We start from the raw sequence: 72,089 nt of genomic DNA on the forward strand, positions 1-72,089 counted from the left end.
GCAATTAGGTTAGCCTCTACCGTGACAGCAACCTTTTGAGCGTCTTCAAGGGTTTCAGGGGCTCTTTCTTTTAACTGATATGCCATATCAGGGTCAAAACCGTCGGGAAATTTGTACAAGGCTAAATCGGGAGGAGGTCTTAAATTCTGTGGTATTGCGTTATATACATTGTTGAATCTTGCACAGTACTCCAAAACGGTCTCTTGAGGACCTCGCTTGATTGTATCATATTCACCGAGTATGTGCAAGGGATCTTTCTTTTTCTCCCATCTGTTAGTAAAGGCTAGATAAAGCTCATCAGGAGTGGTTATGGTATTTACAGCAAGTGATCTGAACCAAGTTCTTACATCACCTGTCAGGCTCTGAACAAAAATTCTCATTCTCACACTGTCATCATCTATTTCGTAGTTCTCAAAATGGTCTTGCATCTTTTTGGCATGTTGAATAGCTGTGAAAGGGCCAGTGGAATCAAAATATGAGATTTTGGATTGGTAGTCCTGAGGTAAAGCTGCAGCATTAGCGGGCAACTGCAGGGGTGCATATCTATTAGCCATATTTGCAGGGTTTATAGGATTGACAGGGATAACTGGGACAACAGGAACGACTGGTACAACAGGGGTAATAGGAATGGTAGAAACTACAGTATTGGTAAAGGGAATATGTGTAGTGGATGAAGGTGTGAAAGGAGGGCTTTGAGATGTAGATGATGAACTAGGGGAAGCAGGGGTAGACCGGAATAAAACCTTGACTGGAGTTGGAACAGGGTTAGGGTAAACTGCCTCAGGACTCAAATCAGCAAGATTTTCCTGTCCTTGCTGCTTCCTAATGATTTTAGGGATTATATTAGGGTTTTCAAAAACAGCTGGAGGATTAGGGTCAGGGTTTGACCTTGTATATCGCGGATTTTTCTTGGGAGCCAGCTTCTGAACTTGTTTTTTGAGTATGTTTTTGGAATATTTTTGTATCTACAAGGGCCAGACAAGATTTTGGAATGGCTGTGTATATCTTAAAGCTAGCATGAAGATTGACTGAAGCAACTTTTATCTAAACCTGTTAATGTAAAACAGAAACAGTTTTGAAGGCTTCCTGGCTGACATTCAGGCTTCATCTGTAGCTTTAGGAAATATACAGCAATTAGAAAATCAATTTCTACAAGGGATTTTTTAACCTTCTTTGTGAAACTTCGAAAAATTAACTGAGGAAGGTCCCCAGTGGAGTCGCCATTCATGTTAACACTCAGGTTGTTCCCTTTGACCCCTAAGGGAATACGGCCGAGGTAACCACTAACCAATCTTTGGGTCATAGGTTCTAGCCTACCTATGACCAGAGAGGGCTCTCTCTTTATGTTTGAACTTTGTTTGTATGATATTTTAGGCTAGTTATGATGCTCAAGGTTTTGTTTTTAGAATTTGTTGGATGATGACTTCAGTCAAGATATGTATGTGCTTACCAGGGTGTTCTAGGCCATTGGGCATGGAGTCGGTGGTGCTTAATTCATTTGATATGTCTGTGTTGATACAGTAATGATGCTGCAGAGCTAGATAAGTGTCTGAGAAACAAATTCTTTAAATCTGTGATTAAATGTGATGTAACCAGGGTATGAAAGGCAACTAAGAATCTTTCAACAAACTGGTATGGAGAAACAGCGAGAATATTATTTAGAAGAAGTGAAGAATTTCTACATAACATTCACACTTATAGAATTAATGAAAACATGAGCAATTAAGAATTCATGTTCAGGATCAATTCTGAAGAAAACATTTTCAGCAGTAAAGATTGAGCACAAGGTGTAACCAAACATTTCCTGTACTATTCCTTTTCTCTACTGCTAGATTAGTGAGACATGTGTTTGATTTAATAAACATAAGAAAACAAAACATAGATTGAGAAAAACTTATTGTTCCATCAGACAGCACAGGAATTCTGCAACAGCACGCATAGCATCAGCAAGACATCAAACATTCAGGAAATCACTGAGCTGTTCTAGCCCTTTGTATTAGATAATCTGAAAATTTACAATACATCTGCCTCAGAATGAAAATCACCAACCCCTAATGCGTTGCCAAGGGAGGTATATATACAAAATTTACATGAGAAAATATCTAGGAAATGAGTTAATGGCTCATTAATGTTATGCCAACTCCTGGAGCATTGTAGCTGAGAAAGTTAATGTTGTAGTAACTCTTCAGTGCCTTAGCTGTCAAAAATGGTCAGAAGATGTTGACTTTGTGGCTGTTGGATTCGGTTGAGGATATGTTGTCCAAAAATTGCGTACTTATCTCTTGGCTTGTTGTCGTTGTCTATATGCCGAGTCACCTTTCGGCTGCCTTAAATGCTGTCTTTTACTATGCTTTTTTCCTTTTGCCGAGCTATAGCTGACTGGGACCGGGCAACTGAGGTTATTGTGGCAAAATCTGAAGCATTTCCTGCCACCAATCCTCCTTGGGCATTTGGTGTCTTCGAATCTTCACCAAAGTTTCATCTGCCTCGGTATATCTATAAAAATTCGGAGGAACCTCAAAAAGGTGATTTACCTCATTTTCAATGAAAAATAGACCTTCAAGTTTATTATATAGGCTCTGCCCTGTTGGAGGCCCTGTTTCTTCAGAAGTACTGCTAGCTGCAGTAATTTGATTTTCAATAAAAGTTTCCATCCTGTTGGCATATTGCTCACGAGGGAGCAGTATTCCTGTGCTGTTTAGCAGGCTGGGCAGTCCCTTTGCTTGCAGTGCTCCCATTTTGAGTTTGTACTCATCCACCTCAGCCTGTATTTCATAGCATTTCCTCTCCACAGTTTGTACATAATTCCTGAGAGTCAGTACCTTTTTAGCTGTAAGGACAACCTCTGTTCTGTTAATAATGTTGATGGCTGCCAGTTCCTCCTTTGTTTGCCTGTTCAAAAAATCTATCATTCTATTGGCCTGCTCAGGCCTGTTTCCCAGCACTGTTCTGGCCTTCTGAATCTCTATCTGTGCTTGGCCAATTAAATCCATTTGCTCATGAACAGTCTTAATTGACTTCCATTGTTTGGTGATGGATTGGTCAATACGGGTCCACAAAATTCTTTTTATTTCTTCCATAACAGTCTCTAGCTTGAGCTCTTTTTCCAAGGCCTTTATTTTCTCTTTCAGGGCCTTTATTTCTCTGCCACAGTCATCTTTGATTTATCATATTTGGTATCTAGCTCTGCCAATTTTTCCTTGGCCTGCTTTATCTCAGTGGCCTGGAGCTCCATTTCTTTAATAGCCTTAGTCAACTCTTCCATGCTTGTACTGGAGTCTGGAGCTGTTGCTGTTGCTGCTGCTTCTGTTGTGGTTGTGGTTGATACAGGGGCTACTGCTGCCTCTGTACTTGCTGCAGTGGTTGAAGTAGTTGGAGGAGCTTGGGATGTGGATTCTCTCTGCTTATCTTGTATTTCCCCTTCAAGTTCCTTCTCCAACTCAAGGACCTTCTGGTTGAGCTGCATTATAAGATCCAGCTGCTCATCGGCCTCCTTTTCCTTCTGTAATTCTGTTGTTTGAGGGTGCGCGGTAGGCAGCAGCTTTAACCTTTTCTTTAATGCATTGAGATCATCTTCCTTTTTCTTCATGAGGGCCCTTACGCCCTTTGGATCCTTAGGATCATGTCCTAGGTCGATAATGATCTCCTCAAGTGATTTAATTCTGTTGTCTTTGGCCATGGAGGACATTCTCTCAAAATCCAACTGAATGTTGGTATTTTTCAGTGATTCTTTTAATTCATGGGTCATGGATGCCTTGTCCACCAAGGTGGCATAGACCATTTCTCCAGTCTGCTTGTGGAGTTCAATTTGGTCCATGGGGTGAATGTATTTTGCCATGACTTCCACCCTTGTTCTTACATAATCTGCAGCTGATTTGGGCTGCGGCACCTTAGGTTTGAAGTGGCTGAGGATCATTTTCTCCTCTTGAATGTCATAGACAGACATTAGCCTTTCTTGCTTGGCTGGTGTTCCTTTCAGAAACTGTTTGTACACTTCAACCCTCAGCAAGTGATGTTGTGCCTTTATTTGCTTGAAAGAAGCCTTAGTGCTTGAAGGCTTCTTGGTCTGTTGGGAGGATGAGGACACCTCCAAGCCAAGCTGTAGTCCCTGCTCCTGCTGAAAGGAGCTTGTACCTGTTTGCTGGCTACCTTCCCCAACTTTCCTCGAACTGTCCAGGACTTCTTCACTAATTTCTTCTATCTCCGGGGAATCAACCCTTTGCCTCTTGGCCTCATGCTGCTGGGAGGATCCACTAGCAGGAGTGGACTCTTCTCTGTCTCTTTTCATACCCCTCTCCTCATGTGCTGGGGTCTGCAAAATAGGTGTTGTAGGTGGGTCAGTTTGCGGTGGAGGGGTTTGCTCTTGTTGCTGCCCAATTGAGGAGGCAGGTTGTTCTTTCACTGTTTCTTCTTCAGCACCCATTATTCCTTTCCCTTTATCTGTACCTGGTGCTGCTGTAGAAGGTGCCTGTGTGGTTGGTGCAGTTGTTGTGGCCGAGGTCCCTTCTCCTACTGGATGTGATGGCTTGAAGACCACCTGCTGCACAGAATCCAAGTCAAGAGTTTTTTCCAAATCCTGTACATTCTTTTGCATTATCTCTTCTTCAGTTAATTTTTCAATTAAAGTGTCCTGCAGCCACTCTTGCTGGTTGGCATACTGTTCAATATGTGGATATTTGCAATGCTTATAGCCTAGCAGCCTGTACTTGACTCTTCTAGCAGTGATGAAGCCTTCAGGGTCATAAGGGACCCACCAGAATCTTTGTGATAGCTTGTATTTCTCTTTGAGGATTAGGTTAGCATCTTCCCATCCTTCTTTTTTATTCATGATGAAGGGGCCCAAGTGGTGCTTGAACTTGAGGTGGGCTTTCTTTTTGGAGCTGTGGAAGTGAGTGAGATCAGAGTGAATGAGTTGCCTATAATACTCCAAGGCAAACAGTCTCATGGGCACATATTTTGGGAGCCTGTATGGACAGAGCTCACAGCCATAGATTCTGATGACTGTATGATCCTGGTATAGGTACCAGTCACCTATTTTATAATTCTTGGAGAGCTGCAGGGTTTTCTGTATTTCCAATGACATTCTGGGAGGAGGGGACCTCATCAATAAGCAAGAGACAGGGTATACAAATTGATCAATAAATTCACAATAGGAATAAGGTGAATTTTGGACTTCATGAAAGATAGATGTCCAGAAGACAACAGATCTTCTTTCCCCTTTAGAATCTAGCTTTTTAATATAGCATGGAAAAGCCTCAGACTGATAGTACATGAACAAATGATAGATGAATGATGAGTATTTGAAAATGCCCTCCCTGTCTACTTTGAACAGCTGTTCATGTATCTTGTTGGCTATAAATTTGGCAAAATTGTACTTGTAGGCAGGGGATTGGCCTGGGGTATAAGTGGCTAAAAACACCAGTATTGTCCCATCAACATGCTCACTGGTCTTGTAGCCCAATACATATGCAATCATATCCAGCAGAAGTTTGCCTACATTAGTAAAATGGACATACAAGTAGGGAGGTGGCCCTGTGGACTGGCAGTCAGGCCTCATAAATGTCTCGGTGATCTTCTGAATGTCATCTGTGGACATCTTGGCACCTGTATCCAACAGATAGTTCATGGAGAAAGGAAATAACAGCTGAGTTTGATCGAAGTTGAGCATCTTGTTGATGGACTCAGCATTAATGTGGAAGAGGATGCTCCCAGATGGAGACTTGACAGCTCTGTGATTTACATCATAGTTCTTAGCACATAGTCTAATGATCTCTGGAAAAATATTGACAGATGGGAGGAAGTAGTGAGGCAGATTTGATTCCCATATCCCATATGTATCCTTGCCATTCAATTAGTCATCTCTCAATTCCCTGAAGGTCTGTAAATGGTTCCTATCACCCTCAAAGTCTTGGATGAGGTAATCTCTGTCAGCCAGAGGCAAGGACTCCAGGTCTTTATTTGGTGGATTCATGGGGGCAACACTGAGAGCTGTGGGTGCAGGAGCAGCCATTATGTAGTTTGTGAATGGAACAAGGTAAGTGCAATGGTTTGCAAGGTTCCTCAAAGCTCAAGTGACAGGCTCACTGTAGATAATGCTCAAAATTTTCTTCATAGTGGAATAAGCGGGCTTGGCAGACTTGTCCTGCTGTGCTTGAGTAAATTCACAGTGATTGTGAATACTGGGGATGAAATGCAGGGGGTGGGCAGGATTTAAATTGGTAAAATGCAGCACTTATAGCTTGCACACGGAAAAAGGGAACAATGTCGGGCCGCTTGTGGACAAATTTGTTAATTATGGCCGTGACTTATCGTTTCAATATCCAATTTTCAGAGCAGGGGGCAATGTAGGTTGCTTTAGTTCAAAATTAACCAAGAGACAGTCTTTAATTTGGGAATTCCCAGGTGTTCAATGGAGAATTTGCAGTGAAACGGCATGAACAGGGGCAAAATAAGAGAATTGCGGTGAATACCTGGATAAATGGTGCGGAAAACCTTCGGGTTGAACAGTGGGTGCAAAATCACAGCTGAATTGGCGAATGATGGCGTCCGGAGCCTTGAATTTGGCAGTCTGGAAGCAAATTTCGCAGCGCACAGCTCACAACGGCTCTCTGTCTTTTTCGCATGAAAATTACATAAAAATGGCCAAAACGCGCGTTTTAACGACAAATTTGACAAAAATGGGTCATTGGCACTTTTCCGCCAATGACGTCAGCATGACGTCATGGCGGGCCCGGGGTACGGAGGGTGACGTGGGCGCTGAGCTGGAGGCCAGCGTGGCAGGACACGGTGGCAGACGGAGTGCGGTGGCAAGGCTACGTGGAGGGCCACGAGGTGCAGGGGCGGGGACGAGGGTATGACGTCACGCTGACGTGGAGGTGACGCGCCATTAGAGGGGCGGTATCGAGGAGAGTGGTAAGCGGTCTCCCCGCACCGCTTTTGGGCAAAGGCGGTATCGGGGAGAGGGGCTCCGAACAACCCCGCCGCTTGCCACGCGTCCTGTGTACGGGGAGGAAAACCGCCGTTCCCCGGACGTTAAAGGGCGGCGGCTTTAAATCTGATAATGCCCGCCCACTGTTGGATGAAGGGGGGCGGGAGATGGACGGCTGGCGGGCGCCCCGACCCGTCGTGCATGTTGGGGGGGACCCCCCAGCATATTAAAATATGCATTTTAATAATTCGGGGTTTTGGACTTTGGATAAGGGGTCTTTGTGGGTTTTTGTGGGTTTTTTGGTTAATCTGTCGGAAAACATAGGGATATCGTGTTTTAAGAGGGGGAAAGGGTTTGCAGGGGTATTTTTTAGGAAAGCAGGGTATACGAGGGTTAAGGGTGGGCTATTAGTCTAACCAGGGGTTGGAGTAATTCCCAAAACAAGGGTTGACTATAGCCCCTGGTGGACTAATGTCTCCCATGGAGATACTATTTAGCTATAATGCTAAAGGAGGGATATTTATACATTGCTTGGGGTTTTATACACCATGGTGTTATAATAGTAGGGAAAAAGGGGAACATAGGGGATTTAGTGTAGATACAGTTAGTAGTTAGTATTTGGGGGGAATGAGAATGGGAAGTGACAGTTACTAAGATTTTTTGGAAATTAAACTTAGTTGGGAAGTAGATCAAAATGAAAAGAATTTTTACACAAGAAAGGTGGCTTCTTTTCAAAAAGAGAAGTCACTTCTGACATGAAATTTGTACAGATGAAAAAGTATAAGGAGGACTGATCAGGCAGATCCTGCAGTGCTCATGGGGAAGTTAGTAAAAAACTTTGAAGGGGAAGGGGGAAGTTAGTAATGGTTTAGTAGTTTGCCAAATAGGCCACTGCCCTGGCCTTTCTCCTGCTGATGACACTTTGTGACTTTTCCCAATTGATATGCTTGGATCTTGCTTTCTGCAACCTTCAACTACCTACCCATTCTATTGCCTAGCATTTTTTGTTACTTCAAGGAGGGTGCACTTAGACTTGCAAACCCTCATGTGCCTTTTTCTTTTCCTTTGGCCTTTCCTTTTGATTTTCTATCTAAGGCTAACCTTATTACTTCCAAGGCCCTAGATTAAACAGTTGGGAACCTTCATTCTCTACCTAACTATTTATCTGCCAAGATTGAACAGTTTGGACAGATTTCTTCTCTAATCTATAATCAAAAATTGAAATATGGCATGACCCAGCTTAGACTGTTGGATCACCCATTCAGAAGTAGGACAGCATCAACCAACGATAGACATGTGTCTTCCACAAGAATATGAGATCTTTGCATCACCAAAGTAGATCATTTTGGCACTTACCCTGCTGTTACACAGCAAATTGTCACTGTCATCCAGTCAGTATCCCTACTGTGTCATAAAATCACACTTATGCTCTCTGAATTGGCCAAATGACCCTCTTTTCCAAAGTTTACTGCATCAGCGCGTCTGTTATTAAAATATCCGCGCTGACTGGCGGCTCATAGTGTAATCAGTGCGCTGCCAGCGCGGAAGCACATCACTTTTCCGCGCTGGTCGCATTTCATGAGCCAGCGCACCTCTCCTTTGTATTGGGTCGCGCTGACATGGCCTTCCCAGTTATTGAGGTGCGACGTCAGCGCGCCAGTCGCGTCATAATCCGCGCTGATCCTGTTTGGGTGAATTTGTTCTAACATCCAACCTTCCAGATGACTCCAGACCTAGTTGTTGGCCTTGTGAGTGTCACCCTCCCTTCTATGGCATGTCTGTTCGTCATATGGGCCACCTTTATTGGAGATAAGCTTATCCTTCCACCCTCCATGGAGACTCCTTCTCCTATATATTCCTCCACCATTACCATGAGCAGCTAGTTTTTGGAGATAGTTTTTGACAACAAGGAATTCATAGTGTTTTTGTGTGCTGCTGCTAGTAGGTAGTTGGTGTGATAAAGTGTGGATTGCTAGAGAGCTAGAGGAAGGTTGTGAAGTCTTAGAGTTTTGTGTGAGAGAGAGTTGCTTGACTTGGGAGATCTACCTCCATGGGTGAATGCTTATGAGACTTGCTGGCTAGACCCTCTTGAGAAGGACTCAGCGTCAGAACATTGGTTGTATCTTTCTCTGATTATTGATTAATAATAGATGACTACTGTTATGGTTCCATTCTCATTTGTTTTTGTAATGGTTAATGTTAATTACATCCTTTCTGACTGATGTATAATTGCTTTTATTAGATTTCACGCTTGTGTTTGTCTTTCTCTTCGTGTGTGCAGGTATCTATTCACGGAGATCATGGAGGATCGTGACCGGCCAAGGCGAAGGAGCAAGAGCGGCATCTCTTCATCAAACAAGAGCGTTGGAATCCAAGTAGGTGTTATTTGCCTCTCTTTTAATTGCAATTAGGAACTTGCACAGTAGCATTGTTTGATTGTTGCTAGACCCATTCTGGGCTAGTAGGGATCGCCTCTATCCGTAGAGGGGATTTACCTCTCCAACAATTTGGCGACTCCGCTGGGAGCTGGCCTGTGTCTCTTTTTGTTCATCCTTGTTTTTGAGTTTGATTGTTACTCTCTTGTCAAGATTGGGGATTAATTATCAGTCTTTTGCGTTTCCTGGGTTGATCTGGGAAATGCCCCTGTTTGTTTGAAAGATTGGCTGTTTTGATTTGGGAGTTTTGATTTGCCTGTCACTATTTTTGAGCTCCATCGCGGATTTAATTTTAACAGTCGCGCTGACATCGCGCCCACCCTTTTGCAAAATCCTGTTCATCGCGTAAATACGCCTAACAGTCGCGACGATCCTGGAAAATCGGATCAGCGCGGAAAAGACGTGTATAGTCGCGATGTCAGCGCAACTTGCTAGCTTTCTACCCACGCTGACCTTGGGTTTCTAGCTTAATTCCCGCGACGACTGTGTTTTTCTGAGATCAGCTCGGTTTTTTGGACAAAAGTCGCGCTGACAGCGCGGGTGGTCTGTGTAAAAGTTGCGCTGACCCTTGATCATCTCAAGTCCTCAGTGTAAAAATTGCGCTGATCCCTAAAAAGTTGTTTTTATAACTTTATCTCCTGAATTCATCAATCTTTCTTATCCCCTGTTGTTTCTTGTCCCTCATTAGCTTGTTTTGATTGCTTTTGGTTAAGGGACGCTCTCTCTTTGATTTCATTCGAGTGAGTCTTGTGTTTTTAGACCATGTGACCTAGCCCTTTAGAAGTTTCATCGAGAAACCGTTTGCTTGGGTTACTTGTCTATTCAAGGTTCATCCACAACCCTCTTATTGATTTGCTTGAGGCTTTTTCACTGCTTGTTGTTGGTTGATTTTTAGTGTTGATTATTGAACCACCTTTTTATGTTGATTCGATTTCTTCACTACCAAGCATAAATCACGATTGTTTGGATCGATCAGTTCACGCTTGCTCCCTTCTTGCTTGAATTCCTTTTTGCCTTGTTGGGCTTAGATCACATAGCTCGTACAAGCCTTTGTTTTTCCTTTTGGTTTGGAAATCTGTTTTGGATGTTTTGGGAACTTTGTGTGCTTTCATTAAGTGATTTTATCCTTTTTGCTTGGTGTTCCTGTCTCTCAAAATTCATTTTAAATGCATTGTGCCATTGGGAAAAGAAATTGAACTAATATCTTTTGCATTCAATAGTTAATGGGAAAAAGAGCATTTCATTGATTTGTATTCTCAAAAGAAAAGTTTCATTTCTTTGCCATTAGTTGCATTAGGTTGTTCGATTGCTTGCGTTCGTTTTGTTTGATTGAAAACTCTTAACCTTCTCATAGCTAGAATTCATCGAACAAAATGGTATTCTTTGGCATGTAGTTTGCATCTAGGTAATTGTGAGAGAACACACGGTAGGACCTGAAATCAAAACTTAATTCAAGATCAACCATAATTTTTTTTTGAATAAATCTAAAAACGCATTGGAACTAAACGCAAATATCTAGAGGTCTAGGCTAGAGACGTGTTCCGGCGTCGTTAAACCTGGTACCTTACCGTTGAGTGGTTGGGTGATTCCTCCACGGTGAAACGATAAGTGCCAATACGGACTGTGCTCCCACGTACCGTCGCGTATATATTGGGAGACCCCTATAGGAATAAAGCTTTTATCCATAGGAAGCCGTGTCAGCCGCCCTACGATTTGCAATGCAGTGAACACAGCATTCACGAAGATCGACCACCCGTACCCTAAAAAGTATTCTGTGGTTTTGCGAAAAGTTTGGCACACCCTCTACCTAGAATTCCAGAGCAGTCACTTTTGATCCTTTTCGGACTCCTTAAACGAAAAGGTGCCTGTGAGCGTCTTGTCACTTCGTGCTCATTAAACATTCGAAGGAGGCTAGAGTCATCTTTTCGTCCTTTTCTCGACTCTTGAAACATGAAAAGGTCAAGTTTAGTTCCAGTGCCTTAAAAAATTTTATTCGGCCACGTTACATTTACCTGGTTAGATTTTGTGTGCGATAGCTTGAGTAGGTTTCGTTTTTTGTCTCAATGGCAACTTTTCCAGGGTTCACCAACCCAAGCTCCCCTACTGACGGGAATCCTAGTCATTTCCCTCCTCTCGGGAATGTTGGTGCTCCTTATATGGCAACGTTATCCCTTACAGGGTTAACTGTCGGGTTGCCTGTTTGGTTGTTTTCAACCTCTCTGGTCCCTACCGTGTCGGCTGTTAGTCCATCAGTCCCTCCACCTGAACAACATCATGTTGATCCTAAGGTGGACCTCTCCCCTTCGACACCTACTTCTACGTCCTCATCTTCTACTTCGCCTGGTGAAGACCTCGGTTCGAGTAACCAGGTGGCTAAGAAGAAGAAGAAGAAGACCAAGAAGAAGAAGTCCCCTAAGGGAGAGTCTACGAGTACACTTGTTCCTCCCTCGAGTACACCTGAAGTCGGGCCCCCTTCCGCTCCTCCGCGGAAGGTTAAGTTTCCTTGTCGATTATGCAAGGAGGACCATCTTCTTCGCGATTGCCCTGGCATTCCCAGGGTCTTAGAAGTATGGTCTCATGATCCGGCCCACCCCTCATCATCCGCTGAAGCTCACAGCGATGCTACCTCATCAGTTGGGAATGGTAAGGGACAAGGGAAGATTCGAATCCCTTGTAGACTTTGTGAGGGCAATCATCCCCTTCACCTTTGTCCGCTCATGGATAAAGCCTCTAGTGTCTTGGAAAGTCTTACAGCTCCCTCACCCCAATTCCCCGTTGGATATCAACGTCTCTCTGCAGCTGCAGATCATCCGCCTCCCGACAATGAGATTGATTCACATTCTTCTCTTGTCCAGGCCCCTCTTCCCGAACCCGGCTATGTCCAGCCTGTTCCAGACCAACCATTGGTCGGAAAGAGTGTCGACTCGAGTTCGTTTCCTATCAACCACTCTGTTTCGGAAGAGCAAAATTCCCATGTTCTTCTTGTCTCGTCAAATTCTCCTAAGCTTGGTGATGGTTTTCCCATCCCAACCTCTCCGGAGAATTGCGATTCGGTTCCTTCTGAGCAGGGGGGCAACCATACGGTTCCCCTCCCAAGTAGTTCGGTCATTTCCTTCGATTGGAGTCGTTTGACTACCCCTCCCCTTCCATCCCATGTGCCTTTCTGGGTCACCGCCTATGCCTCCCATATGGCGTTGCCTGGCACTGTGTTGGATGAAGGCGCATCGGTTAGTCTTATGCCCGTTACTACTTGGCAGGCTTTGGGTTCCCCATCGCTTGTACCTGTCGCACCGAATCTCACCGCTTTTGACGGAGGAACGAGTCAACCATTAGGGATCCTTCCACAGTTTCCTATTACTTTGGGAGGCAAGACTGTCTATATAGACATCTCGGTTACCCAAGGTTCTTTAGACTTCAGTCTTCTCCTTGGTCGTGACTATGTGTATGCCATGGGAGCCCTTGTTTCTTCACTTTTCCGTGTGGTTTGCTTTCCACACGATGGAAGAATAGTGACAATAGACCAATTATCGTTCGTTCGTCCACAAGCCCCTCCGGCACAATTGTCCTTCCCTCTTGGTTCTCATCCACCAGTTGTATCTGTCTCACCCCAGATCAACTACGTGGCCACCTCTCCCGTGCCTATATCCAGCAATGCCGCCGTCGTGCATAGTGTCCTAGGGGCATTGGGTCCTGACTTCCGAGACATTGACCTCCCACCGGGAGCGCCACTCTTGGAAGCCCCGACTTCCTGTTCATTATGATGAAGTTCGGTCGGAGCATAGTTCACTTTCCTATGTCAAGCTCCCTAAAAAATGAAATTAGGTCGGAGCATAGTTCACTTTCCTATGTCAAGCTCCTTAAAAAATGAAATTGGGTCTGGTCGGAGCATAGTTCACTTTCCTATGTCAAGCTCCCTAAAAAATGAAATTGGGTCTGGTCGGAGCATAGTTCCTAATCTTGTGTCAAGCTCGTTAAAAAATGAAACGAGGGTTATGAGGATAGTTCTTTTACTGTGTCAACCTCATTAAAAAATGAAACAACTCCCTTTCCAAATCGAGTCTTTTGATTAAGATCTCGTAAAATACAAGTCGAGTCTTTCCTAGATCTCGAGAGTGAACCTTCATTCCATCCACTTTGTTGAATGCAATGAAGCTGGGGGGCATGTACCTCGATTTGCGTTATTATGCTGGGGGCATGCGAACTTATAACAAGCATAGTTTTTCGTTTCAAGCTTGTGTAAACATGAAACCGAATCCAAGCAAAGTTCTCCATGGTTCAAGCTTGTGTAAAAATGAACCCATACCTGATTTACATCTCGTGATTGCCTTTTATCTGCTAATTTCTATTAGATGAACCTTGGTTGTTTCATTCCATCGCCACCATCTCTTTGGCCGATCATATGCTCTCACTTGGTTGTTTATCCTTTCCTGAGGAACCGCAGCGATGAGTGGTTTTATTAGCCAGCCTCTTGACCATTACATGTTTTGAACAGTTCCACCATTGCCGGAACCAGTTGCTACCTTTTATACCACTCGTTCCTCTAGGACGAGTCACCTTTAAGCTCTTTTCTGACTCGTAAAATGTGAAAAGATTGCCGAGTATTTTTCCCTTTTTTACTCGTTAAAGAAAATAAAAATGGAGGTCTCCTTTCAGCTCTTTTCCGACCGTTTAAAGACGAAAAGATAGCCGAGTCTCCCTCTCGACTCTTTAAAAAGAACGAGAGGTGGTCGCCTTTAAAGCTCTTTTTTCGACCGTTTAAACTAAAAAGATTGCCGGGTTCTTGTCGTTTCGAACTCGTTATTGGCTCCAAAACGACGTACTTCTGACCGCTTTTTTACTTTTTCGGGTCGAAGTTACTACTTACGAAAAGTACTCCTCGATCGTACCGGTCGGGCGGTTCTTTTGAGCATTGTTTTATACTTTTTCGGGCTCGAGAGACACAACTTTACGAAAAAGGACCCCCTTGGAGTTATCTTTTTCGCTGTCTTTTCAGACTCTCTAAATAGGGAAAGGCGCCGAGTTCTTCCTTTGTCAGACTCGTTAAAACTTAATGACATCAGACATCGTCGAAATGACACTTTTCAAGCATATGCTATCCCCGTCAAGCTTGTCATCCAAAAATAATCGGGGTACCTGCCAGAAATGGTGGGGAAAATGGAGCTGTAATCATAGTCGTGTCGGCAGTATGTCGCTCTTGAACATGGCACTCCTCTCCTTCGTGTCTGGGTGGGACCATCTCATCTTGTTTTTCACTGGCCTCCGTGGGTTTGGGTTATCCTATTTGACCTCACATCTGCTCGTTTGCCTTGTCACCATGACTTCTACTCATTTGATGTCAAATACTGCCAAGTCCGCTGTCGTGCCGCCGATATATTCAAGAGAAGTTGACCTCTGCAGAGTTGCAATCTACCCCTGACGCCTCACATACTTCTGATTCATCACACTAATCTTCCTTTGTCTCGTGTCAATGATGTGGGAAACATCATGGCCCACCTTCGATCAAGGTTACCTCCTGTCGACTCCAACTCATTATCCAGGACGGTGACTTAGAGACCCCTTCCAGGTGCCTTAGAGCCTGCATGCCTCAATGGCAGGTTCTTCATGTTCGACGCGAGGTTTTCAATCATTGGCCTCCGATCGAATGATTCCGCGGGTGTTCGACGGCAGCTCATTGATTCACATGCCGTGGATTGTACCTATAGTACCTTGAGGACCATCGTCATTATTGGTGGCCCCTCTCGCGTCTGTTAACAGTTTTCCTCATTGACTGGCAATCAGACGACGTTCATGCATGTTCGACTTCACCTCATGTATTCACATGCTTGAACTTGTACTTTGTTCGGATTGGGATGGAGCGCAAGACCCTGGTTCTAGTCTGATGTGGGCCAGGCTGCGATTTTTGTGGATTGATATTACATGACTCATTGACGGATGGCTGCGACCATACCTGAGTCTTTTAGGATGGCTGCGACCATACCTTGTTATCATCATGGTCTCTTCAGCTGGGTGGCTGCGTCCATACCACAGACCTTTCTTCATATGTCTTTTGGATGGCTGCGCCCATGCCTAGACTACATGTAATCAAGTTATCAGTTGTACATACGTGCAGGTCCTTCCTGGTGGTGTTCCAGTTTGGACGTTTTGTAAAGCATTTCACCCCTCCCACTCTCTCGGGCTTCATGCTTTAGGGGGCATCTGTTACACAGCAAATTGTCACTGTCATCCAGTCAGTATCCCTACTGTGTCATAAAATCACACTTATGCTCTCTGAATTGGCCAAATGACCCTCTTTTCCAAAGTTTACTGCATTAGCGCGTCTGTTATTAAAATATCCGCGCTGACTGGCGGCTCATAGTGTAATCAGTGCGCTGCCAGCGGGGAAGAACATCACTTTTCCGCGCTGGTCGCATTTCATGAGCCAGCGCACCTCTCCTTTGTATTGGGTCGCGCTGACATGGCCTTCCCAGTTATTGAGGTGCGACGTCAGCGCGCCAGTCGCGTCATAATCCACGCTGATCCTGTTTGGGCGAATTTGTTCTAACAGCCAACCTTCCAGATGACTCCAGACCTGGTTGTTGGCCTTGTGAGTGTCGCCCTCCCTTCTATGGCATGTCTGTTCGTCATATGGGCCACCTTTCTTGGAGATAAGCTTATCCTTCCACCCTCCATGGAGACTCCTTCTCCTATATATTCCTCCACCATTACCATGAGCAGCTAGTTTTTGGAGATAGTTTTTGACAACAAGGAATTCATAGTGTTTTTGTGTGCTGCTGCTAGTAGGTAGTTGGTGTGATAAAGTGTGGATTGCTAGAGAGCTAGAGAAAGGTTGTGAAGTCTTAGAGTTTTGTGTGAGAGAGAGTTGCTTGACTTGGGAGATCTACCTCCATGGGTGAATGCTTATGAGACTTGCTGGCTGGACCCTCTTGAGAAGGACTCAGCGTCAGAACATTGGTTGTATCTTTCTCTGATTATTGATTAATAATAGATGACTACTGTTATGGTTCCATTCTCATTTGTTTTTGTAATGGTTAATGTGAATTACATCCTTTCTGACTGATGTATAATTGCTTTTATTAGATTTCACGCTTGTGTTTGTCTTTCTCTTCGTGTGTGCAGGTATCTATTCACGGAGATCGTGGAGGATCGTGACCGGCCAAAGCGAAGGAGCAAGAGCGGCATCTCTTCATCAAACAAGAGCGTTGGAATCCAAGTAGGTGTTCTTTGCCTCTCTTTTAATTGCAATTAGGAACTTGCACAGTAGCATTGTTTGATTGTTGCTAGACCCATTCTGGGCTAGTAGGGATCGCCTCTATCCGTAGAGGGGATTTACCTCTCCAACACCTGCCAATCATGAAAAATGAAACCTATTGGTATAGGTAGCTAACAGATATCACATAAGCAAACTGATACATAAACAATCAGTGCTTCCCAAATATTAAACCACCTCCACCCTCAGACTATTGTAATCCTGCCAAAACCAGTCAAGAGATCACTATTCCCAAAACAAGCTTGGATGCCTCAAAATTTCTTCACTATTACCTTGAGGAATTTTCCTATCTGCAACCGCTTGTCAAGGGTTTCCCAGAGATTAAACCACCTCCACTCCCAACCCTTAGGAATTTTCTTGAGACTACGTCACCCTGTTCCAAAATATTTCTCAATCCAAAGCTCAGCCAAATAATAGAACCCCATCAGGCCATGGTTATCCGGAAATGGAAAGGCGAGAATGAAACCACTATCACACCTGACAAAACCCATGCCAATTAGATCAAAATAGAAAAATACAAAAATGCATGTACCATGCATTCACAAAATAGCTAGGAAATCATACATGCGACCTGTTACTTGCAAGTATTCCTGATGATGCTTCTTAATCCAATCTTCCTTACTTGTCCTTTTTTTTCCTTTTCCTTCTTTTGCTTTCCTTTCTCCAATGCTAGAGTGCTCCAACAATTCTCTAAGTGTGGAATAGTATGAGAGAATAGAGAGAGAGCTCCAAAAATGAACTGATTAAAGCTATCAACTTATCCTCATAAGCCTTTTTATCATTGAGACCTCTATTTTCTTCATTTTAATCTATTTTTACTTCAATTTTCCTCTCATGCAAACCTATTACCTTTCATCTCCCTTTTCTCTTATTTTCATTTTTTTTCATAAATAAATAGCAATTAATGCCTCTTTGATCTGAAATGGAGCAGATTAGTAATGTTGTGCTAATTCCCCATTCAGAATAAAGCCCAATATTCTTAGCATTTTCTTATCAAGTGGTTAAGGATCCACCATGTTTTCTTAATTAATTGATTCCCATGAGAGTTTCTTATGTAAACGTTATAAACAATTTAACATAAAACATACGCTGAACAACAGTAAAATGACAACAAAGAACATCAAAATACAACACACAACAAAAATATTTGATGAGGAATTCACCCCTCCTGGGCTACGTCTCCTTGGTCCAACTTCTAATCCTTGGGCCTCTCTATTATGCTCAAAAATTACAACAAAAGTGTGTGTACAATGCTAAAATGCCTCTGAAACCTATCTCAATGAGTTAAGAATAGCCAAGATTGCTAGCATTGACTCTTTTTGCACCTAATTTAGATAAGAACTGAAGAAGTTATCACTTCTCCTAGTTTTCCCACTATTCGTTCCACAATTTTCTCCACATCTAGTATGATCCTACAAATTAACCCCAAAAACCGCTAACTGGGCGAAAATTTTTCCGCGAGGCGGGCTATAATGTGTCGGCACCAACTGTCTTTATTCCATATCGCAATCAGTGTAAAAAGCCGGCGATCTTATGGTCTTGTGAACAAAATGGGTGATTGTGTTAATGTCATATTGGCTGACCCGACGAGATTATTAACCAGAATGCATAGCTTATTGCATCTAGGATCCCATCGCACATCGCAATCGGCGGTGAATCGGTGGTAATAAAATAAGAGACTCTGCCTTCTGCGGGTTACGATTTCGATTTGTGATTGCAATATCAAATTGCAACCTAGTACTTGTCGGGGCCAATTCTATATTGTTGTTCCCTTCGCCAATCTGCTATTGTGATCCATCGCAATTGCAACTTCGACCGATATATCGCATCCTTCCCTACTCGGGGGTCAATTCCTAATGCGGACCTGCCCATGATTGCAATTTGTGACATGCAAGGGCCAATGGTGGCTTGCCACTTGGTGCCTCCTCATTCACTGAAGAACTTTTCCACATCATCCAATCCTACCACATTTCCAAGTCAAACTTGAACTTTGATTTGCTATAACTTCTGCATATGAGATCAGATTTCAGTGATGTTCACATCATTAGATTCAAAATGATGAGCTCTTCAGTCTGAAGCTAAGTTTATCAAGATCCTGACACTTTGATTTTTGAGCATAAACTTGAGCACCTAATCACTCCTCCCCACTAGAAGCCTTTTGGACCCCAAAATATTATATTTAGTTATTGAAGAGATGAGGGTATTGTTCCCTCACCTTCCCCTCTTCAATCAATTTGGCCTTTGAAGGATTTGTACCTTTGAAACCACTCGAAGATAATCAACATTTCCCCTCTTTGATGACCTCATTCTTCTGTCATGTATGGTGTCTTGTTGAAGCTCATCAAGAAATTCTAGAGAACAATCTTCAATTGATGCAATCTGTACACTTTCTCCTTGATCTCCAATCAAAGGAGTCTCATACAATCTAAAATTTTCAACATTAACAACGGAATAAATTTGCATATATGAAGGGAAATCAAGCTTGAAATCATTATTACCAATCTTTTCTAGAATTTTAAATGGACCATAACAGATTGTTTACAACTTTTTACCTTCACCTTGAAGGCTTTCCTTGCTAATGTAAAGCCAAACTTCATCACCTACTTGAAACTAATGATCCACACAATGCTTATCATGCCTTTCCTTATACTTGCCTTGACACCTTTGTAGTTGTTCTTGAACTGTTTGGTGAATCAACTGAATTTTCTCAATGAATTTCTTTTCTCTATCTATGTCCATCTATAGTTACATCTTTCTCAAAGATGAAATCCAAAGGCGATTTAGGCAAATAACCAAGACATGCCTCAAAAGGCGAAGTTAGAGTAGAAGATTTTTTTTCTCGGTTTTAAGCATGTTGAATATAATGCAACTATTCATCCCACAACTTACGATGTTTGCTCCAATATCCTCTTAGCAAATGAATAACTGTCTAGTTAACCACTTTAGTTTGACCATTTTTTTGCGGATGGAAGGTTGTACTTTTATTCAACTTGGTGTCCATCAAGTTCCATAAATTAGACCAAAAATTCCTAGCAAATCGGGTATCACGATCACTTACAATAGAAGTAGGTAATCCAAAATTAAGCCATACATTTTGAAAGAATAGTTGAGATATTTGTTGAGCTGTAAGTTTTTTTTACAAGGCATTAATATGCACATCTTGTTGAACCTATCCACAACTACGTAAAAAATAATCGTTACCTTTTCTTGATAAAGGAATACCTCCTACAAAATCCATAGAAACACTCTCCCATGGAAGTGAAAGCACTGGAAGTGGTGTGTACAATCCTAATTTACTATTACTAGGCTTACTGACTGCACGCAATGAACAACCTCTGATAAAACGTGACACACTTTCAAGCATACGAGGCCAGTAAAAATACCTCTGAAGATTTGCCATTGTTTTACTTACACCGAAATGTCCAACAATAATAGAAGTGTGCACTTCCCTTGTGACATTTACTCTCTCTCCTAGTGGAACACAAAGTTTTCCCAAATGATACAACAAATTATCATGTACATGCTAGTCTAATTCCTCAACTTGGTGGCCTTGACTCAAGTTTGAATATACCTCTTGAAACTCAGCATCATGTGTGTATTGTTCAACATATCTTTCAGGTAAAACAAAATGATTCTTGAGTAAAATGGTTACACTAGCAACCAGTCTAGAAAGCATATCAACAACTCTGTTATAAATACCTTTCTTGTACCTGATTACCAAGTGGAATCGCTATAAGAAACCCATCCAACGAAAGTGCCTTCATTTCTACAATTTTGTTTGAAATTGCAGATATTGCAAAGGTTGATGATCGGTGTGAATAATGGTTTCTTTTCCCATTAAATAATGCTTTCATTTTTTCACACTTTGCACCAATGCATAAAGGTCTTTATCATATGTAGGATAGTTAATAACAGCACCAATAAAAATCTCAGAATGAAATGAAATGGGTTTACCATGTTGTAAAAGAACTGCACCCATGGCATAGTCACTTGCATCTGTTTGTATTTCAAATAGTTGTTTCAAATCCAGCAATGCTAAAAATGGGGCTGAACTGATCTTTTGTTTTAAAGCATAGAATTATTTTTGTTTTTTGCCTCCCCACTAGAAGACAACCTTCACGCTGATCAAAGCATGTAGTGGAGCTACTATGGAAGAGAAATTGGCAATGAACTTCCTCCATTATTACGTTGATCCCAAAAAATGCCTTACTTCTATGACGGATTTGGGTATTGGCCAATTCACAATGACCGAAACTTTAGAGGGGTCAATCTTCAGCCCACCTCCTTCGACTATGTGGCCCAAATAGACTAAGGAATTTTTCTCGAATTCACATTTAGACATATTCAAAAATAACTGTTCTTTTTTCAGGACATCCAACACTTCCCTCACGTGCTTGACAAGCTCTTCTCGTGATTTTCTAAATATCAAAATATCATCTAAATATAAAATTACAAACTCATCAAGAAATGATCTTAAAACATCATTCATAACTCTCATGAATGTAGCTGGAGCATCGCAAAGACCAAAAGGCATAACTAGCCACTCAAACAATCCCTATTTGGTTTTAAAATCCGTCTTCCAAATATCCCCCTCAGCTATTCTAACTTGATGATATCCACTTCTCAAGTCTAATTTAGTGAAATATTTTTCATTCTTCAATTGATCTAGCAAATCATCTATTTTGGGCAGTGGGTATTGATTCTTTATGGTAATTTTATTCAAAGATCGATAATCTACACACATGCACCAGGTTCCATATTTCTTGGGTACCAAAACAATTGGTGAACCACAAGGCGAAGTAGAGGGATGGATTACACCTTTATCAAACAATTCCTCGACTTGTTTCTTAATTTCTAAACTTTCCAGAATTGACATTCGATACATACCGATATTTGGGAGTAGACAGTCTTGTTGTAGCTGAATTTCGTGTTGAATTCCCCTTTTTGGTGGTAATCCCTTTGGTTCTTGAAACATATCTCCATATTGATTAACCACATCAACCAATTCAGCTTTCAACTTGACATCACAGCCTGCAAAGGATTCATGCTCCGTGTCATTCTTTTGCTTGATCATAAGGAGCACGAGATTCTTGTTGGAATTGACCAGTCGCTTCATTTTCCCTATGCTTGCTAAAGACATATTAAGCTTTATATGATGGGATTTCACAATATACTCCACTCCATCTTTAAACAAATGATATTTGTTCTCAAATATATGGAAAATGGCTTTCCAGTCATATAGATACAACCTTCCCAACACAATTCCATAAATATCCAACGACACTACATCTAATTTGACTTCAACAACGAAATTGGCAATAATAGAAAATCTGAAAACATATTTCCTTGTGACCTGAATATTTTCATCCTTGGTTATCCAACCCAACAGATACGGTTTATGATGAGGCATGGTTTCCATATTCAACTTCTTGACCAAGTTTGTAGAAATTAAATTTGCTTTGGATCCACTGTCAAATAGTGTATCAATCTTGGTGTGTTTGGAAATAACTCTGATATGGAACAACTCAAATTTTTTTTCTTCATTTGAAGCATTGTTGGAGTTATTTTCTGCACTGGTGCTTGCCATGACTTCCTCTTTTCTTATTTTTGCCACATCTTTTCCTTTAGTGATTGTGGCTGCAATCTTTGTTTCATCACTTGAGTCGGAACCCAAGTATTGTTGTACAATATCGTTTGTCTTATGTTTCCCTTTATTGTTAAATTTCTCTAGTCTTAATTCAGGATGAAGCTTCCAACAATGCACTTTATCATGGCCCTCTTTGGAACAATTCTTACATGCGAGTTTCTCCCCTTCTCTCTTAACATAAGCATTTTTCTTCTGCTTTCCTTTAGATTTATTTCCTTTTTCACCACTCTGGGATGGCTTCTTCTTACCTTCTTCTTGCAAATTTTTCCCTCTTGCTTCGAGGTGTCTAGATTGAACACAAACCTCATCAAGATTCGTGGGATTAAACATAAGAATGGTGTGTCGAAGGTAGCTATGCAAACCTCCTATGTATTTCAACAAAGTATCTTGTGACTGCAAGTCTACTCCTAGCATAAGAGATCTTCTCCTAAACTTCTGAGTATAGTCTTGCACATTTTGACCTTTTAACTATCTGAAATTTTTCCAATTCATGATAGTTTTTTGCATAAGAGCTAAAGGGTAGAAGTGTCTTTTTATAGCGGCAATGAAATTAGACCAAGTAATAGAGATCTTACCATGATTTTTTATCTCATCTTGAGTTCTTTCTTCCCACCAAATGAGTGTTGCACCCTCCATTCTCAATGAAGCCAACTGAATTTTGATATCATCCTCTTGAAGGTTATGAATTCTACAATATACCTCCAACCGATGAATCCAATTACCAAGCTTCTATGCATTCACTTCACCATTATACATGGGCAACTTGAATTTAACATCTAGTTTAAGTAGAGGTGATTTTCTAGCTTCTTTTGAAGAATGATGATGAGTATGAGTAAGGGTTGTATTAGTGGAAGAGTGTGAAGATACGTGTGAAGAAGAAGATGAAGAAGATGGTGGAGAAGGTGGAGGGTTGTCTCCATTCCCATTACCTCCTTTTCCATTACCTCCTCCTGAAGAGCCTTCTCCCTTGGGAGGTTTGGAACTTTCTCCTTGCAACTGGCTATTCCTCTCTTCATAGAGGACCTTCACCATCCTTTCCATATCAAAAATACTTTCTGAAGGTCTTCTCATCTTCTGTCATGTTTGTAGGTTCTCCTTCATGAGACATGATCTCTAGAGTCTCAACTACAACTTGAGGCTAAACTGGTGCTGGAGATTGTGGCAACCTTGCTCTTCTTCCTGTTGACACAACTTCAAGGCTTCCAACCAGCTTTCCTTCACCTCTTTTGATTTTTAACCTTGTTAGCATGACACAAAACTAGCAAACAATACTCCTTCTTTGCACAAGCAAATCTAGTAAGAAAAAACCAGCGCTCTGATACCAATTTGATCTGAAATGGAGCAAATTAGTAATGTTGTGTTAATTCCCCATTCGGAATGAAACCCAGGATTCTTATCATTTTCTTATCAAGTGCTTAAGGATTCACCATGTTTTCTTCATTAACTGATTCCCATGAGAGTTTCTTATTTAAACATTATAAACAATTTAACATAAAACATATGATGAATAGCAGTAAAATAACAACACAGAACATCAAAATACAACACACAACACAAATATTTGATGAGGAGTTCACCCCTCTTAGGCTACGTCTCCTTGGTCCAGCTTCTAATGCTTGGGCCTCTCTATTATGCTCAAAATTACAACAAAAGTGTATTTACAATGCTCAAATTCCTCTGAAACATGTCTCAATGAGTTCAAAATAGCCAAAACTGCTAGAATTGACTCTTTTTGCACCTAATTTGGATAAAAACTGAAGAAGTTATGACTTCTCCTAGTTTTCCCACTATTGGTTCCACAATTTGTTCCACATCCAACATGATCCTACAAATTAGCGCCAAAAATGCTAATTGGGCGAAACTTTTGTCGCGCAGTGGGCCATTATGTGTCGGCACCAACTGTCTTTATCACATATTGCAATCGGTGTAAAAACACAGTGGTCTTATGGTCTTGTGAACAAAACGGACGATTGTGCGATTGCGATACTAACGGACCCGATGGGATTATTAACTGGAATGCATAACTTATGGCGTCCGAGATCCCATCGCACATTGCAATTGGTGGTGAATCGGTGGTAATAAATTGTGGGACTCTTCCTTTTGCGGGTTGCGATTGCGATATCGCATCGTAACCTGGTACCTGCTAAGGCCAATTCTGTAGTGTTGTTCCCTTCACTGATCTGTGATTGCGATCCATCGCAATCGCAACTTCGGCTGATACATTGCGTCCTTCCCTGCTTGGGGGCTGATTTCTAATGCTGACTTGCCTGCGATTGCGATTTGCAACATGCGTGGGCCAATGGAGGCTTTCCACTTGATGCCTCCTCATTCGCTGAAGGACTTTGCCACATGTGCATATGAGCTCGGATTTGAGTGTCGTTCACATGGTTAGATTAAGAATGACGATCCAAGATTCTAACACTTTGATTTTTTAGCAAAAACTTGAGCACCTGATCACCCTTTTCCTTTGCCAATTTCCATAGGTATAAAAACCAAAATGACACCTACTACGATGTTTTTCCCAACATTCAATTTGGAATACGTCTCCTATGACCATGGTCTTATTTTGCCTTTATTAACTTTAGTACATGAACCTTTTACCTAGGGTTGTTATGCTGGTTATGGCACTAACCATTGTTTTCAACTCTTATGGGCATGAGACTTCTGGATGGCCACAACTATATAAAGATGATCCAGAATTCGTCACCACATATGAGATGTTTATGGATGGCAAACAAGTACCAGATTTCCACCTCTATGATGCACTATTATCTTACCTAGAGCATCTTTGTGTTCCTTCAATCGAGATTGCACTGAACATGCCACAACTGATTAGATCATGGACACACAAGTTAAAAGAACTCGCCAACAAAGGATATAACTATATCAAGTCGTCAAATCTGGCTAGCTCTTGCACCAAGGCAAGTGGTTCAATAAGGACCAAATTCAGTAAAAGTTTCCTCATCTCATTAAGGCACTCAATACAATGGGGACCATTGCTTTCTAGTGGGGGAGGCGGGGGGGGGGGGTTGATCCAGGTGGATATTGGTGGATATTGGTGGCCACCCACTTATTCCACTTGGGCCCCCAACACTATTTCTTATTAGTTCCATAGTTTCCATAACAATTTATTATTTCGACAGTCTTCTATTTTTGGTAATTTTTTGCGTCCTAAATTTCTGAAGCTATTTTGAGTCCTTAAATGGTGTTTTTTGGGGAAACAGGAGAACACATAATTTGCTACAAACATTTGTAATCGGAAGTTGCTTTCCTCAGATAGACCTTTCCAACTGTCTATCATGCACGCCAAATGAAAATCGTATGTCAAAGTTACGACCTCAGGAAGTTGAGGTTCCAACTAACTCCAACGAGACCCACAAGTTTTTGGCTCTTCATCTCTTAAGGTTAGGTTTTTCGATGTTTAAGGTTTTCCATTGTTTCTTGATGATAAAAATACATGAGAGCCTCACTATAACTCAGTTCAGAAGGCATGTAGTCATCACATCTCTTCTCAGTGACAAACTACCATTGATAAAACTAGTTTGTTTCCTTCTTGCGTGTAAAGAATTTTCAGTAGTTGCTATTCATTAATTGATTTTTTGTTTTTCCGTATCTTTTTGTTTTTGTTTAAATTTATATTTCATTTCGTTCCTTCATAAATTCGGATGAAGTATGTCATTTTAGTGACTTTTTAGATGCCCACGCCCTCACCTCCCTTACTTAACCATCAATTATATTTGGGGTCTCGAAATGGCTGGCGACCATTGACCTGTCTACACTAGCGATGCACCCTCTAAGCTATTCAAACTTTATTATATGTTATGGAAAGGAAAAATGAATCCAACTTTCAACCTTATTTAATAAAAAAATAAATTCCTGAACTCGTAATAGCTTCAAAATTTAAACTGCTATAAGCCAAAAAAGAAATCTTAAAATTTCTACACTACAACAAGTACCATGGTATTATCTTTTATTGTTTGGATATTTTTATTTATTGAAAGTGAATTTATTTATTAATGTTGTATCCTCAAGAGATCCTGATATCCTTCCTTGTTGCCTCCTTGTTGCCTTTGTCTTTTGCTAGAAGAATCTTTTATTTTCCTATAAACATGTTTTAATACATGGTTAGCTTAAGCTTTCCATGTTGCGATCATTATATTATATCTTTAATATATAAAGATTGTGATTTTATTGAACTTCTTTTCAATATCATTTTCAAAGTGATTATTTGGTTAGTATGATTAAAGACTCTTTTCTTAACCTTACAAAAATCAACAAAATCCCTCTTCCTTATTGTTTTAAAGGATGCTTCCTCAATAAAATAAAACTTTATAAGTTAAATATTAATAGTTCAATTCCTCCCTACCCTAACATAAAATTAACATAATATATTAGTGTAGTTTATTTTAAGAAATATATTTTTTATGTTAATTTTTCTTAGTGATAAGTCATTTGTTTTTAGACAATGTTTTATACACTAATACAATGTTTTATATAATCGTATATAGTTTCTAGAGAAACAATAATCATATATTTTATTAAAGACAAAAATGTTTCATTAATGGTAAATTTTGATATTTTAATGAGGTATACAATATCATTTATTAATTTTTATTTACTTTTTGTTATCAGACGTATAAAAAAAAAAAAAATTTAAAAAAATTTCAAATAAATAAAGTTACATTTCTTTAAAAAAACAAATAAATAAAATAATTCATAATTAGTATTAAACTAACTATCTAAGTTTATTGCATTTCTTTGAAAATAAATAAATAAAGTAATTTATAATTAGTATTAAACGAACTATCTAAGTTTATTGGAAATATGATATAGTCGAGTAATTTTAAATTTTTTTAATTATAAAACATTTAATTTCTTTATCCATAACCTTTTATAAATTTGTCATCTTAAATTCATTACACACTATTTTCATTATTGTATTTTATTTAATTAAGCACATTAATATGAATATATAAATATTGAGTTGAGTTATGTGTATATAAATTACTTATATCTCTATTTACACATAAATATTGACTTGAGTTACGTGTTCATAAATTACTTAAATCTCTATTTACACATAAATATTGAGTTGAGTTATGTGTTCATAAATTATTTATATCTCTATTTACAATTATGCTTCATTTATTTAAGATGCCCCTGACGGTAACCTGCGTATTCCCTGGCAGCACGGTCAACTCTTCCTCGTCGAGGCAAGAGCTAACCAGTCTGTCATAGGGCATTAAATGCCTGTTTATATGTAGGTTGGTTAATTACAAGCTGGTTAAGTACATATTGTGGAAGAATGACTGTGATTTTTGCCCACCACACAATTTTTAACCAACCTACATGTAAGCAGGCATTTAATACCCTATGACAGGCTAGTTAGCTCTTGACGAAGAAAACTACTCCGAAACCTTCTATGCATCGACTTCCTTACAGTCTTGCTACTTGGCATAGAGGCAGTCCTTCAACATTGTGGAGGAAAAATACATTCAACTGCATCCCTCCAAGATATGCAGACGCAAAAAAATGCATGAATCCACTTCTCTTCCCCATTAGAAATAAGGAACTCTGCCTGCAGTCGGTTATGGATCTAATCATCGAATTTTGGACACAGGTGCAATTCTGGAGAACACTTATACCCTGCTGAGTGTAGAGAACACCGATCTCATCTCAGAGGTGTGCAAGCTTCCATGGTGTTTGCTGCTCTATCGAATCTTACGAGCTACACTAACCTCAAAATCTCAGAAGTACCATAAAACCAACAAAATTATCTACTAATGATATATGCAATATCTATCATGGCCACATCTCAGAAGTACCATAAAACCAACAAAATTATCTACTAATGATATATGCAATATCTATCATGGCCACATCTTGATGGCTTTAAACACTTTAGGTCACCATTTCCAACAACTCCATTCTTCTTTACTAGAAAATAATAGCTCACAACCTTGGCTCTCAACCTAAGACCACTCTTTTTAAGAGTTTGGGTTTTGCATATGCTATGACATGAATGGGTAATGATAGCAAAACTTAAAGGAAAAATAATTAATTAGTAACAACAAAACACACAAATCATTGACAAAATAATAAATCATGCACCGATTAACCCTCGGAAATCTTCATGGGAAAAAGCAATCAAAGATACGTCTATTCCCATGTTTAAATATGGCAAAGCCGACGAAGTGAGCTTTCATGGCTCACTCATTAGGTTCTATTATCAAGAATTGCCTGAGAAAAGCTTGGAACAGCCCACTGATTTAAGGAAAAAAACAACAATTTTATTAAAAAACAAAAACTGTTACATTCATCATGGGTTTTCTGCATGCCTTGATAGCCTGCATACCAACTGCAGTAACTGTGAGAAGGTCTCTTTATAGAAGGGGGAAAAAGCAATCAAAGATACTTCTATTCCCATGTTTAAATATGGCAAAGCCGACGAAGTGAGCTTTCATGGCTCACTCATTAGGTTCTATTATCAAGAATTGCCTGAGAAAAGCTTGGAACAACCCACTGATTTAAGGAAAAAAACAACAATTTTATTAAAAAACAAAAACTGTTACATTCATCATGGGTTTTCTGCATGCCTTGATAGCCTGCATACCAACTGCAGTAACTGTGAGAAGGTCTCTTCATAGAAGGGCATACAGCTAAAACCTAGGGGATATGTGCATCCCAGAGTCCGCAAAAAAAGGAGGGCCAGAAAATGCCCCAACTTATGTGCATCCCAGAGTCCGCAAAAATACGAGGGCCAGAAAATACCCCGACACAAGCACACAAAGATTACGGGGAAACAGAGAATGCGAGACAGAACAGAGACCATCCGCCGCCCAAGAGAGAGACAGGGCATACTCAAGAAAAGAGGAAGTAACCGGATCCGATGGAAGAGCCTGAATCCCAGCATTCGAAGTGGAACCGACCTGGCTGTGCAGATAAACCTCGCTTGGAGAGGTGATCTGCCAGCATATACTGCTCTTTGAAGATGTGACGGAAGGAGACCGAGAGAAACGAGTCTTTCACGGAGGAAATCTGTCCCAGCCAGTGCCAAAGAGATGGGGCAGAGAGAGACAGACATCCCTCAGCCCAGTTTATGGTCACTTTCGAGTCTCCAGCAATGACCCTCTCGTCCACAGCAAACCAGAGAGCACAGGGAAGAGTACCCCAAAGGGCTAGAACCTCTGCCCATGTGTTGGAGCCAGATCCGTCGCTCCACAAGGAGTATTGGATCGAGAGACGTATGCGCCGCACACTCCGCCAGCGGAAGCGCCGTCAAAGTATCCAATCAGATGTATATGATCCAGGGGTTTGTAAACCCAACAGCGCCTGGAGCATTTACGGATGGCAGGGCCAAGGTCCGAAAATTATCTGAAAATACTGAGAGAAGTAGCACGCAGATCCGGGATCGGGGATCCGGGAAGTAATAATTACAAAAAGCCATTGACCACCCTTTTGCATTAAATTTTTTATTTGCTATAGTATAGGTTTTTAAAATATATTCTTAGCTTAAATTTGGGATGAATTTGTTGAATTATAAATTTGAGTTCTTTCTTTCCCATTTGAATGTCCCAAAAAAAATTACAAATATTACATTATAAAAAACCTATTTAAGATAACCAATATCAACATACCCATTTTAAATAACAATTGAAAATTTTCGCTGCCTCCAAATTCTGAGCAAAAGCTCCAAAATGAAAACGCCTAATTTATTAACCTAATAAAGACAAATCTATTGTTTTTTCTTAGAGTTCAGTCAAGCTACTTTACTCCATGATTCCAGGTGAAACATACTTGAGTTTTTCGAACCTGGAACAGGAAAATATAAACTAAACTTTTCAACTCAATCTGACATATATTTAGTATCGCGATGTGCCCGAGAGGTTAAAGACATTGAAATGAACCTTCTGAAACTTCCATTGAACCTTCTGAACCTTCCATTGACCAGTTTCTGCTCGAGATTTCAATGAGAATGTTCTCTTCTGGATTAGCGGTAGCCAGAGGGACTTCGGGTAGAGGAGCTTCACCTTCCAGTATTTGACAGACAAGCCGTATCCCCAGCCTCCTCTCCGGCTCGGAATAGGAGCACAGCAACCCCAATTTCACCACCTTCTCCATCTCCCCCGTTTCGTATTCATTCCCTAGCTTTGGATCTGCCGCGTCTAGCAGCCTGCCATGGGCGTACAACTCCCACACCCATTCTACCAAAAACAGTTGCTCGGCGTCGAGGTCCACGGGTTTTCTACCCGATGCCACTTCCAACAGCAGAACGCCAAAGCTGAACACGTCCGAGTTCGGCGTAGCCTTCCCCGTCCGTGTGAGCTCCGGCGCTATGTACCCCAGCGTTCCCATTACGCGAGTAGTCTCTGGGTTCTTGCTGTGATCACACAGCCGGGCGAGGCCGAAGTCTCCCAGCCGCGCGTTGAACTCCGAATCCAGCAGCACGTTGCTCGATTTGATGTCTCTATGGATGACCCTCCTCTCCCATTCCTCGTGCAGATACAGCAGCCCCGCTGCCACGCCCTTTACAATCGAGTATCGCTGAGCCCACGGCAGCACCATCGCAGGTTTCCCAAATATGAGTTTATCGAGGCTGCCATTTGGCATGTGGTCGTAAACAATGAATAGCTCCTTCTGCCTCCGGCACCATCCCCGCAACTGAACCAGGTTCCGGTGCTGCATGCGTCCCATGGTCGAGATCTCTGCCACGAACCCCTTCATTCCCTCCGTGAACTCTTTCGTAATGCATTTCACTGCGATATCTTGGCCGCTGCTAGGGAGAACGCCCATATAAACCTTCCCAAATCCCCCCTGGCCCAAAACATTTTCGTCCCTGAATCCACTGGTGGCGATGCGGAGTTCCTTGTAGGTGAATCTATGGGGCCAAAACTCCTGCTCCCATTCTTCGATATTTTCTCTGTATTTTGTTCTTTTGAAAAACGCAGCCGCAAACACCAAAGAGAAGACAACCAAAGCTGCCACTGTAATGCCTGCTATGAGCCCTACGCGCGGACGCTTGGAATGCCTTTTAGCGAACGATGGTAAACTTGAGATATTGAGTTGGGGTGCCGTGCCTTCCGTGGTGAAGCTCCACGCAAGAATGTAATGTTCTTGGACTGAAGTGTCACCGGTAGCCGCTGAAAAGCCAACGAACATCTTCTCTTGCGCAATGCTTTGCAGATTGATTTTCATAGATATCAGTGGTCTCTCTGGTCTCTGCGATCCGGCTGGCGTGACGCTAACGTTGAGGCGGTTTTGAGAATGATCGTAATCAATCCAGGCCTGAATGTTTCGTCCGCTCTTGAGTTCCAACCCCTGGAAATTGTCCCCAGTCCAATAACCGGCGGCCTTGGCCCGGACTGAGTGGAGGTTGTTGATATCGATGCCCACGTGGTTGCCATCAGGGTCCTGGAATTGCACACTTTGGACCGTATCAAACTCGATTGCCAACAAGTGATTGTATGGTTTTCCGTTGCTGGTATCGTTAAGCAGGCCAAGATACTCGGATGCCAGACTGCCCACGAAAGTTCTGTAGGGAGTGACAACGAACGCAATTCCGTGCCCGCCAGAGTTAGAATGGGGAGGGACCATGCTGAAAACGAAGTTAGTGCTGAAGGAAGAAAGCAACTCATCGGTTTTCATCTGCACGGGAATTGAATACAGCGCCCGGCCGAGCATAAAACGTGTGTCATCTGTGAGTGCAAGAACGGATTGAGAGCGGATGTGTGCAGCACCCTCCATCAGGATCATGTTGGTTCCACTGAATCCATTGAAGACAAAAGTAATAGGAAAAACTGGTATCACAAGGGAGAAGGCAGCTATAAGAAGGCTGCCGATACAGGAGGGTGTTAGAAAAAAAGGATAGACACCATTTCTTCTCCTGGAATCCATCTGCTTGTTTCTGTCCACTACAGATATCGTGATAATGAACACACCAGAACGCGTAATGATATGAACGAGGCAAGGGGAAAGTCAACACATCTGTATTGGCTTCTTATTCGTTACACCAGGGACACGCTACGGCCCTTTCAGATAAGTCAGGGGAGAGGCTAGCACGCTATTTGAAAACATTAATATCTCAACCAACTCAACTGACTCGAAGTAGATATTTCAATTGACTCCGGCTTGCTAATTAATTTTTTTTTTTTTTTTTTTTTTCTCCAAGGTCGGTATTCATCAGCGTTCGTCATGTTAAGAATAATAATCAAATAGAGCGGGTTAATTGAACCGGTAACTTAATATCTAAGGATACTTTAACAAAAGCACTCTATCAGAGTGGACTTAATAACCTTTTTTTTCATAAATGTTATGAATCACAAGTTTATCTAGCATTATTAGTTTTAAAGTGTCTTAACTATTTTTAATTAATATTTGGCCTAATAAATAGAAGACTTATTAGTCCCTGCCATCTGGCATCCGGCAGGGACTATAGTAACCGTTCGGAGGGCACTTAGCATTAATTTGCAAGGTTTTTTAGCGTTATTTGCAGTTATATTCTAAAGTTTGGAGTTCAGCTTGCGTTCGCCATCTTATTTGGCCTCTTCCCGAGGCGGAAGAGGCCGGACCATAGCCTAAACTGGTATTTACGCCCAATGAACTGGCCCTGACCGTCAGCGGTTTCCTCTTAATGCTAACATTAATTCGTTAATGTTTAATGTTAATTTGTATTATGTGCGAACAGGGATACATATGCTAAGGTTTGCTTGCTGTTTTGCAGGTGTCGGTTTGCTTGCTGTTTTGCAGGTGTCGGCCGTATGCTAAAGGGTTGCATGGCGGGAGGTGTCCGCCTACCGGCTCAGGAGAGTCCCCAATATCAACAGCTCCGTGCCCAAAACCCCGTTCGGTTCGCTCGTCTCCTACACAGGTCACACAGGGCACCAGTTTCATTCGCAGTTTCATTCTTCTGGTTTCTCTGTGAAGGGGTCAGGTCTCATGGCATGCTTTCATGTTTAATGGCAGATTGGAGCAGTGCAGGCTGTATCCAGGGATTCTTATTGCACAGCAGCTGAAGGTCCTGTCACTCGACTCTGGTACAGTTTCTTTCTCTATGCTTATGCTTCCTAAACAAATTGCGAACCTCACTTTTGGTTACTGTGTTTGAGGAACTTAACAACATAGCTTCTTGTATATAGGCTGGATGGATGTTTAAGCAACTTGGTCTCAGATTCCATTACAGTATAAGCATATATTCAAAATAGATGAGGATGCTCATTCTCATTATAGTTATACTGTATAGTGCCTTTGGAACAGACAAATATGAGCTAACACTATTCGTGCATGTTTGTGATGTGGATTCAGGCTTCATGATTTCGATAAACGGGCATTTGGGGATCGCACTGTTATGCTCTGTGACCAAGTACAGATACTTTCCTGTTTCATGCTGTTGCATATTGTTTGTTTTAGTCGTTTTGAGTAGTGAATGCTTAATTATCATATGTTGCATGGTCAGTGTGAGAAGGAGTTCCACGTTGGCTGTTTAAGAGAACGGGGCATGGCAGATTTAAAAGTAGGTCAAATCCTTATGTCTGAACTCCATATGAGAAATGCTACTCTTTTAACCAATTTAAGGATATTTTCATTGTAAATACTTTCTGTTTTATTTCTTTGATGCAAAGGATTGGTTTTTAATTAAGAATTCTGAGCAGTTTAGGTATCTGACAGAGTAGCGTTTTTGTTACTTTATTGTGTTAATCCTGATAGGGATTTTTATGTGCAACAGGAATTGCCAGAGGGTGAATGGTTCTGCTCCAATGATTGTACAAAAATTCATTCTGCACTGCAAAAATTGGTTTCACATGGACCAGAAAGCCTACCTTCTTTTATAACTGTTGAGCTGATGAAGAAGCGACGTGATAAGGGTCTGGAAGAAGTTTCTAGTGCCAATATATCCTGGCAGCTTCTTCATGCCAAAACAGGGGACCCTGACAGTAGGGTACTACTTTCAGAGGCTGCTGCTATCTTTGCTGTAAGTATGTTTGCCTGTTTATATATAATGAAGATTTTAAAAATTGGTTGATATGCCTAACTTGTTATGCTTTTGAGGCAGGAATGCTTTGATCCTATAATTGACACTGTGACAGGTCGAGATTTAATCCCTTCAATGGTCTACAGGTGATTGAGCCCCTTCCCATATATTTGTTTGTTGTAACGTCTTTCTAACAGGCTACCTTTGGATTTCAGTATGTATGTTTGATACTGGAAAGTCCTTCTTGCTGAAACTGTGCACTGGCATTTCTTCTGCAGTAAAAGCATGAAGGCTCAGGAATTTCGAGGGATGTATTGTGCAGTTTTGACAGCAGAGTAAGTGTTTTAAGAATTCCTTTTGGTGTTTTGAGATGCAGTGTTTTTAGTATCTGAAATATTCAATTCTAAAAGATTGATCAGTTTTGCTTATGAGTGATACTGAAATTATGATATTTTATTTCCTATAGGCTGTGGTGTATACCTAGTACTTATTTCACAAATATGTGATTTTTCTTATGTATTTGCAGCTCAGTAGTGATTTCAGCTGCAGTGTTTCGAATTTTTGGACGGCAAGTTGCAGAGTTACCACTTGTTGCTACTAGCCCGAGAAGTCAAGGACAGGTGACTGTTTGATCATGAGGGTTTATTTTGATCATGTTATTCTCAAATTTTCCTGTACACCCAACTTGGTTTAGAGATGAAAAACCTTTCCAATTACTACTTGTTTTGACATGAAGCTTATCCTGCTATTTTAGCGTAGTTCACTTTCTCCATTGCCTGTCTGTCCTTATTGGACTGTTTTCCACTTAGCCAAGAAATTTTTGGGATGCTTGTTTGTCTATGATTGAAATTAGTTATGCTATCCGAATTTTTTGAATTTTTGTGACTTCATTGATACAATTCTGTTTGAATAATTATTTTGTTAGCAAACCATCATTGGCTAGAAAGAATTAGAATTTGTAACGGACAGAAAGAAAGCAGTATGAATGACAAGGGATAATTTTCTACAGGGTTATTTTCAGTCATTATTTTCATGTATTGAGAGACTGCTTGGATTCTTGAATGTTGAAAATCTGGTGTTGCCTGCTGCGGAGGAAGCTGAGTCCATCTGGATAAGCAAATTTGGCTTCACAGAAATGTCAGAGGACAAGGTCTGTGCCAAACTATCACTTCCAATATCATGTAGTTGCCTTGCAAATTATCTTTGACGTCTAATCTAACTGTAACTATTTACTTGCAGTTTGATGAGTACAGGAAAGATCTACAGATCATGTCTTTCCAAGGCAATTCAAAGTTAGAGAAGCCATGTTCAAGGTTCAGCAGTGTTTGTGGTGCTCCAGACAAGGGTCTCTAGTGAACTCAATATCTCTGAATGATGACATTGGCACTGCTAGATGTTATGACATAGCGAGTTGGGATGCCATTTTTTTTTGGATATTTTGGATACTAATGGTCCAAAAATATGAAAAGGTTTGTGCAGACATTGATTTTAATTGCTCAAAAGAGCATACACCATATGGATCACGGCCTTCTAGTGGAGCCTTTACCTCTGTTGCACAGGAAAGCAGTGTGCTTTGACTGTATTCATGCAAACATTTATCTCATGAAGAGTTTACAGTATTGTGACCGGCAAGAAATTTGGCAAGCCATGAGGAATTCAATTGACGTAAATACAATGGGCAGGTTTAAGTACGAATATAATTGCATTGCATCTATTGATAATGTCAATCTAAGGGCAGAGACACAAACAAACAGCTCACGTCACAGGGCTCAACCAGCATATGGTTGAACATAAATGGTCTTTTGGATTTGTACTTTTTCAACCTCTTCAATTGCTTGGTATGGTAATAGAAAATCTGTTTGTGGTCATGTGCCTTGTACCTTATTAACGCATATGGCATATGGTTGAAGATGCTCTGTGGGATTCGTACTTTTCCAAGATCTTTTTTCAATTGATTAGTACGATAATTTGTAATCTGCTTGTGCCTATATGCCTTGTGCTGTTTTCATAATTGAATTCCTAGCACATAGTCCAATGCCTGCTTTCATAAAAGTTGTCCTTCTAATTGATAAAATGCCTGTTAATAAGCACTGATTTCTTCAAATGTTGAGGAAGACAAGGTTTTCCAGGATCTAGAACATGAGCTAAGCGATGCTTCTCAGCAGGTAAGCAAGGAGCATTTATTCTTTTTTGTGTTTCTATTGTCCATGTATGCATAAGGTTCTTCTGTCTCTAATTCTTCATGCTGTTTTGAATCTGGTTCTTGGAAATGTTCTAATTTATATCTGCATGCCTGAACTGCAAATTTTCAATTATTTTAATAACATGTGAATTTGAATCTTACACAAAACTCTCTAAACTCTCTTGTTTTTCTTTGCAGTGAAACTGTCCCCTCACTATCCCACTGGCTCTTGCAAATCTACTTGTATCAGTTGAATTGACTTAATATCCACTTGAAACATTTTTTTTACACCCACTGCAAGAATACGCGGGATAATATATGTTATATGTTTATGGCTGGATACTGTTTTGATTCAACAGTGCCCATATATTGCTTTAATTTCTTTAATATAGGTTCAATAGACTTGGAAGTATTGCTCCAATTTATTTATGGCTCAATAGACTTGGAACTATTGAAATATTGCTTGCTTGAAGTTGCAACTGTCTCTTTAATTTCTTTAATATAGGTTCAATAGACTTGGAAGTATTGCTCCAATTTATTTATGGCTCAATAGACTTGGAACTATTGAAATATTGCTTGCTTGAAGTTGCAACTGTCTCTCCACTGCGCTATCTGCCCAGCTCCCTGTTCTTAACTTAATGCAGGGACTCGCTGCCTCGCAGCTGCACTTGTTTTAAGTATTATTCATAACATTGCCAATAATACAAAACGTGGGACTTCTTTTAAGTATTTTTCAAACATGGCCCATAATACTAAACTCATACATTATATGTTTTAATTTTCAAGTGTTTTTTTCTTTTCTATGAAATAGCCATAATCTTTAGATTATGGGTTGTGTGCCTTATTCTAAGTGGCTCCTCATTGCATGGATGGCAACTCTAAGCACCATTTACTGCAAGCACTTTGATCTATACATCTATCTGTGCGTGCTCATCTATTATACAAATCGTTGACTTGATGAAAGGTGATGAGTGATTCTTGCTATAAATCAGTGGTTGGTGATTCTTGCTATAGATCAATGGTTAGTTCTATTAGATCCGGACACTAGAACTTTTCTATGATTTGATCTACGTGGTAACCTTCATACTCAGATCTATATCAGTGAAATTTGTCGCCACGTAATGATAGATTGATGTTTATGGCTCGCTATTCCTTGTGACCAACACTAATCATATATACTAGCACCAACAAGTTGTTTACAAATGTTAATAGATGCAACATGTTACACGTAGTGCAATGGGAATTTATAAAAATCCTTCCAAAAACAGCATAAAATGATGTGAAAGCGTTGTTAGATCCTCTTGCTCATTTATGCTAACGAACAAATCACAAGCCAATTTCAATTTCTCCCCAATGGGAAGCACCTTCGATGCTTTTTTTTCACACGGAAAAAACAACACACTTCTATTAGAAAAGACAATGTTACATCAAGCAAGGAACCTGCAGCTAATCCAACATCAACAAATCCTGCAAAAATGGCAGGAAAGGAGAAGCAGAGATGAACTCCCAACTTGTAACAAATACTACTGTCAGAACAGAGGACAAAGCCCTCACCCAACATATCAGAATATTGAAAATCTCCTGCATATAACAAAGGATATCCTAGAGATGAGGTACGAAGTCCAGGAAGAATCGTCGAAAACATGGTTGGCAACTAGAAACGGACCACACAAAGAAAGAAACCATCATGCAAAAATGAAGAAACCAAAATTTTGGCGGAGTCCTGAACTTGGTATTCATAGTGACATACTTGGGGATTGCTGAAGCCCCATGCTTGGAGCGTTGGTCCACCAAAGAATTATGCTCTCAAAAGATGTGGCGAAAGGATAAAGAGCAAAAACAAGGCCTCATTGTGCTTATCTGCTCCATTTAGTGGTTCAAAGATGGAACATTAAGAGAGAAGGAACCCAAAGCCCAGTCGATTGCCACTTTCGAATCCCCAAAGATGTTAATATCTTCCACTGCAAGCCATAAACCATAATGAAAGACTCCCCAAAGAGAAATCAATTAAGCACACATATTAGTGTCGGAACCACCAGACCAAAAGAAGAGATAATGATGACAAGGGGAAAGGGAAATGACTGCGTCGCAACCACATGCTACCCCCATAGAGGCACCATCAAAAAATCCCCTAGGAAAATTATGTCGAAGATCCTTGAAAGTCCTGCCATGCTTAGATCTCATAGATGATAAAGGAACTATCTCCAAGAAATACCCCATTGTTCGGAGAGAGGTATACCTCAGATTCAGAACAACATTTTCAAAGATGCAACCATTCCAACAACGTCAAATTCCCCAAATAAAATACATAGGAATCAATTTGTGCCCTTTGTTGTGGGCGGACCAACTTTGGAGGAAAGAGAGAATTGAGACTTTGTCCATTGCACTGTTGATGTTGAGCATAGAAGAGATTTCCTCCCAAAAAACTTTGGCAAAGGGATAAACCAGGAAGAGGTGAACAACATTCTCCTCAGCTGATATGCAAAGTGGGCAAAAAACTAGGGCCTAAGAAACCTCTTTGGGCAAGATTGTCCGATGTTAGGATGTGGTTGTGGAAAACCAGCCAAGTGAAGAATTTCAGCTTCGCCGGAACCTCCTACTTCCACATCGAAGCTAACCAAATGGAGCATGGGTCAAGCCGGAGCCTATCAGAGATATGTAAATATGCAACCTTAGCAGATAATTCCTCCCCAAGTGAGATTCCTCCCCAAGTGATCCTGTCTTCCTTATCCGAGAGAAAAATGCCCGCCTGCATAAGATTTTTGCTGTAGTTCTCCCATACAAGGAGAAGATCAGGTTGCAAGCCCAACTCATCTGCTTGCCTCTAGTAACTAGAGGGAAATACCTTGTTGTGGACAACCCCAATGTGAGAAAGCAGCTGGATATTTGTGGTGTGAAGATGTTGGATAATGGGAAATGAGAGGAAGTGGCTCCCCTCCATACCAACCATTGTGTCTAGGCCAATCATAATTTTGTTTCCCCTTCCAACAACCAATTTGAGATTGTTGTAAAACCAAGGGAAGACTTTCATTAGGTTGCACCAAACAAAAGAGGCCTTACTCTTCATTGTAGCACCAACTCTGACCCAATCCTCCAAGTGGGCATTGTCCAGATATTTCTCTTTGATAGTGTTTTTCCAAATGCCCCTGCCCACCAAGGGCCTCCAAAGGTTTGATGTGAGTAAAGCGTAATTGAAGATATCTGTGTCCTTAATACCCCAATCTCCATATTTAGACGATTTGCAGATGTTAGCTAAGGAAGACAAGTGTATTTTCTTCTTATCGTCGGAGCTAGACCAAATGTAATCAACCATAACAGAGTTTATTCTACGAATGATAGACATGGGAAGATGGAAAAGATGCATCCAATAGATAGAAATTCCCTGCAGGACTGCCTTAGTCATGATCATCTTCCCTTCCAAGGAGAGGCACTTGTTTTCCCATCGAGATAATTTCCTTTCAATTTTTTATATGATCTAGTTCCAATCACTTCTCCTGTAGTTACATGGTTTAAAGTAGAAGCCCGGATATTTGAATCCTTCAACAAGGGGTTTGAATTTAATCCCTAAGAGATCAAATATTATGTTGACCTCATTGTCCTCCACATGATATGCAATTAGCTTTGATTTTTCCTTATTAATGACCAGGCCAGAGGCGCTGCCAAACGTGGCTAGTATTTGGGAAAAGGTAAGTCATTTAGTGAGATTGGACTCCCGATCCCAAGAATGTTGTCCAAAAACATTAGGTGGGACAAGGATATGTTTGTTGAATGTTTCCTTGCTTTTAGAAAATTTCTAAAGGTCATTATGATTCAGTGAAATAAAAATTTTGTATCTTTCAAAATACACTATGAAAAAATATGGAAAATTCATGATGCATTACGTTGGTTCGTCTTCTTTAATGGGTAGTTTTTAGATTTTTAGTTTTTAACTAATATGTTGAGAAATATGGTGCTATGTTAAACATCTTCAAAATCTGTAGTTTTTTTATATTGGTTTTGTTATCGAATTAATTTGTTTTTAAAAAATTTCAGAAAATGTTGACAGTTTCAGTGTCAACATTTTAGTTGTAATAAACAGGGAAATCATCAATAGTGGGGATATCAGTGCTTTAATGTTCTGATAATGTTTTCTGAAGAAATTCACTCACAACGGGCTTATCATCATTTCTGATATAATTGATAGGCCTCAGCGCCAAAAATAAATTTCAAATTTAAAATATGGAATTACGTTGACCACGTGAGCGTCAATGTTGAGCTCTGCAAAGCGTGCCATGGGTAAGTATGAGGTTAAATCATAAATATTATGCTGTCATCGGTGTATGGTTTAATGAATAATCATGGGTTAAAACATGTTTCCTCCAAATCGTAATCATTTTTCCAAATCAGAATAATTTCCCTTATCCGTCGTTAAACTCATTACATTTTGTAAATTCGTCTTTTCATTTGTAAATTTCGTTAATATGTTGTTTATTTGTTAACAATTGGAAAGATATCACCTGGTTTCTCTTGCAAGGATCCATGATCAAATCTCGGGAATTCTGGTTTTCAGCTAAAGACTGCGATGGGGAAAGGTGGAAAAACTAACCGGGCTGAGCCCAAAGCACTGGATTTGTTGGACATATATCCCGATATCCAGGAGCAGTTTCAAAAATTCGGTTCGAGTGAGTGTTTCCACCACTACATCGACTATCATGATGTCATGGCTCGTTCATTCGCTCAAAATTTCAATGGGAACCGGGTGTAAGTCGGTGGGCTCTCCTTCCTAGTTACATAGCAACAAATCTCATAGGTCACAACCCTGCTAGCAGATGGAGAACAAGTTTTCAAAAGCCATGTGTTGGCAGTGGTCGATGTAGCCTTCTTTCTGAAGGAAGAATTCAAGAATCAAAATTGGAGAACCAGGGTTTAGAGGGGCTATATACAAGACAAATGACACGGCCTGCTTTGCATTTCTCAGCAATATTTCACATGTGAAGTAATATTCAATCGGGTAAACCTATATCATTTCCATTTTCTTGCACATTTGGCTAGTGAGGTTAGAATGAATGCTTATTTCTATTTACTAGAGAGTCTCATGCATATGGTAGCTTGTTTCAGTGTAAGAACCAACCTTCTCCCCATTTTATCTACCATAAAGGCCTCATTAAACTACTGACTAAAAACCAGTTGCTCAATGCAGGAAGAACTTGGAGCCACTTCCTATTTTGGGGAGGTTTTCAACCTCAACCCCCTAAAAATCGGAGCAAAAGTCCAAAGACTACTAAAAAGGGAAAAAAGCCTCAATAAGCAACCCCCTTTGAGCCAAATCCTAGCTAGTAAAACACAAAGGTCCATTCTACATCATTCGGCCCTAAAATCCCAAAATTATACAAAAAAAGAGTGTCATGCTTAGTAAACCAAACCATGCATCTCTTGTAAACTTACCTTGTGCTATCAGTCCTCCCCAAGTCACGAGTTCACCTATTGAAGCCTCCCCTGCACACACAACTACACCAAAATTAAAGGAAAGGAGGTCGAAGATGAGACCCAAGATGAGGAAACATTGTTTGAAACTTTAAAAGGAGGCAAAAGACCCCATACAAGGCAAACAAACAAATTAAGGTATAAAATTAGGATGAGAAGCAACCCAAATTTAGCAAAGGAGGTAATTGATGTAGATAATGTGCCATTGAAGGACCTTATCGTCAACAGAAAGAAGTCTGTGAGCTCTAAGAAGAGAAGGGACAAAGAAACTATAAGAAAAGGTCCTACGGAGACAAGGCAAAGCAAGAAACAGAGTTTGGAGAAGGTGGATGTGCTTATTAAAGCAGCCAAAACCCTCAGCTACGAGGCTTGGGGTCATTTTGAAATTTTTGGTTATAAACTTAAGAAATAATGTTTTTTCCTTTATCGCTGATAGTATGCATAACATCGTTTTTTATATACAACAGAACAGGGAGGATCTCAAATTTAGTCTGTCAGTGATTTTGCAAGAAGCATGGAGCATTGACATCTCTATTGTCAGTGAAATTTTGACAAATGAAAATGTTGACATTCCTACTGCCAACGAATTCTAAAAACATGTAGAAAGGATATGCTGACAGTCAATCTGTCAGCGAAAGCTTCAGTTCAGAAAAATACAGAAGCTGACAATGGCAATATCAACGATTTTCACCAAGAAACCTGATGGAAAAGAATGATAACAGAAAATCAATTTTGGTGAAGATTGAACTTGTTTACATGGGGGACTTGTTTGCCAACAAGGATTCGGTTCTATCAATCAGGGACCTGTTTCTATTTCAAGGAAGATATTCTAAGGATACTTTTCTTTGCCTATATGATAGAAAATATTCCAGCAGATATTTTATTTTTAGAAAAAACTTTATGCAATTAAAAATATTTTCCAGATGCATGAACTTAAAATATTTTGATATTTTGGGATTATTGTAATTAAGATTGAAACTATAATCCTGTGATTAGTTGATGTAATGTCTATAAAGACAATTTCTGAAGAAAGGAAAAAGGTTTGCTTTTATTGTAAAAACATTAGCATTCTGGTGTATTTGAGCAGATCTTAAATATATTACAGTTTGATGAGAATTTGCAGAAAATTCATGTGTTGTAGTTCCCTATCTGTTATCTCTCTATTATGAAAAATATTCTTCATGCCTGGAAATGTTAGTATCTGAGATTGGGATTCATTAATTCTCCTTTCTCATATTTCTCAGTCATTAGTACTTATTATTCGTATCAGCTATATTTATGTTTTTCTTTTCAGTCTCCTTCTTCTAAATTTCTCAATTTTTCAAAGGAGTTATTGTTACCCTACTTTTTGTGTCCCGCTCATTAGATCTGTAACATCATTTGATAAAACTAGACTACATGCCTAGTGGTGTGTTTTATATACAACCCAACCAAATTTTCATCCTACAAACTAAATCTGGCCACAAAACTCAATTGCAAAGCCTACTACTATGGTGACCTAGAATAGTTGAGTTTTATGAAGAGATTCCTCTCGAGATTGAAGGGCTAGCTTTCAACCTAAAAGAGGTTTGAGGTTACCTTGGAGGTTTTCCCACATTTGGGTTTCCTCTAAGTGATGCCACGTTCAAATCAAAAAATTATAGTAATTATGATGTGCCTCTATTAGTTTCATACATATAGCCATATCGAAGTAGAGTTTGTCTAGATTGTTGCAACACAATTTTTTTTTTTCAAAAATAGGTTAACAAAGAATACATTGGGGCCAAAAAACATGATTTTTTATGAATCCCTTAATTTTAACACATAGTCAAACAATTGCTAAATTGACATATCAAATGTGAATAAAAAAATTCTAAAAAATACACAATAGAAAGATAATAAAAATTTTGCCGAAAGTTGAAAAACTTCTAAAAATGATATTTTTTTCTCAAAAAATGGTAAAAAGTGTAACCCATGTTGTTGTCAGAGGTAGATTTTATGTTTGTATTTTTGTCAAAACTCCTATGTTTCTCACTACGTGTTGTTGTTAGAGATATGACAGATGTTTGTGATATAAATGCTTGCATATGCTTTATGAAGGTTGATTTGTGCATTGTATGTGTAAGGCCGATTAAAGATGATTAAAGGATGATTACAATGGTCTAATTAAAAGTTAATTACAATTGAATGATTATAGTTCAAAACTTGTTACAGTTGTTCAAGACTCATGGTTTCTTAGATTTAAGATGAAGTGTGATTTGTAGAGGTGATTTGCTTATATAAGTGTGATGTGCTTAGATTTAAAATGTTGCGATGCAAAAGGGATTTGTCGTTTTTAATCATTAAAGTTGGCATGCATGTTGTTTAAATATTTTGAAATTCATCTATGTGTTTTAATATTCAAAAGTTGAAAGAATTTGAAAATGAAGAGACAACCCTTGAATGCAAAGAGGAAAGATTTTCACTCCATATTCCTACATGGAATACTAATAACTAGCAATCTATGTTTATAGAAAGATATTCTTTCATAAAGTAGAAATCGTTGGTTAGAGTGTGAATTGAAGAGTTGTTTTGATACCTAGTTCCTGAGTTACATGGCATAAAGAGAAAGAAGAAAAAGAGCAGATGTAAAGTTGCTTTGAGAAGGGAAGGAAGAGACAAAGAGATGGAGATATGCAGAATTATAGACCAAGTAAATCAACACATTCCAACACATTGAATCTTTTATCTATCAGGGGATTGTAGTCTCCTTTCAGGTAGTAGCCTGAAAAAGAGCAGGTTGGAGCCACCTGAAGTTCAAGAAGGAGCTTCCAAGCAAGTTGTAGCTTGTAGAACAAATTGAAGTAGGAGCCTCCTACGGGTAGAAACTTGTAGAAAATAGATGTAAGTGGAAGTGTGAGCTTCCATCAAGTTGTAGCTTGCAAAATAAGAAAAAGGTTGGAGTCTCCAAAAGCTAATGTAATAGAGGAAGTATAAGTTTGTCTTTGCATAACAACAACAGACTTGTGGTTTTCTCCATTATGGGTTTTCACTTATATCTGGTGTTCGTAGGCGTTGGTTTTGTGTGAACATATTAAATCTACATTTCACATAACAAAAACCTATTCTAAAATATACATGCCTATTCACATAAGTCCATACGTGTTGGTTTTGTGTGAACATATTAAATCTACATTTCACATAACAAGCACCTATTATAAAATAGACATGTCTATTCACATAATTATATAGTAATTTTTTTTTTATTAATATAATTTTGTTTTAAATGTTACATGTCAAAGAAACATAGAATGAATTACCCATCATGTAATATCGATAGTATTATTTTTACATGCCATGTGTGAAAGCCATATAAGTAGTGAAAACATTACATAAATTCCTCCTCTAAAAAAGTAAATATTTTAGTTTTAAATGTTACATGTTAAGAGAAAGATAGGATGAATTACAAATCATGTAGTATCCATAATTTTGTTTTTATATGCCATGTGTCAACTCCATATTAAATAGTGAAAATTAGTTTTTTTTATTAATACTTTTTAATTTGTTAATGTAAATATTATTTTATTAACATTTCATACTATATTGTAAAATACTTCTTAGATACCACAATAAATAAAATTAATAAAAATAAAAATAAAATTAATAATTATTTAAAATATTAATTTATTTTTTTTAAATAAATATTAAGAAAGAAAGTACACCGTAAGAGATGGGTAAGCCTAAATATTTGTAAAATTGAACATTTATCATTAAAATATAAATAATATAATATGGCACTAATTAAAAATGTAATAATTAACGTATGTGCCCATTTTTAATTTTTTTCCAAAAAGAAAAAAGCTGTATATATTATGTATAACTCATGTATAGTATAGTATGTAAAGGGAAATTGACAAATTTCCCAGCCATATAGACAAAAAGAAAACATGTATGCAAATACAGAAAATGATAGCGTGGCAACATGACTGCATACACCCACAGATCTAATAACTTCACTGATAGGGAGATAGACCCTCACTGATAGGGAGATAGACCCATATACAGAGAAATAGGAAACAAAACATGATACCTGAGCATATGACTGATGGAAAAAGACGGGATCATGTTACATAACAGAATATTTTTGATATTCTATATACCCGGCATGGAGAAGTGTTGAATTTGGTGCGTGATAGACCCCACAGTGATGCTCAAGGACCATCTTCCACACTGTGACCGCAGGCCCTTCTTAGAAAGTTCATCAGCAATCATATTCTGTGAGCGTTTTACATGTGCAATGGAAAAGAGAGAAGTCTTCCAGATTGATAAGATCCTATGCATCCATCTAGAAAGATTGGCATTTCTTATTAATTAAGGAAAAATAATTGTATGGAAGGTGAACCCACTAACCAACCGGCCGTTCCGGCTGGATAGACCGTGGAAAACGACTTTAGACAGTAATCGCTAACAAAATCTGACCTCATATATTCGAAGGAGCTGTTTTTCAAAGCGAACTTTCCTCTTATTATGAGAGTGGGGTACAGAAGCTGTCAGAATTCTAATAGATTTGGATCTTTGTTCATGAGCTAAGTCGAATTAAAATGGGGTTAAATCTCCGTTCCTTGAAAACTTGAAGCACGATGAAACTACGTTTAAATCATTTCTGCGAACTTGTTATCAAATAAAAAAGGAGAGAGTTAGTTTTCCTGGTCTCATATCATTTCTGCGAACTTGTTATCAAATAAAAAAGGAGAGAGTTAGTTTTCCTGGTCTCATATTTTTTTCATTCTTTATAATTAAGATATTTTTATTTTTTGATTGGTGATTTGTTGAATATTTAGAAATCAGATGTATATAGATATACAAAGAAAATTTAATTTCGATAAGAGGAATCAAATTTCTCAAGATGCTACCTCCTTTTTTACTAAAACGAGATTTGATCTCTCTCCACATTTGGTAGATACAGAATTAAGAATCTAAATTGATTATTTAATAATTTGTAAAGATATGTAATTCAATAACATAGAAAAAGAATATTAACAAAACAAAAGTATTCAAGGTCGATGCTAAATAAAAAATTGCAATATCCACTTTAAATTTATATTTAATTAGTTAGAATAGTAAAGTGTTTTATAGTTAAGTGAGGGGAAATCTTGTTTCATAGTAATAATAATAATAATAGCTATGTGTATAACATTTAAAATAATTAAACCAATCTAGATTCATTTTCAACTCGAGGAGACAAATTTTGTTAATGTGTAAATTTCTCAATACTTAATTGCTCTTAGAGGTGCATTGTAGAGGGTAGTATGACATTGTCATTCCTTCAGTGCCTTTTAAAATAAAAATAAAATATTCTCTAAATAAAAAAAATAGACAATAAAAAAAAAAAACAATATGGATATTTCTTAGGTTTTATTTAAAAGTTGTGCTCAATAATTGTTGATATTTCAATCCAATATAAAAGAAATGTGGCAAAAACGTTTTACTCTCAATCATATATAAAATAACATAATTTTATATAAGATTTAAAGAGAGATAAAGTAATTAAATGTAAAAATATTCACTTTGGAATGGGGGTATAGGTATAATTTTTATACTTTTAAAAATATTTAAATACATGATTTAAGTAAATTATTTGAATATCCATATTACCTAATATCATTTTCATGCAAAAATTAAAAAAATAATATTTTGATATTAACCATAATAAAATATTTCAATGTTCAAAAACAAATAAGTGAGGAAAAAAAATCAAGTACTTTATAAAAAAGAGAAATGTGATTCATTCAATTAAGTGGCATTTATTTCCAATATGTGTCATAAATAAAATATTCCAATGAAGATCTTACTTAAAATATTTCCATATCAAATATATATACTATATATGGTTTATATATAGCAATTGAAATAAAAAATTATGGTTAAAGCAATTCAAGTAGTATCAATATTATACATTTTGGGTCTTCTTCATGTATGGTTAATTTTGTTTAAAATTCAACAAAGATCTAAATTATATAGTCTATATAATCTAAGTATCTAAAATATTTTTTAAGGGGTTGAATCCATTTATGCATTCAAAAATGTAATTTAATATATATATATATATATATATATATATATATATATATATATATATATATATATCTTAACCACAAATTTAGAAGCACTAGCGGAGATAGTTGCCAACATTTTCAAACTTTGCATTCTAAAAAAAGATTGCACTTCAAAATAAACTTTGCATTCTAAAAAAAATATTGCACTTCAAAATATTTGATTCCTCTTGGCACTTACTAAATTCATGGTTAACATAGATCTGTGATTATATAAAATTAAATAATTAAAATATTTACACATTAAGAAATTTCATTCCTCTCCAAACATAAAACCCCATTTAAAATGAATCTATACTTATTAGTTTATAAACTAATTTGAGGCAACTTTATCTTAATTTTTTTTTATTAAAATTAAAAAATTATCACCTAGAGGCTCTCTCTCCCCACTGACACATACAACCTAGGCAGATCTATAACTCCTTCCATTGTTAATATGGAATCGATATATAGTTATATGTAGAGAAAGTAATTGAAAGAAAATAAAATAAAATTAATAAATAGGTTTGATATATAGTTACATGTAGAGAAAGTAATTGAAAGAAAATAAAATAAAATTAATAAATAGGTTTTAAAAATATATTTTAAAATAAACTAGTGTAATTAGAAATTAAATATTTCAATTAACTAAACATAAATCAAAGGATTAAATTTTTTAATATTTAGTTTTTATTATTATTATTTTATCATTTAATTTCACTTCACATGTTTATACCTGTTAGCCTTGCGGGAAAGCGGCCCAAAAATGGATCCAAAACACTCTTGAACTCTTCAAAAGTTGATTAAGATCTTCCCAAGGTGGAAACAATTATATGCCGAAAGCCCTCAGGAGGGCGGAAATACACTGTCGGGAAGCCCAAAACACTCCAAAAACATGGGGAAAACCATTACCGCAGTCTTAAACAGTGGTGGCACAACAACCGTTAGATCCAGCCGATCAACGGCCCACATTAAATCAGATCGCATCGCAGTAATCGCATCGGCGAAAACCAAGGGGGGCAGCGTTTACTCACATATGGAATGGTGATCAGCGATTAGACAAGGACCATCGATCGCGCACATGGATCAACGACCCACATTAAATCGGCAGATCGCAGATCGGGGAGACCAAGAGACGGGGCCTTGACACAAGCATGTGTGTGACCTGATGGGTCAGACCCAACGGAATTATATACTGTACTTGATAAAGGTTCAGATCTGTGGGAGGGCCTTTTTCAATGTTTTTGTGTAGTTTCGTTGTTTCAATGAAATACAAGGGAAACACGAGACTAGGCCATCTACGATAGGCGACAACGACCCAAGGGGCGAACACGATAGATATATATGCCATGTTTAAGGACTTTTGAAGTCCGAAATGTTGAAGCTTTGGCGGAATTTGTCACAGTTGTATCATTTCTCTGTTATAACAGAAAGCAATCCCCGTTTTCATTTAGAAGATAACAGAGGCCTGAAGACCCATTCTATCACATAAACAAAGGTCGGGAAATAACTGCCGGGAGACAGAGGCCGAGAAGCAATCATGGGCATCGACAGCATAGCTCAGCAAACAAATAGAATCGATTGTGAAGCATATCTGGCATGAGAGAGCTCCCTGCCAGCACAGCCTAAAATATCTGAATATGGTTAGTCTTCTGTTAGAAGAAGAAACCACTGAGCCATGCTTGCCGACAGAGGGAATCAAACAGTTAGGGAATGGATCACGAAGATTAAGACTCTGAGCCTTCTAAAGAGCTCAGGAGCATTGTAAACAGGCTATAAATAACTGTTAGTAAGATGTAATAGAGCTTCAACTTTTGGAGATTATTCCTCCTCTATTCCTTCAAGCTTCTCATCTGCAGTCTTTAGTAATACAAGCTTCTTTTGCTGTTATATGTTTAATGTCCATTTCTCTTCTGTTCTATGCTTGCACTTGAATAATCTGTTCAGGTTTTCTGTGTGTTTAAGGCCAGATAACTATCATCTTATCTCTGCTTTGATATATTAGATTTGCAAGCTTCTTTGCTGCCTATGGCTAGCCATTTATATGTGTGATTATATATGAATCTGCCAGTATAGTCAGTAAGTTCATTTGCTGCCTGTAGCTAGCCATTCATATAGGTTCATGTATGCAATCTGCTGGCATAGTCAGTATTCTCCATCTATCCATTAAATCTACAAACTATTGAGCATTAGCAGTCTAAATCCTTGTGTTGTTGGGGGTGTTCATGCATGTCTTGAGTGTGAATAGAGTTGAAATGGTTATCTGACTTGATCCAAACCATCATCTCTTCCAGTAGTTCAGAGAACAATACTGAAGATTATATGTTACCAGGCATCTCCGATTTACAACCTTGGAGATTTTCCTGGAGTGCTAACATTAATTGGCACCATTGCCAGGGAGAGGAAACTGAAGCTCAGATTCCCTGGGAAACGACACAGACCCAACTTTGATGATAGACAAAGTCTGGGCACATTTTTGGTTGTAATCATCTATCTGGTGACTCTACCGGAGGCCGAACCTCTTGGCGACTCCACTTCATAATTTTGGCTTAGTTTGTGAGGCATACTCGGAGAAATCCTCAGAAATCGCAAGCTGAACTAGTACCTGGCCCAGAAAAGACCATCAAGGAGAAGAAAGTATTGCAGAAAGGAGCATCAGGATCAGGTAAGCCCAAGCAATCTTATTTGTCTCCGCATGAGAAGTTTTTAGTTGAAGATACACAGTTTGAGGATTTAGAACCTAATACTGATAGTGAAGAAAAGCTCTCAGAAATTCATAAAGCTCCTTATTCTTTGGTTTCTCCTTTTGTTGTTAGCCCAAAGGGAACCTCACCTCCTATTCACCATACTCCTTTGGTCTCGTCAATCACTCCTCCACCTTCTGTCATTCAGACTTCTAGTACTCTTTTAGTCACCACAGTTATGGCAGGTCCGCAAGCATCCACCAAAATGGAAAGAATCATATCCGCTAGGTATGGACCTCTAATACTGCCCACTCCTTTGAATACTATGCCCACTGGAGAATATCATAAGTATATGCCTAAGTTCACTGGGACTGAAGGTGTCACTGCTGAAGAACACCTTGAGTCATTTTATAGCTATGCTGATAATCTAGATATTAGCGAGGATGATGTGTGGATGAGAGTCTTCGTCCAAAGCCTGGATGGGGAGGCTAGAAAATGGTTTAGAGAACAAGCGCCAAGATCTATAGTGGATATCGAAGCTTTAGATGATACATTCCTAAAACATTGGGGGGACAAGAAGGATCTCCTCTATTACCACACCGAGTTTGGGAACTTAAAAAGAGAAAATGGTGAACTGCTGTCCGATTTTAATAAGAGATTTAGCCGCATGTACAGCAAGATACCCGCTGAAGTCAAGCCCACTACTACCTCTACTAAAATCACCTACGCCAATGCTTTTGATTCTGACTTCTGCCTATTGTTGAGAGAGAGGCGGTGTGCTACTTTGGCTGACATGCAGGATGCAGCCTTGGAAGTAGAATCAAACATCATGGTTGTGGAAAAAATCAAGGGAAATGATGATAGAAGAAGACAGAGGGGCGAGTCTTCATCCTCCTCTGATCCTAAGATAGATAAAATGACCAAAATGATCAAGTCATTAGCCTCTGAAATTTCCAAGTTAAAGGTCGAGCAGCACCCTGGGAAAGGGAGAGTTCCCAATACCTTTGCTCCTAGAAATCCAAATCCATATAGAAGAGCTAATGAATAGTTGTAGATATTGAAAAGAAGCAAAGATGCCAAAGAAGACCAAAGGGTCAAGACCCCTTTCCAGAATGTAGTCATGGAGGAAGAGCAGTTTGAAGAAGATGATGAGATCCATTGCCTTGAAGACAAAGGCAATGCTTCCTTTTTGACCGCAGCTGCTTATGAAAAGTCATTATGCAACGACCAGACTAACCAAGAATGGGGTGGTGAAGCTGCTCTACAAGCTAAAGATCAACGTAGATATAATCTGCGATCGGAGATAAATAATGCTAAGGAAACTCCAGTCCAAAGAGCTGCTGACCCTGCAGTACAACAAGCTAATAAGCAAAAACAACCGGCAGTTGATCCTATCATACTCAAAGCTCCAACTCATGAGGTAAGAGGCCTTGACATCCCCTTCTCCTTTCAGTTTTCAATTAGAAATTAAAAAGCTAAGAATACCTATGCCTTTGATTGAACTAGTGAAAAGTGAGTCCTTCAAAAGATCCATCCTCGAAGCCCTTGAGCCTAAAGCCATCCAAGCCTCCACCGACTGTGTAAATCTACAAGATGACAAACCAGCTGTCATCCTCAGCCCAATGATTGAAAATGGTGAGGACAACTCCCCATCATTCTATGTCTCTCTGAACATTCATGATAAAATCCTCCACAACTGCCTTTTGGACACTGGAGCTAGCCATAACTTTATGCCAAAGGATGTCATGGACGAGTTGGGCCTTGAAATCACTAAGCCTTATCATGATTTGTTTTCTTTCGACTCTAGAAAAGTGAAATGTCTAGGATTAATCAAGGACCTAGCCATCACTCTGTCTCAGCTGCCTATGAAAGGCATGATCATGGATATTGTGGTAGCAGATATACCTCCCAAATTTGGCATGTTACTTTCTAGAGGTTGGATCAAGAGACTAGTGTTGGCATTATGGTTCAGGTTTGGCATTATGGCACAGGTGTTGTACTTGATGGCAACTCTCTCAAGTGGCAAAATTTAGTTCAGGCTCTCAAAATGATGGAAAACAAGGGGTTCGCAGGTGCACCGTTCAAAAGGTGCGGATCCGCAGGTACGCCGACCAAGAAGTGCGGTCATACCCGCAAATGTTCCGTTCAGAAGGTGCGGTCCCCCAGTTCACTCACTCCAATGCAGAGAAGCGCGCTCACGTGGGATTTCTTATGTTTGGCCCTTGGTATTTAGCCCATCGTTCAATGATCCTATGGTTTTGGCCCGTGGTATAGGATCTAAATTATTGAACCCCAGTTTGGATCTGTTGTATTGGTTTTCGATGGTTTTGTCCCATGGTTTGAATAAGGGCTTGCCTATAAAAAGGAAAGGAGATCACTTGGCTAGACACTTGTGAAATTTGAATATCTTAAGATCTGAAATTTTGGGTGATTGGTTTTAAAAGCTAGATCTAAATCAAGGAGAAAACTTAAGGCGAATCTATTGATAAGTCGTGATCTCTCGGGCGCATGATCAGATCTGTGGATCTGACTGTCTGTGGCACATTGGAGGACTGTTAATTTGGCCCTAATCAGAGGTTCGCAGGCAATCCACGACGTGAGTGCAGGGGTACGCAGCGCAGGAGAAGGCACAGTGCTGGGGTATGCAGCGCAGCGGAAGGCGCAGTGCGAGGTACACAGCGCAGAAGAAGGCACAGTGCGGAGGCACGCAGGGAAACAAAAGAACCAGTTGCGGAGGTACGCTGTCAGGCAGACAGGGAAGCTACGGATCTGAGCAGAGGTACGCAGGACAGCAGAAAGGGTGGTGCAGAGATACGCAGAGCAGAAGACCGACCAGTGTGGATCTGCGCAGTGTAGACACAGAAGAGCTGCGGATATTCACAGGTCCCTCTTGGTGAAGTTGCGGACTTATCTTGAAACATTTGTTGGCTGTCTTTTATCTATTGCTGTAGAATTCTGGGTTTAGATTTTTGGTATTACTTTTCTGTTTACAGCATTCTGAGAAGTTGGGTGATTCATTGGTTGATTGTATAAGGAGATTGGGTGATTTGCATGTACTTGATGATTATTTGATCTTCTTGGATCCAGTCTGAAAATTAATGAAACATGGTCCTTAAAGAAGTAAAAGAGCAAAGGGGGTTGTAGCTCCCTTCCAGGAGAGACTGGAAAACGAGAGAGAGTTGTAGCTCTCTGCAGGTTGCAGCCTGCGTACTGGTAAAGGACTGCACCAGTACAAAATCCTTGTAAAAGAAGTTTCTAATTGAAAGAAGATAGAGACATATTGCAGCAGGTGGTTTTCACCCACATTGGGTTTCCACCTTATATCTGGTGTTCTTTGGTGTGCCTGTCTATTTTTCTTGTTCTTGTTCATTATTATATGGTACTGACATACAAGTTAATGATCAATATCTGAAGAATAAATTAAAGTATAAATCTGGAAGGTATATTGAAAATAATTTAATAATACTAATTCATCCCCCCTCTCAGTATTATTTCCAACAATTGGTATCAGAGCAGGTTCTTCAGAAAAAGCTTGATCGCTTGAAGAAAGATCTTTCATCATGAGCAACTACGAGAGGGAAGCATCAATCAGGCCACCGATTTTTGATGGGACAAACTTCGTTTATTGGAAGGTAAGAGTTACTGCCTATCTTCAATCTCTTGTTACAGAAGTTTGGGATATCATAGATACAGGGTATACTTTTCCATCAGCAACTCCTACAGATCCGGCTGAGAAGAAGAAATATGAAACAAATGCAAAGGCGGTCAATACTCTATTAGGATGTCTATCTCAATCAGAATTTGTCAAGGTAATGCAGTTTAAATCTGCAAAAGAGATATGGGACAAGATTGTTCTAAGCTATGAAGGAGATGATCAGGTAAAACGAGCAAAACTTCAAACCCTCAGGATTCAGTATGAAAATCTCAAGATGTATAATGATGAAAGTGTGGATAACTATTTTCTTCGTGTAGATGAGATTGTTAATTGTATGAAAAATTTGGGTGAAGAAATAAAAGAGGTTGTTGTGGTTGAAAAAGTTCTAAGATCTTTGTCCCCTAGGTTTGAATCTAAAGTTTCTGCTATAGAAGAAAAAGAGAATCTACAAAACCTTAAAATGTCACAACTGCACGGAATTCTAACTGCTTATGAAATGAGGAAAGGAGGTCCATCAGACAGGAGAGAAGCTGCCTTCAAGGCTTCAGGCAAAGGAGAGTACTATGAGTCAGGACATGTGTCAGAAGAAGAAGAAGAATCAAATTTTGTCAGAAATCTTCAACGGGGTACTGGAAGATTCAGAGGTAAGTTACCTTTCAAATGCTTTGCTTGTGGAAGAGTAGGTCACTATGCTACCAAATGTCCTCATAAGGATAAGATCGACAAGGGAAAGGAACCTGTTAGATGGAACAAGAAACATAATGCAAATAAGAAAAGCTATTACACTCATGAAGACAGTGATGGACTATCAAATAGTGATGAAGATGAACGAGGTAATGACTATAAACTTTTAATGGCTTTTGAAGATGATGATTACATGGATGCTATAGATGTGGATAGATTTTATGAAGAGATTTCTAGACTCAAGACATGTTTAGAAGAAAAGAATGTGATCATTGATACTCTGCAATTTCAACTTGATGAAAAAGAAAAATTTCTTGAGAAGTTAGAATGTGAAATTGTTGGCCTTAGAAAAGAAATTGAGAAAACAAAGGCTCTTAATCTTAAATTTGTTAAAGGATCTGAAACTCTGGATGAGATTATCAATATACAACGTTCTCCACTAATCAAGACAGGTCTGGGTTATAATGGAGAAACATCTCAAGAATCCACCTCAAAGAGTTATCTTGATGCAGCAAGGAGGAATGAGCAAAAGCCCAATGGAGATCACTAGGTAAAGCAGGGACAAACTACATCAAGAACAAACAAAGACTACCAGGTAAATCAGGGGCAAACCATCTTAAGGGTGAACAAAAGCTACAACCAGCCACAGGTAAAAACTTCTCAATTTGCTTCAAGAATGGATGACAATCGAAACTACAATCATTTAGATGGTAGATTTGATAATCACAGAAGTTTCTTCAATGGCCAATGTTTCTCTTGCCATAACTTTGGTCACAAAGCAACTCAATGTGTTGCCTATAAGACAATCATGACTAGAGAAGCTCAAAAACAAAGAAGTATGACTGGGATTACGAAAAGGACCTATAACACCTTTTCGGCAATTGAAAATGAAATTGAATGTTCTATTTGTAATAACTTCGGTCATGAAGATTCTGAATGCAGGAGCAGGTTTCGGCAGACAAAGGAACAAGCCTCAAGCACCAGAACATGGAGAATAAAGGAACCACAACCAGAAAGATGTGGGATAGCTTTTTATGCAAAAGGACAGGAAAATCTATGGTACATCGACAGTGGATGTTCGAAGCATATGACAGGTGATAAAGAAAAACTTGAATCATATACTGCTTTAGAAAAGGGAAAGAAAGTTTCTTTTGGAAATGATACCCCTGCAGCCATAAAAGGAAAAGGCACTGCTCAGTTGAAAGAAAAGGTCAAAGCTGGAAATGTTTTGTATGTTGATGGCTTGAAGCATAATCTACTGAGTGTCAGTCAGATGTGCGATCAAGGAACCGAGGTAATATTTCGATCAAATGGATGTAGTGTTCGTGATCTTGATACAGGAAAAACAGTGATCAAACGTAGAAGAACTCCAAATAATTTATACATATTTGAAGAAGGACAACAACAATGCTATTTAAGCAAGGATGATGAACACTGGTTATGGCACCGGAGGTTAGGGCATCTAAGCTTTTCACAAATAAGGAAAGCATGCAAATACCAGGTAGTTCGTGGTCTTCCAGATATCAAAATTCCAAACAACACCATATGAAAATCATGTCAGTTTGGTAAGCAAACCAGAACTAACTTCCCTGAGAAGGAAGGATCAGCCAGCAGGCCTCTCGAACTAGTCCATACAGATGTATGTGGTCCATTTAGGACAAGGTCACCTCGAGGAGAGGAATACTTTATATTATTCATTGACGACTTCTCCAGGATGGTTTGGTTAGGACTTATGAAGCACAAAGACGAAGCATTCGAAAAATTCAAATCCTTCAAAGCCTTGGCCGAAAATGAATTAGATCACAAAATTAAGTGCCTCAGGTCCGATAGAGGTAGAGAGTTTACCTCAAATGAATTTTTCGATTTCTGTGAAGAACATGGAATAAGAAGGGAATTCTCTACAGCTAGGACTCCTCAGCAAAATGGAGTTGTGGAAAGGATGAACAGAACGGTCCAACAAATGGCTCGTGTTATGCTTGATGAATCTGGAACTCCCGCAACCTTCTGGGGTGAAGCTGCATTTGCTACGGTTGTCATTCTCAACAAAACAAATGTCCGAGTGAACAACACTCAAACTCCTCATGAGCTCTGGTATGGTGAGACTCCTTCGGTAAAGCATTTCAAAATTTTTGGAAGCAAATGCTATATTAAGAACAATGATGAACAACTTGGAAAACTTGAACCTAGAGCAGATGAAGGCATTCTCCTTGGTTATTCTCCCCACAGCAAGGCATATAAGTGTTACAATAAAAGACTTGGAAGAATTGTTGACAGCATTGATGTAGTGGTTGATGAAAAAGGATACATTCCTAGGGAAGTAAATTATGAAAATATTGAAGAGGATGAAGACTACCCTTCAAATCAGACTGATAATGAAGAAGAACCTCAAGAGGCACCAGAGGAATAGATAAGGATAGAAGAGAAGACTCCATCCAGGTACGTTTAGAAGAATCATCCAGAATCTCATATTTTTGGGCAGAAAGAAGCAGGTGTACAAACAAGAAGAAAAATTGCAGAAGCCTCAAGCTATTTGGCATTTCTCTCCTCCACTGAGCCACAAAATGTAAAAGAGGCATGCAAAGATGAATGTTGGGTCAAGGCAATGGATGAAGAACTTGAGTAGATTGAAAAGAACAACACTTGGGAGTTGGTTCCTAGACCAAAAGATAAGAATGTCATAGGGACAAAATGGATCTTCAAAAATAAGTTAAATGAAAATGGGGAAGTAATTAGAAACAAGGCCAGACTTGTTTGTAAAGGGTATGCTCAACAAGAAGGAATAGACTTTGAAGAAACTTTTTCTCCCGTTGCTAGACTTGAGGCCATCCGAATGTTCCTTGCTCTCTCAAGCTTTCAGAAGTTCAAAGTATTTCAAATGGACGTGAAATCAGCCTTTTTGAATGGAGATTTAGAAGAAGAAGTATACATTGAGTAGCCAGATGGTTTCATTCTTGGGAATGATCCAAATCTTGTATGCAGACTGAAAAAGGCTCTCTATGGTCTTAAACAGGTTCCAAGGGCTTGGTACTACTGTTTGGACAAATAACTTCATCAACAAGGTTTTTCAAAGGATCAGCAGATAGAAATCTTTATATAAAAATTGAAAATGACAAATTGCTAATACTTGTTGTGTATGTAGATGATATTATCTTTGGCAGCAATGAAGAAGCTATGAGTCAAAGCTTTGCCTTGGTGATGCAGAAAGAATTCGAAATGTCCTTGCTTGGAGAACTGACATACTTTCTTGGATTGCAAATCCAACAAATTGAAGGCGGTATCTTCTTGTCTCAAACCAAGTACCTCAAGCAGATTCTGAAGAAGTATGGCATGGAAGATTCGAAACTAGTATGTACCCCTATGGTTACAGGATGCAGTCTTAGTGCAAATGATGAATCAGCAGCAGTACATCAACCAACCTACAGATCTATGATTGGAAGTCTACTTTATTTGACTGGTACCCGACCAGACATCATGCATGCAGTGGGAATAGTTGGAAGATTTCAGGCAAATCCAAAGGACAATCATCTTCAGGCAGTGAAGAGAATTTTCAAGTACCTTCAAGGAACTCAAAACTATGGCTTATGGTATCCTAGAGATATAGATCTCACACTTCATGCTTATACAAATGCAGATTGGGCCGGAAGCGTGGATGACAGGAAGAGCACAAGTGGTGGTGCATTCTTTATGGGTTCTAGATTAGTATCTTGGTTCAGCAAGAAACAGAGTTCGATTGCTTTATCTACAGCTGAAGCGGAATATGTGGCTGCTGCATCTTGCTGCACTCAACTCCTTTGGATGATGCAGACCTTGCAGGATTTTCAAATCACTTGTACACCACCTATCTCCATCTTATGTGATAATACAAGTGCAATCAGCATTTCAAAGAACCCAGTCATGCATTCAAAGACCAAGCACATACCGATCAAGTATCACTTTCTCAAGGAACAAGTGCTTGAACAAAAGGTCAAGTTGGAGTATGTTCCTTCTAAGGAACAAGTTGCTGATATACTCACCAAACCATTGCCCAGGGAGACCTTTGAATACCTCAGGCAAAAGCTGGGGGTTGTTGATGCATCATCTTGTTGTTGAATCTCATCTGTTTCAAAGATTGTTGGTTGTACGCGAGTTTCATATGGGGCATACGCGTACATTTGCTGGGTTATGGATTGGTCGGAGATCGAATGGCACAGGTTCAGGGGGAGCATATATGATGCATTGTTGGCATTATGGTAGCACAAAAGGAGAACATGGATGCTAATCTGAATATTGCTGCAATATGTCTCTATCTATTTCACGGTCATTTATGGTGTATGGTGGATTATGGTTCTTCTTTTGCAGATTTGGTCTATAGTCAGGGGGAGCATGATCAGCAGCGCAAAGACTTAAGCATGTTCTCAGGGGGAGCATAACCCTTTGCCCTTGATGTCAAAGGGGGAGAATGACGTTGATGATCTTGAGGTTGCCATCAAGTCCAAAGGGGGAGATTGTTGGCATTATGATTCAGGTTTGGCGTTATGGCATAGGTGTTGTACTTGATGGCAACTCTCTCAAGTGGAAAAATTCAGTTCAGGCTCTCAAAATGATGGAAAACAAGGGGTTCGCAGGTGCACCGTTCAAAAGGTGTGGACCCGGAGGTACGCCGACCAAGAAGTGTGCTCATACCAGCAGATGTTCCGTTCAGAAGGTGTGGTCCCCCAGTTCACTCACTCCAATGTAGAGAAGCGCGCTCACGTGGGATTTCTTATGTTTGGCCCTTGGTATTTAGCCCGTCATTCAATGATCCTATGGTTTTGGCCCGTGGTATAGGATCTAAATTATTGAACCCTGGTTTGGATCCCTTGTATTGGTTTTCGATGGTTTTGTCCCATGGTTTGAATAAGGGCTTGCCTATAAAAAGGAAAGGAGATCACTTGGCTAGACACTTGTGAAATTTGAATATCTTAAGATCTGAAATTTTGGGTGATTGGTTTTAAAAGCTAGATCTAAATCAAGGAGAAAACTTAAGGCGAATCTATTGATAAGTCGTTATCTCTCGGGCGCATGATCAGATCTGTGGATCTGACTGTCTGTGGCACATTGGAGGACTGTTAATTTGGCCTTAATCAGAGGTTCGCAGGCGATCCACGGCGTGAGTGCAGGGGTACGCAGCGCAGGAGAAGGCGCAGTGCGGGGGTACACAGTGCAGCAGAAGGTGCAGTGCGAGGTACGCAGCGCAGAAGAAGGCACAGTGCGGAGGCACGCAGGGAAACAAAAGAACCAGTTGCGGAGGTATGCTGTCAGGCAGACAGTGAAGGTGCGGATCTGAGCAAAGGTACGCAGGACAGCAGAACGGGTGGTGCGGAGATACGCAGAGCAGAAGACCGACCAGTGTGGATCTACGCAGTGTAGACACAGAAGAGTTGCGGATATTCGCAGGCCCCTCTTGGTGAAGTTGCGGACTTATCTTGAAACATTTGTTGGCTATCTTTTATCTATTGCTGCAGAATTCCGGGTTTAGATTTCTGGTATTACTTTTCTGTTTACAGCATTATGAGAAGTTGGGTGATTCATTGGTTGATTGTATAAGGAGATTGGGTGATTTGCATGTGCTTGATGATTATTTGATCTTCTTGGATCCAGTCTGAAAATTAATGAAACGTGGTCCTTAAAGAAGTAAAAGAGCAAAGGGGGTTGTAGCTCCCTTCCAGGAGAGACTGGAAAACGAGAGAGAGTTGTAGCTCTCTGCAGGTTGCAGCCTGCGTACTGGTAAAGGACTGCACCAGTACAAAATCCTTGTAAAAGAAGTTTCTAATTGAAAGAAGATAGAGACATATTGCAGCAGGTGGTTTTCACCCACATTGGGTTTCCACCTTATATCTGGTGTTCTTTGGTGTGCCTGTCTATTTTTCTTGTTCTTGTTCATTATTATATGGTACTGACATACAAGTTAATGATCAATATCTGAAGAATAAATTAAAGTATAAATCTGGAAGGTATATTGAAAAGAATTTAATAATACTGATTCACCCCCCCTCTCAGTATTATTTCCAACAACTAGGTGGATCATTACAAAATGATCTAACCTATGCTACTGTCCCAGTTTTCGGAGGTGAGAGCAAGAGATTATACAGAGAGGCACAGTTGGCTTACATCATCAGTAGTGAGAAGAATCCCACTAATCATCCCATGTACGCTATTGATACTGATTTCGGAGCATGTATCCTTCACATGGAAGAGTCTCAGTTGGCCTCCACGCAACTTAAAAAGCCAGTTTGCCAGATTACGTAGGATGGAAACCCACAGATTTGGGGTATGTTCTTTGATGGGGCTTGCTCCAAAGAAGCTGCAGGGGTAGGTGTAGTCCTTGTGTCCCCAACACAGGAATACATTCATTTGTCGTTCAAATTAGCCTTTTAGGTCACAAACAACATAGCAGAATATGAAGCTTTGATTTTGGGCTTAAGCGCTGCTAAGGAAATGGGTATCAAAGGCCTGCAAGTGTTTGGGGATGCAAACCTCATCATTCAGCAGGTAAATAAAACATTCCAAGCAAAGCATCCAAGGCTGAAAGAATATAGGGATGAGGTATGGAGGCTTAAAGATTCTTTCAAAGTTTTCAACATTTCTTATATTCCAAGAATGAAGAACCAGCTTGCCGACTCCCTTGTTGTCTCTGCTAGCACGTTTGTTCCCCCTTTGCCTCCTAAATTGACATATGAAGTTCAGGTAAAATACAGACTGTCCCTGCCAGACAATGTCAAGTATTGGAGAGTTTTTGAAGACGATGAGGAAATTAACAGGTTTTTACAAGTCGTTGAGGAATTTGCTGAAATGCACATCGACCAAGAAAATCAAAACGTGGAAGAAGTCGGCCAGTCCAAGCTAAAAAGTGAAATCGGCCGAGAAAGCATCGTCCAGTTGCCCAGTAATCACATACCAAAGGGATTGGTGCCTCTAGAGAAGCTTTTCGATCATAATGACATGCCCTACAAGCCGGCCAAAATAGAGAATGAGTCCGCCGTTTGTAAACATAATATAGGGAGCCCAGCCCATCCGAAATTCATCAATCTGTCTACTCATTTGTCTCCTGCCCAGAATTCCGAGTATTGCTCCCTCATGAAGAAATTCACTGATATTTTTGCCTGGGAATACAACGATCTTAAAACCTATGACCCAAACATTATTCAGCATAGGATCCCACTGGAAAAGAACACCACCCCTTTTAAGCAGAAATTAAGACCTGTCAGCCCTCTCTTACTGCCTTTGATTGAGAAAGAAATCAAGAAGCTGTTGGATGCCAAAATCATAATTCCCCTAAGATATTCGAAGTGGATAGCTAACCCTCTGGTGGTAAGGAAGAAAAATGGAGAAATCAGGCTTTGCGTCGACTTCAGAAATCTGAACAAGTGCTCTAAAAAAGATAACTATCCCCTGCCCAAGATGGAACACTTGCTACAAAGAGTTTCAGGGGCTAGGGTCATGTATTTCCTAGATGGATTTTCAGGCTACAATCAGATTGTTGTACATCCTGAAGATCAGGAAAAGATTGCCTTCACTACTCCTTGGGGCACTTTCATGTACTCCAAGATGCCTTTCAGACTGATGAATGCTGGGGCTACCTTTCAGAGGGCCATGGACATAGCCTTTGTGGGAGAGAAGGACAAGTTTGTCCTTATTTATCTTGATGATGTAACAGTCTTCTCCAGCAGCCACAAAGATCATTCACAGCATTTGAAGAAAGTCTTTCTGAAGTGCAGACAGTTTAGAATTTCAGTCAACCCAAAGAAGTCACAGTTTGCTTTAGAAGAAGGCAAACTCCTGGGACATATTGTTTCTGCTGAAGGTGTGAAGATTGATCCAGCCAGGGTTCAAGCCATTCAAACATTGTCCATTCGAAGGTCGAAAAGGGACATTCAATCCTTCCTGGGTAAGATCAACTTTGTAAGGAGGTTCATTCCAAACTTTGCAGTGTCAGTAAAGCACATCACTTCCATGCTAAAGAAAGGATCATAGATAAAATGGACAGCAGCTTCAAGAAGCTCTTTTGAAGCCATCAAGCAAGCTATCATGGAGGCTCCCACTCTAATCAGCTCAGATTCCACTAAGGGGTTTTGTATCTTCTCTTTTGCGTCTTATGATACACTAGCAGCAGTCTTGTTACAAAAAAATGATGAAGGCATACAACACCCCGTGGCCTTTTTTAGCAAAATTCTAAGGGATGCTTAACTAAGGTATAAACTTATTGAAAAGCAAGCTTATGCTCTTATAAAATCTTTGAAAGCATTCAGGATTTATATTCTGCATTCCAAAGTAATTGCATATGTGCCCTCAGCCTCAGTGAAAGATGTCTTGATTCAGCCAGATATTGATGGAAAGAGGGCTAAATGGATTGCAAAACTCATAGAATTTGACATAGAGGTGAAGCCCACTAAGCTTGTCAAAGGCCAGGGCTTGGCTAAGCTCATGGCCGAAGAAAATTGTAGCTTGTTATACATAAATTTCATGGGTTTAACTTCAGATGATGAGCAAACAAGGGGAGCATCAGAAGAGCAAAAGCAGAATCAGTCCGTGGCTGGAAATCTAGCCACATGCGAATGGTATGCCAGCATAGTTCATTTCTTGCAGAAGTTGGAAGTCCCTCCAGGGCTTAGTTCAATTCAAGCTCGTACCACTAGACTCAAATCAGCCAAATTCTACATTGACAAAAATCTTCTTTACTGGAAAGACCCATCAGGAAGCCTCTTGAGGTGTCTAGATAAAGAACAATTTGTAGAGGTCATACACCAGTTTCATTCTAGCATCTGTGGTGGACATCATTATTGGAAAACCACGGCTCACAAGATCTTGAGGGCCGGGTATTATTGGCCTACAATGTTCGCTGATGTGTTTTCTTTTGTAAAAGCTTGTGACAAATGTCAGAGATTTGGAGGAAGACAGCAGCTAAAATCTCTGCCCTTAAAGCCAATACATGTCAATGGTCCCTTCCAGCAGTGGGACTTGGACTTTATAGGTGAGATTAACCCACATTCCAGTGGCCAACACAAATGGATCTTAGTAGCCACTGGTTACATCACCAAGTGGATTGAGGCTATACCCACTAAGAATGCCAATCATCAAGTTGTCATAAAGTTCTTGAATGAGAATATTTTCACTAGATTTGGTTGCCCAACCAAACTAGTCACTGATAATGCAATAGCTTTTAAGGCAAAAGAATTGATGGACATGGCTGAATCCATGGGCATTAAAGTGGTGCATTCTACCTCATATTATACTCAAGGCAACGGCCTGGCAGAATCATCTAACAAGAGTTTGGTAAGAATAATAAAAAAACTGTTAGAAGACAACAAAAAGAGCTGGGATTCCAAGTTGAAGTTTGCACTATGGGCTAACAGAGTTTCCATCAAAAAGTCCATAGCGACCTCTCCATTTAAACTAGTTTATGGCGCTGATGTTGTTTTCCCTATCCAGATGATCCTCCCTGTGGCTAAGTTCTTGCAAGAAGAACAAGATGAAGAGAATGACTTAGTGAGAAGAATGAATAACCTGGTCGAATTACAGCAGATCAGAGAGAAACTAGTTGAGAAGTCACAAGTCCATCAGAAGAAAATCAAAAGAACCTTTGACAGGAAGGCAAAAGTGGACAATTTCCAAGTTGGTGATTGGGTGCTCAAATGGGATGCATTGAAGGAAAGGAGAGGTAATCATGGCAAGTTTGACTCCTTATGGACTGGTCCTTTTGTCATCGCTCAAGTTTAGCACAACAATACATTCATCCTGCACAATCTGGAAGGAGGAGACCCTTTTGGTAGCCCGGTAAACGGTCGGTTCCTGAAACTCTACTTCATTTAAGGCTCTAAAACCTTATTATTGTACATATGTTTTTCTTTCAGTTTTTATGTTTATGCTAAAAAGATTCCATGCCCAATGGAACACTAGGGGAAGAATTTAATTTTCTTTTACAGGAAAGGCATTTCTCTGCAGTTCTTGAAACCTCACGGGGAGACAAGGAGCCAGTGTTAGCCTTGCGGGAAAGCAGCCCAAAAATGGATCCAAAACACTCTTGAACTCTTCAAGAGTTGGTTAAGATCTTCCCAAGGTGGAAACAATTATATGCTAAAAGCCCTCAGGAGGGCAGAAATACACTGTCGGGAAGCCCAAAACACTCCAAAAACATGGGGAAAACCATTACCGCAGTCTTAAACAGTGGTGGAACAGCAACCATTAGATCCAGCCGATCAACGGCCCACATTAAATCAGATCGCATCGCAGTAATTGCATCGACGAAAACCAAGGGGGGCAGCCTTTACTCACATATGGAATGGCGATCAACGATTAAACAAGGACCGTCGATCACGCACATGGATCAACGGCCCACATTAAATCGGCAGATCGCAGATCGGGGAGACCAAGAGATGGGGCCTTGACACAAGCATGTGTGTGACCCGATGGGTCGGACCCGACGGAATTATATATTGTACTTGATAAAGGTTCAAATCCGCGGGAAGGCCTTTTTCAATGTTTTTGTGTAGTTTTGTTGTTTCAATGAAATACAAGGGAAACACGGGACTAGGCCATCTGCGATAGGTGACAACGACCCAAGGGGCGAACACGATAGATATATATGCCATGTTTAAGGACTTTTGAAGTCTGAAACATTGAAGCTTTGGCGGGATTTCTCACAATTGCATCATTTCTCTGTTATAACAGAAAGCAATCCTGGTTTTCATTTAGAAGATAACAGAGGCCCGAAGAACCATTCTATCACATAAACAAAGGCCGGGAAATAAATGCCGGGAGACAGAGGCCGAGAAGCAATCATGGGCATCGATAGCACAACTCAGCAAACAAACAGAATCGATTGTGGAGCATATCTGGCACGAGAGAGTTCCCTGCCATCACAGCCTAAAATATCTGAATATGGTTAGTCTTCTGTTAGAAGAAGAAACCATCGAGCCATGCTTGCTGATAGAGGGAATCAAACAATTAGGGAACAGATCAAGAAGATTAAGACTCTGAGCCTTCTAGAGAGCTTAGGAGCATTGTAAACAGGCTATAAATAGCTGTTAGTAAGATGTAATAGAGCTTCAACTTTTGGAGATTATTCCTCCTCTGTTCCTTCAAGCTTCTCATCTGCAGTCTTTAGTAATACAAGCTTCTTTTGCTGTTATATGTTTAATGTCCATTTCTCTTCTGTTCTATGCTTGCACTTGAACAATTTGTTCAGGTTTTCTGTGTGTTTAAGGCCAGATAATTGTCATCTTATCTCTGCTTTGATATATTAGATTTGCAAGCTTCTTTGCTGCCTATGGCTAGCCATTTATATGTGTGATTATATATGCATCTGCCAATATAGTCAGTAAGTTCATTTGCTTCCTGTAGCTAGCCATTCATATAGGTTCATGTATGCAATCTGCTAGCATAGTTAGTATTCTCTATCTATCCATTAAATCTACAAACTATTGAGCATTAGCAGTCTAAAGCCTTGTGTTGTTGGGGGTGTTCATGCATGTCTTGAGTGTGAATAGAGCTGAAATGGTTATCTAACTTGATCCAAACCATCATCTCTTCCAGTAGTTCAGAGAACAATACTGAAGATTATATGTTACCAGGCATCTCCGATTTACAACCTTGGAGAGTTTCCTAGAGTGCTAACAATACCAATGGGCATGTTTAAAGGAATCGCATCATATTAGCTCATTAGGAGGGCCTAACCAGGAATCACATCATATTAACCCATTAGCATAGCCTAACCTCTTGAACGTCTAGGAGAAGTGACCTCGTGACCTCCCATTAGCAAGGCATTTTAGTGACGGGAACTCGACCAATTGAGTTAACCCTAGAGGAGATAAAAATGTTAGATATCTATTGCATTTTAAACATGGAAGGAATTACATATATCTATCATACCTTGAATTACAAAGAACTTATTAATCGAATAGGACTTTAGATAAAAAGACAGAAAAATATAGCTACTTTGGAGATAAATCTCATACTTTGGTTTGTGTATAGTATTAATAATATTCTAAAATATTCTATGGAGATTAAATCCATACCATCTGTTATGAATGAATTACACATAATGTAGTATCAATAATATTATATTTTTACATGCCATGTCATGTGTCAAATCCATGTAAAAAAGTGAAGTACGTACAAATCTCACTCATACTATTTTTTTTAAGTTTCTTTTACTTTTATCTCTATATAAATTTTGACATGAAATTAAGATGGAAATTATTTATAGGTGACATTTATTTTTTATTAGCATTTTTTAATTTGTTAATGTAACTATTATTTTATTATTTTTAAATGTAACTTTACATGACAACATCTTCTTGATGGGCTTCTAGACACAACAATAAATATATGCTTAACTGATATATTAAATATTTTAATAATTAAAATAAGAATAATAATAATAATTGTTATTATTTAAAATAAACTTATAATTTATTTATATTTTATGATTTTGTTTCTAATCTTGATAACATCAGATATATCAAGAAGAAAGTGTCTTGATGCTTATTATGAATTGATGGGAATTGAAGAATCTTATGCTTATTATGAATTGATGAGAAATTACCAACCATTTAATTACAACAATGATAAATTCTAATTTAAAATATATCTATATATATATTTATTTTAAAATTTTAATTATGCTCATAAATGTGTATATTTTCCCACCCCAAAAGGGCTGGATAAAATCTTAGATTGAACTCCTGTTAATTAAAAACCTCCATCCCTTCACATGTTTTTTCGAAAACACCTGCATCTTTCACATGTTTTTCCATAGTCATATTGCTGGAGGGCTGGATAAAATCTTAGATTGAACTCCCGTGAAATAAAAACCTTCGTCCCTTCACATGTTTTTCCGGAGTCATACTGCTGGAGGGCTGGATAAAAACTTAGATTGAACTCCAGCAAGTATTTATGCAATTTGAGGGTTATCTAAAGATGGAAGACCGAGGGAAAATTAAGGCTGCGAAAGACTTATGCAAATGTGAGGAATTTTATAAATAAATCAAGACAAATTTGAGCTACCTGAGGTTTAAAGCTATCTGTCTCGTTTTAGGCCAAAATTGTGAATAAAATAAACACTCTGAATTATAAAATTTGGGTGCTTCTTTGTTTTATCACCTCATTAAATGCATTATATAATATTTTTTGGTTTAGAGCAGGCTCAAGGTGGAGTGTAATGCTTGCAATGGTGTCTAGGAATTATCTAAGGTACTTGGGCTCGTGTATGGTTATATATGAAATTAGGGCTTGTAGTAACAATGCTTAAAATGTGGCGTTTCTTAATACGAAGGGTTCATAATTAATATTTGCAATTAATATAATATTTCCTTGTCATCCTCTAGTGTTATTGTATATTCTATAATTTTTTTCCAGTGTGTAGAGATATGGAAATGAGATGTCATTGGTTTGCAAGTAAATATTAGTAAGTTTTTGAAAGTGGGTTTATTGGTGTTTGTGTAATTTTCTTTAGGCTTAACATGAACTTCACAAGTTATTTATATAGAGAGAGAAATCAATGTAGATCTATCATTCACCAAGAGAAATTAAAATTAAATATTTCAAGGAGAAAATCATTTTAGATTGTAAAACATGAGGGAATTGTTTTATGTTGAAGGTATTGATCCTTCTTAGTATGTGATAAATATATAGCTAACATGGATCTGTCATCGGTTCTTATAGTACACTCAGATACATACCACATGTCAACTCCATGATATAAAAAACATTGAGATGTTTTACTCAATATCCACAATATCCATCAACTCTGGATCTATTAGGCACCAATAAGGATCAAATCCCTCTATGTATAATATTATCCTCAAGGTTTTCACTCTATTTTTTTTTTCCTTAAAGATTTGATCCCTCACTATGCATGAAATATCTAGAGGATTTGTGCTAGTTCTTCATATATATATATATATATATATATATATATATATATACTAATGATAGTCTCTAATAACATGTTAGTGGAAATACATACATGTGAAAACAACAATGTCATAACTTGGAGAGATGAGTCAAGGTACGTATACAATGAATTTAAATATGATGTAAAAATATGAAATGAAAAACATGAATTAGCTTTATGAATATATAATTTGTATAAATAAAAAATGTCCATGAATATGTGAAATTTAAGTTTCCTTAATAGTGACATGTTATTTTTATGGAAAATATATGCAGATGTTATGGATAGTGTTATCTCTAAGTACCTAAATGAGGGAAGTATTTAAGCAATTTTAGGGTTATCTAAAGATTGGAGATTGGGGAAAATGAACGCTGCACAAGACGCTCATGTAATTGTGAGGAATTCTATAAAGAAATCAAGACAAACTTGAGCTACATGATATTTAAATCTCTCTCATTTAGGTAAAAATTGAGAAAATTGAGAATAAAACACTAACATTAAAAACTATAAAATTTAGGTGCTTTTGTGTTTTATCACCTCATTAAATTCATGTCATAATTTTTTAGTTTAGAGTAGGCCTAAGGTGGTTTGTAATGGTTGCAATGGTGTATAGGAATTCTCTGTGGTACTTGGACTCATGTATAGTTTTATAGGAATTTAAGGCTTGTCCTGACCATGCTTAAAATGCAGTGTTTCTTAATATTTATGGGGTCATAATCAATATTTGCAATTACTAAAATCTCTCTGTCATGCTTTAGTAGTATTGTATCTCCAAAAAATTACCTTTTGTATTGTGTAGAGATATAAGAAGATGTGTTTTCAAAGATATAATTTCTTTATAAGTAAATATTGGTAAGTTTTTGAAAGTGGGCCTATCATTTGTTATCAACCATTAAAATTATATGGTAATGAGGGATCTACGTAATTTTTCTCTATGCTTAACATGGACTTGATAAGTGATGTATAATTCCCTCCATGATATATATATATATACACACACACGTTGGTTCTTATAGTACACACTCACATAGATGACACATGTCAACTCCATGTTGAGCATACAGGGAATTAAACATCTCCCACATTGGCAAACCATTGAAATATTTTACTCAATATCCATCATCACTCTAGATCTATCATGCACCAATAACGATCAAATCCCTCTATGTGTAATCTTTTCCTCAAGATTTTCACTCTCAAAATTGGTTTTGGCCTTGAAGGATTTGATCCATCTGTACACATGAAACAACTAGAGTTAAGATGGATTTGAGCTAGTTTTTCATTCATTCATATATATATATATATATATATATACATATATATATATATATATATATATATATAGAGAGAGAGAGAGAGAGAGAGAGAGAGAGAGGGTTTCTTTATAGCAGGATTTCAATAGAATGTGTAGAAAGTAAGGAAAAGGCATGGCATATTCACCTTATCAAAATGAAGCAGTTTCAAGATGGAGATCTAGTGCTAATGTATGACAACATATTGTTGGCACACCATGGCAAATTCGAGATGAACTAGTTGGGTCCTAATGTTGTTCGTTATGTCATTGAGGCAAGGTTCGTTCAATTTGAAGTTGAAAGGAGATCCCCTCGATGGACTCGTAAATGGGAGTAAGTTGAAGGTGTACAAAGAGAGCTGCTCCTCAACCCAATGATGAAATGTATATAGAGTAAAAGGAAAGCCTTTATGTTATAATTTTTTTTTTTTGTTGTAGGTAGAAGTCACAGAGTAAAGGAATTTTTTGAAGAACGAAACAGTGCTGCCGATAATGGCAATGAAAACCCTAGCTATCGCTGTGGAGGATGTGGTAACCGGTTGGGTTGCGCTGCGTGAAACAGGAGTTTGTGAGCAGGAACCTTCGTCGGCTGTGAAGGAAAAATAATTCAGATGCGAGAGGAAAAGGCCGTGGGGGAGTTTCGTGGCGGAAATCAGAGGTCTCGTGAAGAAAACCAGAGTATGGCTCAGCATTTTTGTCAATGCCGAAGAAGCTGCCCTAGTTTATGAAAATGCTGCCCGGAATCTCCATGGCGCCAAGACGAAGACCATTTTTGGCCTCTCCCCACTGCATGACGGTAAGCCCCTGTTCATCAAAAGCGTCTCTGCTAAGATACGAGTCCCTCTAATGCGGCCTGGTTTGTGTATCAAGCAAGCACTGGGGATCCAGTTCTTAGACAATGCATGGAGGATGCGCGGCAAGTGTTTGATGAAATACCCCTGGCAGCTACTGCACTCTTCCACATGCAGCAGCAGTGTTGCCAGGATCTGGAGCAGGCTCTGCAGTCCCGAAATTTCATTGTTTCAACTTTGAATCCTCATGCAGGCAGCCGTGATTCTATTCATCTCCAGGGTGGATCACTGACGTCTAGATCTGGCCTGGATCTACCCGATCCGGACAACAATCGAAGGAAAAGCCAAAATCCAGGAGATATAGAACCTCTCTTGGAGACGGAGTTGGATGGCTCAGATCTGAAAAGAACCGAGCCACCCCAGAATGCCAAATTCGGGTTTCAAGTTTTTGTGAAGACACCAAAAGGAACCACAATCGTGGTCTGGACTTCTGACAGCGATAGGGTTTCAGATCTAAATAACAATATCGCCGAACAGACTGGCTACCCAGCTGAGGAACAACATCTGGTGAATGAGGGCAGATCGATGCAGGAATGCAGAACCATGCAAGGATACAACATCAAGTCAGGTTCCACAATCATTCTCAATATGAGATTACGAGGAGGAGCCGAAAATGCTGGAACTAGCTCGCAAAGAAATGGGTCATTTAAGGAAGCAGTGAAGGGCAAAGGAAAAAATCCCACAACCGTCACGGAACCTCCAGGCCAGTACATTGTAGACCAAATGCCGGAGAGCCCAGCTATCTCCATCGAAATACCAGAGGTAAAAGGTATATATTCAGATCTACAAAAAAATGCAGTTATTTGCAAATTTAACGGATTTTGGCCTAGAACTGATGCACTGTATCAATGGATTCACTCGGTTTGGACAAAAAATTGCCAAATCTATTTATACCCCAAAGGTTTTTTTATAGTATGTTTTGAAACAGAGGAAGAAAAGGAAATAGTTCTCAACCAAGGGCCATGGTTCTGGGGTAGTGCTGGACTTTTTATTACCCCTTGGTTTCCTGATTTTGATGCTAACACCATGGTGGTATCAAGGATGCCAATATGGGTGAGGATGCATAATCTTC

The 72,089-nt window shown here is 39.3% G+C and overlaps 1 protein-coding gene and 1 pseudogene across 1 annotated transcript; one reads left to right on the plus strand and one right to left on the minus strand.

Moving 5' to 3' along the window:
• Window positions 1-28,667: 28,667 nt before the first annotated feature.
• On the minus strand, window positions 28,668-32,243 carry LOC149161491 (L-type lectin-domain containing receptor kinase IV.3 pseudogene; annotated as a pseudogene).
• A 497-nt stretch (window positions 32,244-32,740) lies between these two features.
• LOC149161492 (increased DNA methylation 1-like) lies at window positions 32,741-36,113 on the plus strand (the record flags this gene model as incomplete). The annotated part of the gene is made up of 11 exons (XM_089434899.1): window positions 32,741-32,859; window positions 33,024-33,144; window positions 33,240-33,310; window positions 33,579-33,636; window positions 33,730-33,786; window positions 34,000-34,245; window positions 34,327-34,391; window positions 34,524-34,580; window positions 34,772-34,865; window positions 35,255-35,395; window positions 35,485-36,113. Coding segments are annotated over 11 exons (1,143 nt in total), but the record flags the coding sequence as incomplete, so codon positions are not given.
• Between the last annotated feature and the right edge of the window lie 35,976 nt (window positions 36,114-72,089).

This window comes from Pinus tabuliformis, chromosome 5_2 (genome assembly GCF_031772625.1).
Source record: "Pinus tabuliformis cultivar Carrire ecotype Pingquan chromosome 5_2, CPIR1, whole genome shotgun sequence".
In the NCBI taxonomy this organism is placed as follows: domain Eukaryota; kingdom Viridiplantae; phylum Streptophyta; class Pinopsida; order Pinales; family Pinaceae; genus Pinus; species Pinus tabuliformis.